At 25.7% G+C, this 60,948-nt stretch overlaps 2 protein-coding genes, 1 long non-coding RNA gene and 1 pseudogene across 3 annotated transcripts; 1 reads left to right on the forward strand and 3 right to left on the reverse strand.

Annotated features, from left to right (window-relative positions):
* Positions 1 to 33,436: 33,436 nt before the first annotated feature.
* On the reverse strand, positions 33,437 to 38,429 carry LOC132923927 (uncharacterized). The gene is made up of 8 exons (XM_060987938.1): positions 38,426 to 38,429; positions 37,940 to 38,056; positions 37,622 to 37,878; positions 36,227 to 36,395; positions 35,400 to 35,525; positions 35,079 to 35,338; positions 34,175 to 34,339; positions 33,437 to 33,740 (listed from the first exon to the last, which is right to left on the reverse strand). Exons 1-7 carry the CDS (start codon positions 38,427 to 38,429, stop codon positions 34,259 to 34,261), a joined length of 1,014 nt encoding a protein of 337 aa, XP_060843921.1. The 3' UTR covers positions 33,437 to 33,740; positions 34,175 to 34,258.
* Positions 38,430 to 40,139: 1,710 nt separating this feature from the next.
* On the reverse strand, positions 40,140 to 42,139 carry LOC132923929 (uncharacterized). Its single transcript, XM_060987941.1, has 4 exons — positions 42,053 to 42,139; positions 40,674 to 40,764; positions 40,452 to 40,571; positions 40,140 to 40,354 (listed from the first exon to the last, which is right to left on the reverse strand). Exons 1-4 carry the CDS (start codon positions 42,137 to 42,139, stop codon positions 40,140 to 40,142), a joined length of 513 nt encoding a protein of 170 aa, XP_060843924.1.
* Positions 42,140 to 43,633: 1,494 nt separating this feature from the next.
* LOC132924007 (uncharacterized) lies at positions 43,634 to 59,811 on the reverse strand. Its single transcript, XR_009661284.1, has 3 exons — positions 59,719 to 59,811; positions 47,231 to 47,426; positions 43,634 to 43,742 (listed from the first exon to the last, which is right to left on the reverse strand). It is a non-coding gene; the product is annotated as an uncharacterized LOC132924007 (long non-coding RNA).
* On the forward strand, positions 53,013 to 58,562 carry LOC132927031 (uncharacterized; annotated as a pseudogene).
* Positions 59,812 to 60,948: the final 1,137 nt, after the last annotated feature.

Below are 60,948 nucleotides of genomic sequence, written 5' to 3' on the forward strand. Positions count from 1 at the left end.
GAGCATGTTTTATAGTATTTATGAATATGAGCTTAAATGAATTATATGGAAATTAATTTTAGTAAATAATATCTATTTATTTAATCTATTGTTCTAGGTTTCATGACACTAACTTAAGAATTGAGAGTTTTATAAGTTGATAGAAAGTTGGAATTTTAATATGAGCTAAAATTAACATATGAAAGCATGATTTTTATAGATTATGAAGTATGAGCTTAAATGAATTATATGGAAGTTAATTATGAAACATATAATGGCTGGAGAATAATTGATGAATACAGTGTTTTATAAGCGGTTAGACATTTGTACTTTAAATTTGAGTTAAAATTAACATATGAGAGCATGTTTTATAGTGTTTATGAATATGAGCTTAAATGAATTATATGGAAATTAATTTTAGTAAATAAGATCTATTTATTTAATCTATTGTTCTAGGTTTCATGACACTAACTTAAGAATTGATTATTTTATAAGTTGTTAGAAATTTGAATATTTAATATAAGTTAAAATTAAAATATAAAAACATGTTTTATAGTGTTAATGAAGTATGAGCTTTTGAGCTTTAGTGAATTGTATGGACGTTAGTTATAGTAATTAAAAATCAGATACTTCATCTAATTGTAAAGGTTTCATGATACTTACTTAAGAATTGAGAGTTTTATAAGTTGTTAGAAATTTGATCTTTTAATATAACCTTGAGAATACAGTGTTTTATAGTTAGGAATTTGAACTTTTAATAAAAGCATAAATTAACATATGAAAGCATGTTTTAAAATGTTTAAGAAATATGAGCTTAAATTAATTATGGAAGTTAACTATGAAATATATAATGGTTGGTGAATAACTTAAGAATACAGTGTTTTAAAAGTAGTTAGGAATTTGAACTTTTAATATAAGCTGAAATTAACCATATGAAAGCATGTTTTTGATTGTTTATGAAGTGTGAGGTTTAATGAATTTTATGGACGTTAGTTGTATTAATTATAATTCAGATACTTAATCTAAATGTAAGGGTTTCATAACAATAACTTAAGAATTGAGAGTTTTATAAGTTGTAAGAAATTTGAACTTTAAATTTGAGTTAAAATTAACATATGAGAGCATGTTTTATAGTTTATGAAGTATGAGCTTATATGAATTTTATAAACGTTAGTTATGGTATTAAAAATAATTTAGTTAATCTAATTATAAGGGTTTCATGACGCTAACTTTTTGTTACTCTACTATCAATTTACTATTAATTATATTCAATAACCACTCTATGTACATTGCATAAAAACAATGAATATTATCGTTATCTTCGCATCCATTTTAACCATAGGCAGTTGAAACTTTCACATGTGTCAGAAAAGTGAATTCATGTATCAGCATTCCTTGAATGATCTGCTCTACTGCATCTAAAAAAATGTAGTCTGTTAAATATGTATAATGATTGGAGAATAACTTAAGAAAACGGTGTTTAATAAGCGGTTAGAAATTTGAACTTTAAATATTATTTAAAATTAACATATGAAAGCATCATTTTTATAGTTTATGAAGTATGAGCTTAAATGAATTATATGGAAGTTAATTATGAAACATATAATGGCTGGAGAATAATTGATGAATACAGTGTTTTATAAGCGGTTAAACATTTGTACTTTAAATTTGAGTTAAAATTAACATATGAGAGCATGTTTTATAGTGTTTATGAATATGAGTTTAAATGAATTATATGGAAATTAATTTTAGTAAATAAGATCTATTTATTTAATCTATTGTTCTTGGTTTCATGACACTAACTTAAGAATTGAGTAGTTTATAAGTAGTTACGAATTTGAACTTTTAACATAAGCTTAAATTAACCATATGAAAGCATGTTTTTGATTGATTATGAAGTGTGAGCTTTAATGAATTTTATAGACGTTAGTTGTATTAATTATAAATCAGATACTTAATCTAAATGTAAGGGTTTCATAACAATAACATAAGAATTGAGAGTTTTATAAGTTGTAAGAAATTTGAACTTTAAATATTATTTAAAATTAACATATGAGAGCATGTTTTATAGTATTTATGAATATGAGCTTAAATGAATTATATGGAAATTAATTTTAGTAAATAATATCTATTTATTTAATCTATTGTTCTAGGTTTCATGACACTAACTTAAGAATTGAGAGTTTTATAAGTTGATAGAAAGTTGGAATTTTAATATGAGCTAAAATTAACATATGAAAGCATGATTTTTATAGATTATGAAGTATGAGCTTAAATGAATTATATGGAAGTTAATTATGAAACATATAATGGCTGGAGAATAATTGATGAATACAGTGTTTTATAAGCGGTTAGACATTTGTACTTTAAATTTGAGTTAAAATTAACATATGAGAGCATGTTTTATAGTGTTTATGAATATGAGCTTAAATGAATTATATGGAAATTAATTTTAGTAAATAAGATCTATTTATTTAATCTATTGTTCTAGGTTTCATGACACTAACTTAAGAATTGATTATTTTATAAGTTGTTAGAAATTTGAATTTTTAATATAAGTTAAAATTAAAATATAAAAACATGTTTTATAGTGTTAATGAAGTATGAGCTTTTGAGCTTTAGTGAATTGTATGGACGTTAGTTATAGTAATTAAAAATCAGATACTTCATCTAATTGTAAAGGTTTCATGATACTTACTTAAGAATTGAGAGTTTTATAAGTTGTTAGAAATTTGAACTTTAAATATTAGTTAAAATTAACATATGAGAGCATGTTTTTGATTGTTTATGAAGTGTGAGCTTTAATGAATTATATGGAAGTTAATTATGAAACATATAATGGCTGGAGAAAAATTGATGAATACAGTGTTTTATAAGCGGTTAATTATTTGTACTTTAAAATTGAGTTAAAATTAACATATGAGAGCATGTTTTTGATTGTTTATGAAGTGTGAGGTTTAATGAATTTTATGGACGTTAGTTGTATTAATTATAAATCAGATACTTAATCTAAATTTAAGGGTTTCATAATACTAACTTAAGAATTGAGTGTTTTATAAGTTGTTAGAAATTTGAATTTTTAATATAAGTTAAAATTAAAATATCAAAAACATGTTTTTTAGTGTTTATGAAGTATGAGCTTAAACGAAATATATAATGGTTGAGAATAACTTGAGAATACAGTGTTTTAAAAGTAGTTAGGAATTTGAACTTTTAATATAAGCTGAAATTAACCATATGAAAGCATGTTTTTGATTGTTTATGAAGTGTGAGCTTTAATGAATTTTATGGACGTTAGTTGTAGTAATAAAAAACCGAATACTTAATCTAAATGTAAGGGTTTCATAACACTAACTTAAGAATTGAGAGTTTTATAAGTTGTAAGAAATTTGAACTTTAAATATGAGCTAAAATTAACATATGAAAGCATGATTTTTATAGTTTATGAAGTATGAGCTTATATGAATTTTATAAACATTAGTTATGGTATTAAAAATAATTTAATTAATCTAATTATAAGGGTTTCATGACGCTAACTTTTTGTTACTCTACTGTCAATTTACTATTAATTATATTCAATAACCACTCTATGTACATTGAATAAAAACAATGAATATTATCGTTATCTTCGCATCCATTTTAACCAAAGGCAGTTGAAACTTTCACATGTGGCAGAAAAGTGAATTCATGTATCAGCATTCCTTGAATGATCTGCTCTACTGCATCTAAAAAAATGTAGTCTGTTAAATATGTATAATGATTGGAGAATAACTTAAGAAAACGGTGTTTAATAAGCGGTTAGAAATTTGAACTTTAAATATTATTTAAAATTAACATATGAGAGCATGTTTTATAGTGTTTATGAATATGAGCTTAAATGAATTATATGGAAATTAATTTTAGTAAATAATATCTATTTATTTAATCTATTGTTCTAGGATTCATGACACTAACTTAAGAATTGAGTAGTTTATAAGTAGTTACGAATTTGAACTTTTAACATAAGCTTAAATTAACCATATGAAAGCATGTTATTGATTGTTTATGAAGTGTGAACTTTAATGAATTTTATAGACGTTAGTTGTATTAATTATAAATCAGATACTTAATCTAAATGTAAGGGTTTCATAACAATAACTTAAGAATTGAGAGTTTTATAAGTTGTAAGAAATTTGAACTTTAAATTTGAGTTAAAATTAACATATGAGAGCATGTTTTATAGTGTTTATGAATATGAGTTTAAATGATATATATGGAAATTAATTTTAGTAAATAAGATCTATTTATTTAATCGATTGTTCTTGGTTTCATGACACTAACTTAAGAATTGAGTAGTTTATAAGTATTTACGAATTTGAACTTTTAACATAAGCTTAAATTAACCATATGAAAGCATGTTTTTGATTGTTTATGAAGTGTGAGCTTTAATGAATTTTATGGACGTTAGTCGTAGTAATTAAAAATCAGATACTTAATCTAAATGTAAGGGTTTCATAACACTAACTTAAGAATTGAGACTTTTATAAGTTGTAAGAAATTTGAAATTTTAATATTAGTTAAAATTAACATATGAGAGCATGTTTTTGATTGTTTATGAAGTGTGAGCTTTAATGAATTATATGGAAGTTAATTATGAAACATATAATGGCTGGAGAAAAATTGATGAATACAGTGTTTTATAAGCGGTTAATTATTTGTACTTTAAAATTGAGTTAAAATTAACATATGAGAGCATGTTTTTGATTGTTTATGAAGTGTGAGGTTTAATGAATTTTATGGACGTTAGTTGTATTAATTATAAATCAGATACTTAATCTAAATTTAAGGGTTTCATAATACTAACTTAAGAATTGAGTGTTTTATAAGTTGTTAGAAATTTGAATTTTTAATATAAGTTAAAATTAAAATATCAAAAACATGTTTTTTAGTGTTTATGAAGTATGAGCTTAAACGAAATATATAATGGTTGAGAATAACTTGAGAATACAGTGTTTTAAAAGTAGTTAGGAATTTGAACTTTTAATATAAGCTGAAATTAACCATATGAAAGCATGTTTTTGATTGTTTATGAAGTGTGAGCTTTAATGAATTTTATGGACGTTAGTTGTAGTAATAAAAAACCGAATACTTAATCTAAATGTAAGGGTTTCATAACACTAACTTAAGAATTGAGAGTTTTATAAGTTGTAAGAAATTTGAACTTTAAATATGAGCTAAAATTAACATATGAAAGCATGATTTTTATAGTTTATGAAGTATGAGCTTATATGAATTTTATAAACGTTAGTTATGGTATTAAAAATAATTTAGTTAATCTAATTATAAGGGTTTCATGACGCTAACTTTTTGTTACTCTACTGTCAATTTACTATTAATTATATTCAATAACCACTCTATGTACATTGAATAAAAACAATGAATATTATCGTTATCTTCGCATCCATTTTAACCAAAGGCAGTTGAAACTTTCACATGTGGCAGAAAAGTGAATTCATGTATCAGCATTCCTTGAATGATCTGCTCTACTGCATCTAAAAAAATGTAGTCTGTTAAATATGTATAATGATTGGAGAATAACTTAAGAAAACGGTGTTTAATAAGCGGTTAGAAATTTGAACTTTAAATATTATTTAAAATTAACATATGAGAGCATGTTTTATAGTGTTTATGAATATGAGCTTAAATGAATTATATGGAAATTAATTTTAGTAAATAATATCTATTTATTTAATCTATTGTTCTAGGATTCATGACACTAACTTAAGAATTGAGTAGTTTATAAGTAGTTACGAATTTGAACTTTTAACATAAGCTTAAATTAACCATATGAAAGCATGTTATTGATTGTTTATGAAGTGTGAGCTTTAATGAATTTTATAGACGTTAGTTGTATTAATTATAAATCAGATACTTAATCTAAATGTAAGGGTTTCATAACAATAACTTAAGAATTGAGAGTTTTATAAGTTGTAAGAAATTTGAACTTTAAATATTATTTAAAATTAACATATGAGAGCATGTTTTATAGTGTTTATGAATATGAGCTTAAACGAAATATATAATGGTTGAGAATAACTTGAGAATACAGTGTTTTAAAAGTAGTTAGGAATTTGAACTTTTAATATAAGCTGAAATTAACCATATGAAAGCATGTTTTTGATTGTTTATGAAGTATGAGCTTAAATGAATTATATGGAAGTTAATTATGAAACATATAATGGCTGGAGAATAATTGATGAATACAGTGTTTTATAAGCGGTTAGACATTTGTACTTTAAATTTGAGTTAAAATTAACATATGAGAGCATGTTTTATAGTGTTTATGAATATGAGCTTAAATGAATTATATGGAAATTTATTTTAGTAAATAAGATCTATTTATTTAATCTATTGTTCTAAGTTTCATGACACTAACTTAAGAATTGATTATTTTATAAGTTGTTAGAAATTTGAATTTTTAATATAAGTTAAAATTAAAATATAAAAACATGTTTTATAGTGTTAATGAAGTATGAGCTTTTGAGCTTTAGTGAATTGTATGGACGTTAGTTATAGTAATTAAAAATCAGATACTTCATCTAATTGTAAAGGTTTCATGATACTTACTTAAGAATTGAGAGTTTTATAAGTTGTTAGAAATTTGAACTTTTAATATAACCTTGAGAATACAGTGTTTTATAGTTAGGAATTTGAACTTTTAATAAAAGCATAAATTAACATATGAAAGCATGTTTTAAAATGTTTAAGAAATATGAGCTTAAATTAATTATGGAAGTTAACTATGAAATATATAATGGTTGGAGAATAACTTAAGAATACAGTGTTTAATAAGCAGTAAAAAATATGAATTTTTAATATTAGTTAAAATTAATATATGAAAGCATGTTTTATAGAGTTTATTAAGTATGAGCTTATATGAATTTTATAAACGTTAGTTATGGTAATTAAAAATAATTTTCTTAATCTAATTGTAAGGGGTTCATAACACTAACTTAAGAATTGAGTGTTTTATAAGTTGTAAGAAATTTGAACTTTAAATATGAGCTAAAATTAACATATGAAAGCATTTTTTTTATAGTTTATGAAGTATGAGCTTCTATGAATTTTATAAACGTTAGTTATGGTATTAAAAATAATTTAGTTAATCTAATTATAAGGGTTTCATGACGCTAACTTTTTGTTACTCTACTATCAATTTACTATTAATTATATTCAATAACCACTCTATGTACATTGCATAAAAACAATGAATATTATCGTTATCTTCGCATCCATTTTAACCATAGGCAGTTGAAACTTTCACATGTGGCAGAAAAGTGAATTCATGTATCAGCATTCCTTGAATGATCTGCTCTACTACATCTAAAAAAATGTAGTCTGTTAAATATGTATAATGTGTGGAGAATAACTTAAGAAAACGGTGTTTTATAAGCGGTTAGAAATTTGAACTTTAAACATTATTTAAAATTAACATATGAGAGCATGTTTTATAGTGTTTATGAATATGAGCTTAAATGAATTATATGGAAATTAATTTTAGTAAATAATATCTATTTATTTAATCTATTGTTATAGGTTTCATGACACTAACTTAAGAATTGAGTAGTTTATAAGTAGTTACGAATTTTAACTTTTAACATAAGCTTAAATTAACCATATGAAAGCATGTTTTTGATTGTTTATGAAGTGTGAGCTTTAATGAATTTTATGGACGTTAGTTGTAGTAATTAAAAATCAGATACTTAATCTAAATGTAAGGGTTTCATAACACTAACTTAAGAATTGAGAGTTTTATAAGTTGATAGAAAGTTGGACTTTTAATATGAGCTAAAATTAACATATGAAAGCATGATTTTTATAGTTTATGAAGTATGAGCTTAAATGAATTATATGGAAGTCAATTATGAAACATATAATGGCTGGAGAATAATTGATGAATACAGTGTTTTATAAGCGGTTAGACATTTGTACTTTAAAATTGAGTTAAAATTAACATATGAGAGCATGTTTTTGATTGATTATGAAGTGTGAGCTTTAATGAATTTTATAGACGTTAGTTGTATTAATTATAAATCAGATACTTAATCTAAATGTAAGGGTTTCATAACAATAACTTAAGAATTGAGAGTTTTATAAGTTGTAGGAAATATGAACTTTTAATATTAGTTAAAATTAACATATGAGAGCATGTTTTTGATTGTTTATGAAGTGTGAGCTTTAATGAATTATATGGAAGTTAATTATGAAACATATAATGGCTGGAGAAAAATTGATGAATACAGTGTTTTATAAGCGGTTAGACATTTGTACTTTAAATATTATTTAAAATTAACATATGAAAGCATGATTTTTATAGTTTATGAAGTATGAGCTTAAATGAATTATATGGAAGTTAATTATGAAACATATAATGGCTGGAGAATAATTGATGAATACAGTGTTTTATAAGCGGTTAAACATTTGTAGTTTAAATTTGAGTTAAAATTAACATATGAGAGCATGTTTTATAGTGTTTATGAATATGAGTTTAAATGAATTATATGGAAATTAATTTTAGTAAATAAGATCTATTTATTTAATCGATTGTTCTTGGTTTCATGACACTAACTTAAGAATTGAGTAGTTTATAAGTAGTTACGAATTTGAACTTTTAACATAAGCTTAAATTAACACATGAAAGCATGTTTTATATTGTTTATGAAGTGTGAGCTTTAATGAATTTTATGGACGTTAGTTGTAGTAACTAAAAATCAGATACTTAATCTAAATGTAAGGGTTTCATAACAATAACTTAAGAATTGAGAGTTTTATAAGTTGTAAGAAATTTGAACTTTAAATTTGAGTTAAAATTAACATATGAGAGCATGTTTTATAGTTTATGAAGTATGAGCTTATATGAATTTTATAAACGTTAGTTATGGTATTAAAAATAATTTAGTTAATCTAATTATAAGGGTTTCATGACGCTAACTTTTTGTTACTCTACTATCAATTTACTATTAATTATATTCAATAACCACTCTATGTACATTGCATAATAACATTGAATATTATCGTTATCTTCGCATCCATTTTAACCATAGGCAGTTGAAACTTTCACATGTGGCAGAAAAGTGAATTCATGTATCAGCATTCCTTGAATGATCTGCTCTACTGCATCTAAAAAAATGTAAACTGTTAAATATGTATAATGTTTGGAGAATAACTTAAGAAAACAGTGTTTTATAAGCGGTTAAACATTTGTACTTTAAATGTGAGTTAAAATTAACATATGAGAGCATGTTTTATAGTGTTTATGAATATGAGTTTAAATGAATTATATGGAAATTAATTTTAGTAAATAAGATCTATTTATTTAATCGATTGTTCTTGGTTTCATGACACTAACTTAAGAATTGAGTAGTTTATAAGTAGTTACGAATTTGAACTTTTAACATAAGCTTAAATTAACCATATGAAAGCATGTTTTTGATTGATTATGAAGTGTGAGCTTTAATGAATTTTATAGACGTTAGTTGTATTAATTATAAATCAGATACTTAATCTAAATGTAAGGGTTTCATAACAATAACATAAGAATTGAGAGTTTTATAAGTTGTAAGAAATTTGAACTTTAAATATTATTTAAAATTAACACATGAGAGCATGTTTTATAGTATTTATGAATATGAGCTTAAATGAATTATATGGAAATTAATTTTAGTAAATAATATCTATTTATTTAATCTATTGTTCTAGGTTTCATGACACTAACTTAAGAATTGAGAGTTTTATAAGTTGATAGAAAGTTGGAATTTTAATATGAGCTAAAATTAACATATGAAAGCATGATTTTTATAGATTATGAAGTATGAGCTTAAATGAATTATATGGAAGTTAATTATGAAACATATAATGGCTGGAGAATAATTGATGAATACAGTGTTTTATAAGCGGTTAGACATTTGTACTTTAAATTTGAGTTAAAATTAACATATGAGAGCATGTTTTATAGTGTTTATGAATATGAGCTTAAATGAATTATATGGAAATTAATTTTAGTAAATAAGATCTATTTATTTAATCTATTGTTCTAGGTTTCATGACACTAACTTAAGAATTGATTATTTTATAAGTTGTTAGAAATTTGAATTTTTAATATAAGTTAAAATTAAAATATAAAAACATGTTTTATAGTGTTAATGAAGTATGAGCTTTTGAGCTTTAGTGAATTGTATTGACGTTAGTTATAGTAATTAAAAATCAGATACTTCATCTAATTGTAAAGGTTTCATGATACTTACTTAAGAATTGAGAGTTTTATAAGTTGTTAGAAATTTGAACTTTTAATATAACCTTGAGAATACAGTGTTTTATAGTTAGGAATTTGAACTTTTAATAAAAGCATAAATTAACATATGAAAGCATGTTTTAAAATGTTTAAGAAATATGAGCTTAAATTAATTATGGAAGTTAACTATGAAATATATAATGGTTGGTGAATAACTTAAGAATACAGTGTTTTAAAAGTAGTTAGGAATTTGAACTTTTAATATAAGCTGAAATTAACCATATGAAAGCATGTTTTTGATTGTTTATGAAGTGTGAGCTTTAATGAATTTTATGGACGTTAGTTGTAGTAATTAAAAATCAGATACTTAATCTAAATGTAAGGGTTTCATAACACTAACTTAAGAATTGAGAGTTTTATAAGTTGTAAGAAATTTGAACTTTAAATATTAGTTAAAATTAACATATGAGAGCATGTTTTTGATTGTTTATGAAGTGTGAGCTTTAATGAATTATATGGAAGTTAATTATGAAACATATAATGGCTGGAGAAAAATTGATGAATACAGTGTTTTATAAGCGGTTAATTATTTGTACTTTAAAATTGAGTTAAAATTAACATATGAGAGCATGTTTTTGATTGTTTATGAAGTGTGAGGTTTAATGAATTTTATGGACGTTAGTTGTATTAATTATAAATCAGATACTTAATCTAAATTTAAGGGTTTCATAATACTAACTTAAGAATTGAGTGTTTTATAAGTTGTTAGAAATTTGAATTTTTAATATAAGTTAAAATTAAAATATCAAAAACATGTTTTTTAGTGTTTATGAAGTATGAGCTTAAACGAAATATATAATGGTTGAGAATAACTTGAGAATACAGTGTTTTAAAAGTAGTTACGAATTTGAACTTTTAATATAAGCTGAAATTAACCATATGAAAGCATGTTTTATAGAGTTTATGAAGTGTGAGCTTTAATGAATTTTATGGACGTTAGTTGTAGTAATAAAAAACCGAATACTTAATCTAAATGTAAGGGTTTCATAACACTCACTTAAGAATTGAGAGTTTTATAAGTTGTAAGAAATTTGAAATTTAAATATTATTTAAAATTAACATATGAGAGCATGTTTTATAGTGTTTATGAATGTGAGCTTAAATGAATTATATGGAAATTAATTTTAGTAAATAAGATCTATTTATTTAATCTATTGTTCTAGGTTTCATGACACTAACTTAAGAATTGATTATTTTATAAGTTGTTAGAAATTTGAATTTTTAATATAAGTTAAAATTAAAATATAAAAACATGTTTTATAGTGTTTATGAAGTATGAGCTTTAGTGAATTGTATGGACGTTAGTTATGGTAATTAAAAATAATTTTCTTAATCTAATTGTAAGGGGTTCATGACACTAACTTAAGAATTGAGTGTTTTATAAGTTGTTAGAAATTTGAATTTTTAATATAAGTTAAAATTAAAATATCAAAATCATGTTTTTTAGTGTTTATGAAGTATGAGCTTAAACGAAATATATAATGGTTGAGAATAACTTGAGAATACAGTGCTTTAAAAGTAGTTAGGAATTTGAACTTTTAATATAAGCTGAAATTAACATATGACAGCATGTTTTAAAATGTTTAAGAAGTATGAGCTTAAATGAATTATGGAAGTTAACTATGAAATATATAATGGTTGGAGAATAACTTAAGAATACAGTGTTTTATAAGCAGTAAAAAATATGAATTTTTAATATTAGTTAAAATTAACATATGAAAGCATGTTTTAAAGAGTTTATGAATATGAGCTTAAATGAATTTTATGGAAATTAATTTTGGTTAATAAGATCTATCTATTTAATCTATCGGTCTGGGTTTCATGACTCTAACATGAGAATTGAGTGTTTTATTTATCATTTAAAAATATGAATTCAATACATACAACAATTTAAATATGAAAACATGTTTTAAAGAGTTATATAGATATCAGGTAAAATTGTATAAATTTTAGCTTATAATGGTTATTTAGGAGGATTTTCTCTATCTAATGGTCAAAGTTTTAAGTTCTTTACTTAAGAATTGAGTATTTTACTATCATTTAAAACTATGAATTTTATACATTTACCAAATTAGTAATTTAGTTGTATGTTATATTGTGTTTTTGAAGAATCAGGTAAAAATGTATAAATAATAGTTTATAATGGTAATTAAAAATCATTTTCCATATCTAATGGTCAAGGCTTCAATACACTAACTTAAGATATGATTTTTTTACAATCATTTAAAAATATGAATTGTATACATACGACAAATTATAATATGAAAACATGTTTTAATGAGTTATATAGATATCAGGTTCAATTGTATAACTAATAGTTAATCATGGTAAATTAGAATGATCTTCTCTATCTAATGGTCACGGTTTCAATATATTTACATAAGAATTGAGTATTTTATAAGCATTTAAAAATATAAATTACATACATTTATCAAAATAATCACCTTATTGCATGTTTTATAGTGTTTATGAAGTATTTTAGTATGAGGTAAAAATATATAAATAATAGTTTGTTATGGTAATTTAGAATCATTTTCTCTATCTTATGGTCAAAGCTTCAATACACATAATTAAGATTTGATTATTTAATATTTTACAATCATTTAAAACAATGAATTTTATACATTTATCAAAATAATAATTTAATTGCATGTTTTATAGTGTTTATGAAGTATGAGCTTAAATCAATCATATGGAAGTTAATTATGCTAAATGAGAACTATTTACTTAATCTATCGGTCTGGGTTTCATGACACTAACTTGAGAATTGAGTGTATAATAAGTAATTAATAATATAAATTTTAAATATGAGTTAAAATTAACATATGAAAGCATGTTTTATAGAATTTATGAAGTATGCGCTTAAATGAATTTTATGGACGTTAGTTAGTATGCTCACTGTTATAGAAAATAATAATATTATATTGCACGAGAGCTGAGTTCAATTGACTGTCAATAGCTGGCGACACGGGTAACAATATAATAATTTATACTCTATTGTTGACGCACCACCGCGGAGTTATCGAACGGCGTCGATATAACTGGCCACACGATACTTGCGGACGTGTGACTCCCCGTGAGTGTAACCTTAGAGTATCGCTAAGTAGATTAGGTACCTTAAAACACTATCCCCCCGAAGAATTAACGCTGACAATAAATCGTTAATAGCTGTTTTTATTGTACCACCCCAACCAATCGCTTCGTATTATAATATATTACAGTGGGCACGGGGGGGGATATGATCATACGAAATAATATAATAATAATAAGAGGACAATGGGGGAATATCTACGCTCAGACCGCCGTACATAGATCACAGCAAGAAAGACCGTTCATATAATATTACATTAGACACACATACATATATACATATTATATATGATAAATAAAATTATCATATCTGAGCAGCACGACGGCGGTGACAAAGACAGCTGACGCTTGGCCCACAGGTGACGGCGGTGTTGAACAACGTACCTCCGACGAACGACCGTTGGTGTAGCGTGAGGTGGCACAACCGGATATATCACGTGCGATTGCGGATTACGAGTCGAGATTATGCTAGTCGGCCTATGTCCGTAATCACGCACGTGGACAGCCCAAATAACGCGAACTCTGTCCAGACTGGCCGCACGGGTGGCAAAGAAGTACGGGTTGAATAAATAGACCGACTTGGGGTGTTACAACGGCCACGGGACGTATCTAGCGCGTCCCAACTTATCGGCTCACCACAAAGGAACGCTGAGCGGACGGACACAACAATGACGACGACGGGGGACGGGGGACGCGGTACAGGCGGACGACTAGAACGGCGTGTTTCGACGCGAAAACCCACAATACGCTACGATTGCCTTCACCGGCGACGACACGCACAACGAAGACGATATGGGCGGCGTACGACGAACGGGTGGCACAAAACGAACAAGTCTCGTACAAGTCGCACACGAGGTTCACATACACACGGACCGTTATGCGATATTGCGACCAACGCCGCTAAATACGACGGACACGTAAAAATTCGTGACGAGCAGAGAAGCTAGACTGACGGGCGGCACTAATCACGGCCAGTGGCGAGCTATCCATGTTGGCCGGTGGGAAGGAAGGGGGGTCGCGCACCGATAAGGTACGGCACCCGCATTGACATGCTGACTGAAAAACCGGCGCTCAAACACTATAATACATTTATTATATTATTTTATTTTTGGTTGCTACCTAACGACCACGACGATCAATCATAATACAAATTACAATGTTGTAACTTTTTTATTTATCTCATCACACACCAAGCGCAATTGTCATAGGCGAAAATAGACACTTTTGTTAGGGCAGGCCAAATGAAAAATATAAAAAAAAATTTTATTGATAACTTTTAATAGCAATTTTGTTTAATGTATATATATATATATATATATATATATAAACACTTTTGTTTTACACTACCGTTGTTTGCTTTTTTTACACATAACTTGTTTATTTATATTTGCTGTTCAAACTTATATTATTGTATTTCTGTTATTGATTTTTTTATTGTGTATTTGAGTAGGTATTTAAGGAGAAAAAGATAAATGTAAATGTGTTGAACATAAGATAACTCCTAGGCCTCCACACGAGTTTAAACTCAGTGAGGCCTGGTAATCTTTACTGATAAAAATAAATAAAAATAAAAATAAATTAAAAAAAAATATATATAATGAATATTTCTTTACAATTTAAATATTTAATAATAAATACATTTATTAAAGATATGCACAAATTATAATTTATTTATTTTTTACTATTTAAATTATTATTATTAAAATGTCTATGGTTATATAATGTTAAAAAAAATACATATTATATATGAATTTTTTTTAATGAAAGATTATATTTCTGTATATGTAGTTTTAAAATTATTCCGAATTGTATTCATTTAAATTTGGTAATTTACACACTTTTCCTGTTTCACGTGTCGATTATAAAATAAAAATGACGAAAATATTGAATTTTTCAATGAAATTATAAGAACAGAAAAGCGATAAAATTGATAAACTATAACTATCGATAAGAAGAAACTCAAGAAACGATTATGATGGTTTTTTTTATATCTAAAAAACAAATCACTGACGAAAATAATATTGAACAAAATTAATCATTATCCGAGTTGTCACACGCGGTGTTTTTGACAGGTTTGTGACTTTAAAAATACATGTAAATTCAACAAACAATAGATAAATGTTTTAAATAGCATTAAATGATAGCTTGAATTCTTGGATAATGAAAGTATTAAAGTACACGAAATAATGTAAATTACTTACAATGAGTAATTTGAAAAATTATAAATGTCTTTTAAACAGCGATGCGACTAACGGGGGTTAATAATAAATTAATTCTCTATCTATAAAAAAAATATTCTAATTAATAATTATCTCTCCATGATTTGGAATGTTAAACGCAAGAATCTTGTGAACAACCGCTGTTACCGGTCAATGATAAAAATATGAATTTATAGTAAAAGAAATAATATGAAAATATTAAAGTACGTATAATTGACAATAATTTTCTACGTGTATCGTGTATGTGTATATCACCACGCAAAATGTCTAAATTAAACAATAACTAATAAAACCGATTATTCTAGTACATAATATGTACTTCTATATTATAGAATAGGCTATACGACTCCATATTTCCATAATCAATGTTAAAAATAAATGTTATTATTATATTCATATTGTGTAGTATATTGTACATTTGTACAATTTTTTAATTTAAGAAATTATATCAAGTCCACATATTCGTACACTTCTAATAGGCACGAGCGGTATAATAATCGTGTAGTAGGTACCTATGAAACATTTAAACGAAAAATTTCACAAATTTTATATGCGAAAAATAAAGTTTTTAATTTTAAATAAATATACTATTAGTCATTTAACAAAATATTACTTTATTATGTTATATTATAATCCTCATTTGTACCTATATAAATATAGTATATATACTATATGATATTATAGTATTATACAAAACGTACAAATGTATACATATATTATTTATTAATTATTATTATAATGCCTAAATAATTATTAAAATATATAATATATACATCATACAAATTTTTAGTCAGTATTAGGTCAGGCCATGGCCTGACTGGCCTGACCCATAGTTTCGCCTATGGCAATTATGTAATGGCTAATGGCTAACTCGGATACTATAATAATATTTATTGTTTATTAATAATTGATTTTATTGATATATAAAGTATCTATACAAGTATATTATAGTATGATGGTCAGAAATTGAAAACAAATAACAGTTATTTAGTTTTGTAAATTGCAATTTATTTAAAACAACCTAGAATAGAACATGTAATTTTGAAATACCAGATGATATTTTAAAAAATTCAAAATAAATAAATAAAACTGATGGTTTTCAAAAATTTTCAACTCAATAATTATAAAATACGTATTTAAATAAAGTAACATCAAACAAACAAATTTTTGCAATTTGCAAAATCAAACATATTGACATTTTCAATAAAATTTGCTGTTTCTAGTGCGATATTAGTTTTTAATTTACCAGTAGCAACAGGTATTAACTTACGAAGCTGCAACAGATCTTCATCTACTAAGAATTTGTATTGCCAACTATCACGACATTTTTTGAAAAACGTTTGGGGCAATGTGAGCGAACAGGTGCAATTTTGCACATTGCCCATGCAGTATTACTTTTTATGTGAATTTCATAAGCTTTTTTAATATCTCTAAATTAAATGTATTTATAAATAAATTACTAGACGTGACAACGTGAGGGAAAGGATGAGCGTCCAGTGACACTACTTCCAACTCAATTATAGCTAGATCATATCAATAATAATAATGATAATAATATGAACAGTTACTTAAATATTTTAATCTATTTTACCATTTGAAACTTCAAGACACAGGTAAGTGGTATTCTGCATCTTTATCAGATTCATACATATCTATATTATCTTCATTTTCTTAAGTAAATTCATCATTATTCATTTCTTTTGTCTATTAATTTTTAAATAAATAATATTAAAAATGTTATTTAAACTACCTATAATTATTACAGTTAAATTTATTTAAAAATCAATAATATCAAATTAACTATTAATTAATTGTAGACTGGAGTCAGTGTCGGTCTGGCCCACCCGGCTACCCGGCGATCGCCGTGGGCCCTTCGATATTTTTCAATATTAAGAGGCCGCAACACCCGCATGTGTTGTCTCCGTCTTACAACTATGTAACATAGCACATTTTATGATCAGCAGATCACGTTTAGCTTCTTTAGTTTAAAAATTAAAGTGAATCAACCTATTATGAAACTTGATAATAAGAACATTATCTGTGTTTGTATGTTAGTTTTTTACGATTATTAAGTTTTTAAGTGAATTATGAGCATTTTTAATTTACGCTATGTTATATAGTATATACACATAACTTGCTAAAAAATTGAACTATCGTAAAAAACCATCATACAAACACAGATAATTTTCTTATCATCAAGTTTCATAATAGGTCGATTCACTCTAATTTTTAAACTGACGGAGCTAAACGTGATCTGCTGAGTGTAAATTTGCTATGTTACGTACTTATAAGACAGAGACAACACACGCGGGTGTGACGCCCTCTTAAGGGCCCATAGCCAATCGTAAACGTAATAAAAAATATGTATGTGTTTAAAATTCTAATCGGGTACAATTCTAATAAATATGTAAAAATTTAACATAGATACATGGTAATTATTGTCGTCTGGTGATAAGAATAAACGCAGTATTTAGCTTACTACTCTACGGGATAAAAATAGATCTATATTGACAAAGGCGTTGAAAAAACGACCTAATTTTATTAATTATGTATAAAATAGTTTAAATATTATATTAAATGATAATTAATTTTTTTTTCGTTTAAGTTAAAATTAAGTTTGTAGGGGGCCCATTCGAAATTAGTTAACCAGGGGCCCAGTCATGAGCCAGACCGACACTGACTGTAGTATTGTACTGTATTATTGAATAAGATTGTATAATATAATTATATAATGATAATTTGCATATAATATATTATACTCTCTACATAATTTTGCAAAAGAATCTGTTCCTAAAAAAAAAATTCTTATTCAATAATACAGTACAATACTACAATTAATTAATAGTTAATTTGATATTATTGATTTTTAAATAAATTGAACAGTATTAATATAATATATATATTTGTTATTATATAATCTTGAAATGCAAAGAAAATTAAACATAAACAATACATCTTACTAGATTTTAAAGTTGGATGACTTTCTATTTGTTATTCCTTTCAAATATTTTTTTTTAACTTTTTTAACCATATGGTCATTGTTTGCAGATAAATCTGAAAGAATAAGAGTACTTTTTTTTTGCTTTAACATGTGCTTCTTCTAGGCTTCCTAATAACAATATTTATTGTAAAACTATATTTTATGATATATAAATTTATGTTATAAACAATATTAAATGTTTGAATTTATGTATGTTTAAATATATTGATTATTAGAATAAGATAAAATTTAAGTACCTAGGTATGAACTATTGGCATACCCATTGAATTTCCATTGTGAACCAGGAATAACATTTTTTTACGGATTTCACAATCTTCAAAGTATTTTAAATTATCATCTATATTATGCACAATTAATGTAATAAATATTTTTAAATCTACTGGTTTTTCAGTGTTTTTTTTTTCTTCAAATAATTGTCTAATGATCATGATTTTGTTATTTAATGTTTAGTGTTTTAATATTTGATAATTTCTCCAGATTTAGTCAAAATATAACTTTCGCGATCAACTTTAGTTTAATTTGAATGTATTTTTTATTAATTTATAGTACTGAAATTCATTAAAATGTTTACTCTAAAATTACTTAAAAACATTAGTTTTTATATAAAAAAAAAACGATATTTCACAGGTAATGTTTGTTCTGCAAAAATGCGTTTTGTCCATGCTGCGCGTAGGCCAGAGAGATAAAACAGTTAGTACGCTTACATTGGTCGCTGTGCTCTTAAGAAGACATTATACACGCACGTGACACGTGTTGTAACTTTTCTCCATTTTACAAATACAAAACATAGCAAAAACAGTTTTTCACGGCAAAGAACCAAGAAGATTACAATCAGTGGTGTCACGAACATTTTATTCATAGGGGCAAATACTGAAACTATCCACCTACCCAATCATAAAACTAAAACCTGCTGATGCATAGGTATATTTTTTTTAATTATAAAATAAATATTGATATTTTTTTACCATATCAATTAACATTAATGTAAAAATCTTTTGGAAAATCAATAAGTTAATCTATACTGCGTTTTTTTATAAAAAAATTTAAAACGTCACTTATTGTTTTTGTGTTTTTAAACTTAACTACATCACATGCAAGCAAGTATATGTCTTTTCCAATTTGTATCGTTTAATTTTATTCGTTTTTTTTTTCACATGAATAAACATAATTATTCGCGTTTGACATTTTACAAATGCGAACTTAACAAGCAAATTTGAAAGGTCACAAACTAAGTGTAATAGGTTACATAACGGTTAAGTGGTTAAGTCGGTGATGAAGTTATAATTTTTATAATTTTATAAAGCAGTTAATCACGTGCTTGGTTCACGACTAGTGACAGAGCCACAGAATACAGGCGACAGCCAATGTTTTATTTTGATTGTGGTCAATAATTGATTCGTGTAAATAACATATTTTCCATCTATTTATAAAAATAGAAATTGGGATTGAAAATGATTGTATCGTTCTGCATATTGCATGTGCCATATAGGTATATGTTTTTATACATATTATGACAGAGAGTTTATCAGACAAGTTTATAGTGTGTCACGCAGTGGCGTATTGCTAAAATTATTAGTGGGTATACACCTTCTTGACGTGGTTAGATCTTAGGTATAGTTAGGTGTCAATAATATAACCTTAACATTAAACCAAAAAAACTTTATTCTTGTTTCGTTCGAATATAGTTACAACCCTTATTAATTATTATTTATTATTATTAACTATCGCTCTACAACTACCTAGTCAAGTATTTTTCAACAACTAACTCAATGAAACCACACAATGATCAAAAATTTTAAATATGGTCTTAAAATAAAATATATTATGGCATTTAACACCAAAATAGTCAAAATATGCTCTAAAAATGTTGAGTAGGTATTTAATCCCAAATGTTATGAATTGTATTTTGTTACTCACACAAGATGAAATTAATCATACAAAATATGCCAATTTTTATCAATAATAATTAGGAATGAAAATATGAAATACTTAAATACTCAAATAGCCACTTACATAATTTAAGTATTTCCTACTGCAACTGCCATATAAATTATTTTAATTACAAATTAAAACATACTGTAATAAAGACACTTCAAAATTATAATGAACATTTTTTCAATTATTAATAAATAATAATTATCTAGGGTTATAGATATTCAACTATAATTAAATTAAATACAAATATATACAATTATAGGTATTTTTTAACTCCCAAAAGTTAAAAATTATTTAGTTTTTAATATAAAAAAAACTATGTCATAATATTTTATATTATTGACTACTGATTAGTGCATTGCAATTGCATTAAAAATACTTACTTTTGTGTTTGATTCTCTAATAACAAATTTATTCATATTATTAATTTAAAATCTAAAATTCACAAGATTCGTGAAGAGTGGTACTGTGCTAGTCTTAGCTCTCGAGCTCTGCTGATTGCTAATGCCTATAATAATAAACTCGATTTGCTTATACAATATTATTTAATAATTATAATAAAAATGAAAAACAATATTAATTATAGATTATCACAGGTTTAGATTAGATTGCTTTCACCAACGAAGAACTTAAAACAATTAGTACAGTAACAAATAAAAATGGTTACTACTGTTACTAGTACAGCCGTACAGGAACTTCGAATTATTCGAATGATTTTTTTTAAAAAACAAATTATTCAAATAAGTATTTATTCGAATAATTATCAAGATAATATTTTGCATTTTTGCCCAATTCTGGTCATACACATACCTACCATACGCGATAAGTAATACGCATTATATACAGCATTACAACAATACAGCAATGTACAGCATAGTATGTTTTGTTACCCATGTACTAATGTACTGACAGCTAACTCCTAAAATAATATATTTATACATAGTAAAATATGTTTACGAACTAGCAATTTTACCCACCCACCAATCCAAAATTGTTTGGGGACTTGCCCTAAAAAAATAAGGTCGTGACTGGCTACAATAATAACTAAGAAACGAAATTTTATTTTCTTCACATAAAAATGAGAACTTTGGCGCTGTGGAATATCGTTTTTATTTTTAGATATTGTAATTAAAAAAAAAGTTATTCAAGTTCAAAAAAAAAAGGATTTTGAAACAATAAGAATTTTTTTTGTATAATTGATATAAAAAAGGTGAGCAAGTGGTCGCTCTGCTGTATGGTAGAGATGGATATGAGTAGGTCACTATATAATGCAGGGGTGGCCAGTGAGAAGAGACTCATATAAATAAATTCATATTAAAAAATTTGTTTTGTAAAACTGGTACGATAAAATGGGAGCCGCAAAAGTCTATGACGCGAGCAGTGGTTTGGCCACCCCTGTTATAATAGATGTGTTAAGTTTGAATGCAATAACTGGTATCATTGTCTACGAAAAATGATTCTGAACGAAGATGATTCTAGGATGATCAATTTAAGATAATTAGTAGGATATATTATATTATTAATTATTACCTATATTTAAATTGTAATATATCGTTATTTTACTAGATTTCGTAAAAAAAAAATTTATACGATCATAACATTTTTTCTATATTGATGCTGGAGTTTTTTTTTTTACAGTTATTTGAAGAAAAAGTTATGGAGAACCTTGTGTTTGATTTTTTAACCTAAGATATAAATTTTCAACTTCAAAATTCGTTGCAAATATTCGCGATTTTGACTTATTTCGTAATCATTATTTGGACTTTTAATGCTTATAAACAAAAATTGTGACCAACGATTTTTTTTTTTTTACTACAATAAGAAAAACTTATAATAAACCTTGTATTAAATTTTAAAGATTTTTGGGAAAGCCAAATTTTTTTTATCGGCATTTCAATAAAAAAAATTTAGAAAAATCAAAAATTTCAATGGTCTATAAATAGTTTAAACAAATTCTAAATATTTTGAAAATTTAATCGTAAATAGATAACGCTAATATAAATATTTAGTGAAAATTTCAAGTATTTACAATGTGTTTCGCCAACGCCGGACTTACCTTTGTTTTGGGTTGTGGGCGGCGATGACTAGAGTTCTGATTATGACGAGGAGAGGGTAGGGTTAATAAATAAAGTAGAACAACGATATATATAAATTTTACAAATTATATTTAAAAAACAAACCAAAACATAATATATCACTAATAAGTAATTATGTTATATAGGTATAATAAAACAATACGCCAACTGGCACTAGACAGATCGTCTTGTATGATATATGAATAACTATTAATATAAAAAAACTAATATAACTAAATTATTATAACTAATAATAATAAAAAAAAGAGAACGGTACCGTAAGGAGAGGTAAGATGGAACTGGACCGCTTCTTAAAATGCGCCGATCTGCAGCAGTTGATACTTTCTCGGATAATTGGCCTAAACTGGCAACGGTAATATCATGAAAGAGTTAATAAAAGCCGTGCTTTTCTTCAGCGTAAGAGAAGCGACGACAAAACCGTAAACGGCAACGTAATAATAATAATAATAAAATAAAAATATGATCACACCGCGAACGAACGCATGACAATAACAACGGCGGTCGTATAGTAGTTTTTCTAACGTCGCGCAATATTGCCGGACGCCACACGTTCCAGCTGAACGGGCGGCGCTGATTTCTCGACCAAGGGGGATAACGCTGGCATGTATGCCAACTTGCATAAACACAATGATTCGTTTTTGAGTTACAACATAATCAAAAAATCGATTTTGTTGAAAAATGGTTATGCGTAAAAATTCCCGTTTTTCCGTTACTTTTTCAAGGTTTTTCCTGACGCTTTTGAAAACTTATGGACATTTTTTACTTTTGACCCCCCCCCCAAAGTACCAACTAGATTCAATTTCCTTTTCAAAGTGGGGCTGAAGTCAAAAATCAAAGACTATTACTACTTCAATACGTGATGACAGACAAAAAAAAATTTAAAAATTTAAAAAAACACACACATCATTGTAAAATCAATATATTCATCACTAATCCGTTCAGAATCTAAAAAATAAAAACGATATTTCACAAATAATGTTTGTTCGAAATTGCTGCTTCAAATTCCCATCGTCGTGCGTCGGTCACCGGTTCCAATACGCACGGAAAATACAATCTCCGTGAACTTTTACGCCCCCCCCCCCACTCTATCCCAGTACCTTTGACGTCCGAGATCGTCGATGTCGCAGTGAGAGCCGGTCGGTTCGAAAAAATAAAATAATTAATCCTTATCAGCGTAAAATGTAAATGAAAATAATAAGTACAAAAAATCTGTAGCCTGTAGAGATAAAAAAAATGTATAACATTATAATTATGTTTGTGAAAATGTATAAGTAAATACAAAATTGTAATAAATTATTATTTTGTTTTATACAAAATACAACTCATTTGTGGAGGAGGCTATTGCTACTGTTAACAATAAGCCATAAGGGGCCACATTTTTTATTTTGCCTAAGGCCACAAAATGCCTTAGTCAGGCCCTGCCGGGCTTGTAGAACACAGTCTGACACTCCGGTCGTGGTCTTGCGTTTCCACCGCGAATGCTTTTCGTTAGTCGTTATACTACTTATACTGTCAAGTGTTGTCACGGTCGGCCTTTGGCAACTTGTCGTAGGCGTTGTTCCATTCGGCGTTCGAATCCCCGGAATCAATTCCCCGACGTTAAATTGGTGCGGAATAAGTCACCGCGTTACGGGTCCAACCGATATTCATACGATTAAGTCGTCCATCGTCACGCGGTTGTATTGTTGGCCTTTTACGAAGCCAGTTGGACATCCGCAGTTATTTATTTGCGAATTATATTCGTTATTATACTACACCCGTGAGTGCTGCACATACCTTCGCACCGCGTCGTCGAAACGGCTGATACGCGAAGTGCGTATACATATAATATATAATATATATATCGTCCAGTTCGCACTCGCCGCCGTCGCGAAATCGTTGACCTCAGGAGAAATCAGCTGTTACGCGCCTAGTGCCTACATCGCATTGGGGCCGTCGTCGTTCCAGCGAAGACTTTTGCGTTGTCAGGTTTAGGTTTCAATTTAATATTTATATATTTTTTCATTTTTGTTATTATTACCTAATATTATATATTTGTGTATCTATTATTTATATGCAATATGCTAAATTCTGGGCGCCCATAGGTATTATAATATTGATATTGTTTTATAATTATTATTTGCTCATTGCACTCAATATATTTGCTGTATTTCATATATTTTATATTAAATCGGTTACCCTCACGTCGACACCACACTTGTCAAATTCAGTCATCCCGGCCAAATGGTAGCCAATAGCCAGAGACGCAACAATGTTCTTAACTATACTATGTATCAATTTGGAATCTTAACTATCACTACAGCCTGAATGGTTCTATCCCGCGCAAACAGCTTTTGCTATGCTTTACATGTGGAAGACGGAGACAAAATACATGCGGGTATTGCATCCTCTTAATAATAATTGCTGCTATTTAAATAGTCCGATTTGCGACATTTTACGGTCAGTCGTGAAATTTTAGATTTTTACAAACTTTTATTTTCAGGTAGGTACTAAATATTTACAATATACTCGTAAATAATAATTATGGTAATAGGTAATAAATTATAATACAATTAAGTTATCGAATTATGCAGTGCTTATGCTTATGTACAACTGTCGTCTGTATAATGACCGATCTGTTGTCTGTTTCCAGTTTGAAAGAAGTGTATACTAGCTAGTGATATCAATGAACTGCACGGTACACGGTTAACAGTTGATATTTAGAAAAATTTAATTTAATGTTTTTTGAAAACTGGGAAGCACTTACAAAACCTATTATTATGAATAATACACTCGCGTGCGCGTTCGCGTGTACAAAAATTAATAATACATTTGTCTAGGCTACATCGCACGTCACTGCAATTATATATATATATATATATATATATCTTATAATCTTATATTATAATCTCAATAGTCAATACGTGTATTTACTTGGTAAAGAGTGAGCTTTCTCTGTACCTATTAGTAGGTATACACAGCATTTCTATCTCTGCCTTACACGCAGCCACGCATCATAGAATTTTAATAATCTTATGTGTTAAAATATATTACAATTAATATTATATTACTATTGTAAGCACACGGGTGCACGTCGTAGGCAGTGATTCGGGGGGTGCTTGAGTGGCTAAGCCTCCCCAAAAAGATCGATAATCCCCCCAAAAATTATTGAACATTTTTCAAAGTCACGTGGCCGGCCGGACGTTGGAATTATTTAATATTTTACAACAATTGTCAAAATCTTGAAACTTTACAAAATATTTTTTTGCCCCGAATTGTCAATATAATAATTATTAAAACATAACCTACTCGTCATCTGCGCGTACCGGGCAACCGTCGAGACGGATTGTTATCGCTTACCTAATCGCAATAACAAATATAGAAATTTCAGTTATTGATATATTTGCTAATAAAAATAGGTTTATTATATTAAAATAATAAAATATTTATTGTATTATAAATTAATGATTTTAAAGTGCATATGTAGTTAGTAATGCGTATTTAGTAGTTTTCCTTTTTAGTTGGTAAATTAGTAGTTAATGTGATATTGAAGGTAACATTGATATTAGTGAGGGGGTGTGGGGGAAAAGCCCTCACGGCTTATTTTGCAAAGAAAGAGTTTAGCCCCCTCTAAAATTTAAACAAATCTCCGCCTATGGTGCAATATATTACTTTCTACTTTAATGTGAAGCATTACTTATCAATACCACACATATATATAGGTATGACTATATGACGTCAATGACGCGTTTATATAAGGCTCTTGTCGTGTACAAGACTCACCTTTCGGACACGGTACGTCGTACAATATGTGTCTAGATCAAGTTTTATGGGTTGCATATATCCGGCGACAATTGATCCGTAATATTTGATCCGGTTCAATAAGAACCTGTACCAACAATATCCTACTAAAAAACGTCCGGTAACAAATAAATATAAAATATAAATATTTAGAAATTAGAATTATTATTATTTTCATAATTTATAAAAACGTCAGGCAAAAAAAATAAAAATCAGTTAATATATAAATTATGAATTATTGTTTAAGGCATAAATGCATAATAATATAAAACAATATAGTGGAACTATAAAAGTAATAAGAATAAAAATGTTTATAAATTAAAATAATGAGTGATACCCTTCAAATGTGCATTGATATTTGTAGTTTCATAGTTTTCTACTGTATTTTTAAGGCGTTGGTCTATGTTTTTTTTTTTTGTAGGGTTATTTTAACCCAGAATAATTTTTTCTAGTTTTGCTTTTTGGAAACCTTGTTCCTGCTACTATTAATTTGGTATACAGATTTAAGTACATCCCCGTTTCATATTTCTTTGTTGTGTGACATCAACTTTTACATGACAACTTTTTATACTCGATACAACGCAATACTACTTTTGTTTCGTACCTCTCATGAATACTATATAAAAAAAAACCTTTATTTATAAGCATATTTATGCCTTTTTATGAATGTAAGTGGAATTATTTAATGTTAACGTTATACTTATACTTGTTCGCATACGGTTAGGTGTACACCTGTACTAAAATCGAAAAAACGGATATTACGCTATCTCCGTCATAATAATAATTTATGTCTGATAAATCGTTGAGAGCTAATTAGATTCGTTTATATTCATGGCTTATTTATGGTTTATTCGTTTTGTGTACATAAGGTAGGTAATATTTTAGTATTTATTACTTAACATATTATAGTGTTTCACATTATTGTAATCATTTAAAATTAACATTAAAGAAAATTGTTTTTGGTTGAGGTTGAGTATAAACTATAAAGTTTTTATTTTATGTATTCAATCATTCCCAAAATAAATTTATTTCAAAATCTAACTCATAATTTGGCAAATATTTTTATTATGTTAAAAACATTAATATTGTTTTGATAAAGATAAATGTAATTTTATGGTGAGTTATTGGTGAGTTATTTGATTGTATGTAAATTTCAAAGTTCAAATATATGATAATAATAATTAAAAAGAATAAATAAAGTATTTTGAAATATAGATGTTTATAATTAGATAAATACTGTTATAATAATAAATTGTGTTTGGTTCATTATTAAATTGATTAATAACATATACTTTAAATATTTTGTTTAATACAGATTGCTGTAAACCTTAACAAGGATGTAATTGCCCAAGAGCAAGCTAAGAAAGTGTTAGCTGTGGCAGTTTACAACCATTGTAAACTTATTACCTATTCATAATATTACAACACTAAAAAAGAATGATTTAATTGATCTACGGTTACTAGATAATTTACAAAATTCAAGAGGTAATTGAATATGAATGATATATATGAATATACAACTGTGTTTTTATAAGTATTAAAGTTACTTTTATTTACTTTTATTCTGAATCAATTAATTTTTCTCTTATAAAGCTTTTGTTACAAAAAGACCTGACTAAAATATTTGGGATATAGGTTATATGGGTCTACTTTTATTTTCCATAGGAAGAAAATTTCTGTCTTATAGGTGAAATTATAAAGAGGTTGTACTGTATTAATTAAATTAATTTTATACAAATCTCTTTAATTTTTTTTATATACAATTTAAATAATTGTTTATTTTTTGTATACTCATATCATATACTGATATAATTTATTTAAAAATTGTTTAAATAATATAAAACAAATCATTGGTTAACAATTTAATTTTAGAGCATTTTCCTAACAATCATTTATTTGGAATTCCACAAATGGTTAGTACAAAAAACAGTCAAGAAGAAATTAAAATTTCTTCATCATTTGAAAATACACTGTTAGAAAAGAGTAACATCATATTGTTGGAGCCTACAGGATGTGGTTTTTACTTATTTGTTTTAATATAATTTTAAAAATACAATATACCTACTAATTATTTCAAATTTATATTTATTACAGTATAATTTATAAATATGATTACATTTAAGTTATTACTTATTAGTTTTTGTTAGGAAAAACTTTAATATTTATATGTAATAAATTTATATAATATAATATATATATATATAATTATAATATTTATAATAATATATTTTATATAATATTTAAACGTTAAACGATTAAACAATAGCTAAGCAATTAGATGTACCGTTTGTAATTTGTGATTGTAAAAATTTGACACAAGATGGTTATGTGGAAGACGATATAGAAAGTGTAATTGTGGAACTATTACAAGCCGCTAATTATGATGTTGAAAAGGCTCAAACTGGTAATATATATATAAATTTAAATTATTTAGTTATATAATACTAGCTGTTCCTGTGCACTTCGTTGCCCGTACAAAATGCATCCGTTTGTTATGTTTAATGCTAACATATTTTAGCGTGAGGATAAATACTATTTTTGGTTTTATGATTTATAGTGTATACTCGTAGATGATATTTTCGACATAATATGTCATTAACATGATAATTATTATCAACTTTATGTCCCGCCTAGCATTACATTTTTTCAAACATAATCATAACATAGTCCTAAACATAATAAAGAGGTAATAATATATTGAAGTCATTAATCAAGATAAAAACTATTCTTTCTTATGACAGAGACAAAATTACACACATTGATCATTATTTCATAAAAATCAGTTGAGTAATTTTGGAATGCATAGAGAACATCATACCCACGCGTCGTACACCAAATTTTTACTAAGAGATATATTAGTTAAGTATTTTTAAATAGAAATAGTAGATAATTGAGACACGTCAGATACTCGGCGGAACTCATTTAATAGTTGTCCACATTGTTGACGTGAGACATGATAGAAAACTCCATCCAATTTTTTGTTACGTGGATGGTGAATCACAATAAGCTTACGTACTTCTCTGGCCATTTGCTCGGTGCCGTACGTAAGATAGGAGAGCGAATTAAACAGTCACCATTTCCTGTAATAGGTACAATGATGTGTGTCACTATTTCCGCATTCACATTTAAATATTCCAATGTCATATTAAAAATTAAAAATCTTTAATGATAAATATGTCAAATATGCACTTAAATTAAATATGTTTGTTTTTTTTATTGATATTTTTAGTATCCTAGCAATCGTTAAAAATAAAAAAATAAAAACTTGAAATTTTGTACAGAGGTTCCTTAAGCAATGTAAGGGTACACTATAATAATTAACTTTATCGGGCTGATTTGTGAATCTAAACTATCCAGGGCGTCACCCAATTCGGCCAATTCGTTCAAATCGGTCCAGCTGTTTAGGAGGAGTTCAGTGACATACACACGAACACACATACAATAGAATTATATATAATATATTTAAAGACTACTTTAATTGTCCAATGTTATATAGTAATGAATTAGGGCTAGGACTTCGATGCACTCTTCATGTTTTTCCATATGTTGCTGTACGATGCTCATCTGGTCACAAATCCGTACCTAATGTGTACTTTTGAATTTAAATAAGAAAATTTATTTTGCATTTTTTGACATTTATTTTAAAATCTTACACGCGAGTTTTATATAAATTTATATTTTTTTTTTGTAATAACAAACAATAAAGTAGGTACAAAATAGTTTAAAAAGTATAAGGAAATAATTATTTTTCAGATTAAAAGAAATTCAAGTTGAAGTTTAGCCTATAGAAAAATTATTTTAATTACTTTTATTTCAATTTAATTAATTTAATCAAATATTATTTATAATTTATATTAAATTTATTAAAAATAAAAACAATTTACTTGCATTTTTTTAGTGCTAGCAGTGCATTAATTAGAATTTTTAGGACATTAAATCATTTTTTAGGGTCTTATAGGGCATTACATTTCCAGCCCTAGAATAATACTATTTTAAGATCTCCAAGAAAAATATATGGCTAATATTTCAGATATAGAAAAAAAAATAGTTATATCTATTATGTTGTCAGCACTTCGTATTAATATTGTTTTGTTGTTCTCGGAAGCTTTAACGGGTTGTACGTTGTACTGTATATTATAAAAGTGTTTCTCAACGACGGTGACGTTTGTGTCGCAAAGTACTGTATTCATTCGTGTACTTGGGTGTATATTTAATAATTCACGATAGGTATTTTGTAGGTGAATTGGTGGGTTAATAACATTTTATATTTATTACCGACATTCAAATGTACATTTGAGAAACGCACACAGTGTATTTTATATAATTTATATTAAATAAAGGAATGACCTGTACTTAATTAATAATGAAATAAATAATTTTAAAAATGTGCTTCCACTACTATGTATATGACTATACGCTTTTTGTACACAAAATAGTGCAAATGTTATTAAAACATTGATTTTGCTGTCAACATTGGGATATTTTTCTTTTTACAATATTAATATATTAATAATATCATGTAAGGATATACATCTGGTAATTTCAAGTATTGTATATTTCACTCATAGTATTATAATATAGACAATAAGTGCAGACAATAGATAAATACATTAAATAATATTTTTACCTAACCTGTGGTAAGATTTATATTATGTAAATTAATTAGGTTTCTGGAGTGTAATAGTTAACCAACACTCAACTAATAAAAATCAATATATAAACTTTATAATATGGTTTTATTAATAATATGCAGTACAATAGCTACCATATGTCTGTTAAATCTTCCTTAGGACTCAGGAGTAAATAAATTATTTGATAATTAATAATCATTAATAAGTTTTAATTTGTGGCCTAAATTGTTTATATAATATATTATATATTTGAATATAATTCTACAGGTTTTAAATTTAAATAATTATTTTTTTTATATTGTTGAAAACAAAGGTATTTACCTAATGAAACACAATATATGTATTGAAATTGTACAGATCATATATGAGCATTAATATTTAATTCTTTGAATGAATTTGGTACATTCAAATAGTATATAACATATTAGTCATATAATACAATTTGTATGTAATAACTAATAAGTAATAATACACATAAATGATAAATTGGTAATTGATGACATATTATGCATTAAAAAGAATTAATAAGAATATCCGAGTTTCATTACACACGAATTATACAAATCGCATGAGTGAAACAGTGCTGGACGCAAAATTCGTTGCGACTCAGAAACGGTTTAAGTGCTCGTGATTCGTTACTGTAAATGCATAATATTAATTCATATAAAATATATGATATGTTATAATATACTCTAACAGGCGTTTGTATAGGAACTTTATACTATTGAAAGTTCAAATTTACACAAATTTTAATTTCACTTGCTAATTTTAAAACTTCATGATTATGACGGATTCTGTCAAAATTTTATATTCTTTAAGCCTTAAAACACTTTCAACACTTATATTATAAGAACAACATATTTACTTGTGCGGTCTTGTTTTAAATTTTCAATCTTTTTAAATGAACTTAAAAACTTTAAACAAAATTTCTATAAATTCTTAAATTTAAAATTAGTCTAAATATATTTAAAATGTGATTGTAAATAAAAAATAATTATTGAAGTATTAGTAGAATATTAAAAATTTCTAGAGCAAAAAATGTCAAAAATTAAACTTAATTGCTCATGAATAGACTTTATTTTAAATTCCCATTTAAGGCTCATTAAAGTGAATCTTGTATTCAATTTCCAAACATTAGTTTTAAGTCTTACGTGACAATAACAGTTGACTACATATAAAACTATAAAATAATTTAGATACAATTATGAATTTTATAAATATTGTAAACATTTCAAATACGTATTAACAGGTTCTAAAAAAAATGTAATAATATATTTTCAATATTTTTGAATTGATATGAAAAGAACTCATTTTGAGATCTTGTATTAAATTGGCAAACGAAATTTGGAAAAAAAACTGAAAAAGCAATAGTTTTAATGTTTTAAATGTCTAGAAATGGAATACAAGAGCCAAATTATTAAAAAAAAATGTATCATGTCTAACAAAAAGTAATATAAAATATAGTCAAAAATCTAAATCTAAAATTGGGTATTTTTTTAATCATAAAAAAAAAATTGATATTGCTAAAAAGTGTATTTACATAAAAATGTTAGTTTTTTCTTATTATTTTGAAAAACAGTTTTCAAAATGGTGAGCGCCAATATATTATTACTTATATTATAATTATAATAATAGCTTTTATATAAATTTTGTATGCATGACTATATCTAACAACTAATTATGTTATAGACAAGTTCTGAATTATACTAATGTAGAAAACTTAAAATATTTTTACATACAATTTTGAATATTTGAAACATAGTAAATGTATTTAAATTATATTTTAGTAAATTATTTTCTTCAACATGCAAGTTAATATAGAATTTTATATGAAAAATAAACAATTAATAATAAGTGAAAACTTGAAATACAATTTCACTTACGTATCAATTTAAAGTATTATTACCAAAAAAGAGTTAGGTTATTTATTTTCCGATTGCTTGAAAAGTTTTATTTTGTATTTAAGCAAGGCATATAGTTGGTTATTGAAATTGAATTATTCATTTTATAAATAAAAATTAATTAATTTTAATAATAAAATCATATCTAAATTAAAGACAATTGATTTCAGTTTTAAGAATGATATACTGTGTGAATTGTTTTTTTTTTATAAAAAGTATACAGATTACTTAAGTATCTTAAAATGTTCTTTTAATTTAACTTATTTAGAATTTAATTAAATTTAATTTTATTATTACTATTATTACTATAGGTACAATGAATAGAAAAATTTAGTTTCAAATTATAGTTTCATATTATTTACAAAATGAAAAAAAAATATGAGTTATATAAATTAAATTAAATTATTACAATTATAAATCTATTAAATATATGATAACATTTATGCTTAATGATCAGTTTTATTATACATACAGAAAAACATAATACATGTACATTATAAGTTATAACTAATAATTTAAATTGTTATTAATATCTTCAACCTTGAATTACATTAAAAAATAAAAAATTTGTTATGTTCACAAATATAGAATCATAATATGAAAGGGTTTTAGTGTAAAGAAACAAATGAATACTAAACATTTAATTCAAAGATCATTAAACTATTCAGGGAACCTTAATTACCCTAGTTTTAGCATCCGGCATCGTTGTATCTAAACATTTTTCTAGAGCAGGAACTTATATTTTCTGATCCATGTATTATACATTTCTGTGACTCACCTAAAGAAGGCGGAACATGTAATTACAAAGATATATTATGTATATATTACTAAAATCAATTCCTTATTAAGAGGACGGCACACTATGGGTATAGACAAACAATACTAATGATATTTTATAGCTCATTGTTTTGATTTGAATTTGACTTACTAGTTGTATACTCGTATGATGGCAAGAGATGGGAAATAAGTATCTACTTATCAGTGCTATTAGACTACTAGAGAGTCAAATTCAAATTCAAATATTAATTAAGTTTTAAATTATTATATAAATTGTTAGGCCTTTATTATTTAATATTAGAACATAACAACTTAAATAACTGTATTAAATGTATGTGTTAGTTTACATTTAAAGAAGATTAAGTGGTAAATCTATTAATTAGTATGGGTAGCACTACAAATGTTTAGTTAAAAAATAAAATATTTTATATTTACTTTATTTGGATTTTGATCTTAAGGAAGTCTGCATATTTAAAAAATGTCGCATTTTACTAGCAGACTTTTTGTTTCCATCGCCTGTCAATTCATAATAAAATGGTGGTAGCTGTTTAGGTGTTGTAGATTTTTGTAGTAGAACAGCATATCATCCATAGTCTCTTCCTAAAAATGTATGAAGATAATTGTTAATGCTCGGTTTTTTAACAGTTATATGTATAAAATATGAAGAATTTATTCATAAAAAGTCATGCATGGTGAATGATCCATTGTAAAAAAATCACATTTGCTTCCATACTCGAACATTCCAAACTTAATGAAATTTGAACTGTTAAACTGTTTAAATAACAATTTTAAATTGTATACGAATTGAGTCCGAGGATTATATTGAGTAAAATATAATTTTATATAGTTTTATTCAGCCCATCCAAACATTTAACAAAATATAAACATTTTGTTGAATGTACAATGCGAAACTAATATAAAAGTTAGAAGTGTTCCTATAATTAATACAAGAAATTATATAAAAGAAAAAGAAAAATATATCGGGCATCAAATGCAGCTGTTGCAATCAAAGACAATAACTATATTTGAATATAAACAATGCTTATCACATACATTTTTACCAATATAAACAATGTTATTTTATCATTATCTATATTTATTTAATTATACACAAATTATTCATATTATATTATACCCCAATATTATTATATATTTATATTATGAAATATTAAAAAAAAAATCCCTTTTAACCATACTTGTAGATTTTTTTGTTACAGACAGTCATTAGTCTGTAAAAATAGGAAGAAAATTTTTTTTTTTCTTTATTTGACGGGATTCAATTAGTATTATACCTAAAATTTTACTGGACTCAGTTCGTATGCAGCCTAGTTTTTATTACCTTAAATAATTTGAAATTTGCATCTCTGATTCGTTCTTTATGTTCATCATACAAGAAAATTGGTTGTGCTAAAAATGTAAAACATTCTATAGTCAGAGAAGTTTTATCGGATGAAATATCCAATTGTTCCTGAATTTCTTGTAATGATCGTAGTTTCTGGCCATTTGGAGAATAATAGTATACAATATCGAATCTTATATTGGCCTGAGTAACGACAGCAGATCCATCTGATGTTCTGTATATTAATTCTCGTTTCCATCCTGAAAAATATTAATCACAGATAATCCACCAAAATAAATCATTAATAATTAATTTACTTACCATGCTTAAATGGAAGTTTAAAAATAGATCCGGGAATAAGAGAATGAATATCTGTTACTAGACAATGGACTTCTTTTGTTTTAGGAGGAGCGATATATGCAATATTTAATTTAGGAGTATTAAGTTCTAAAACATTAAAAATCAAATAAGATAATATATCAAAAATGTTTAGTTATAATATTTATAATTAAATTCTATTTTTATTCATATTTAGAAAACCTTGAACACAGTATGAAACATATACCAAACATGAAATATAATAGGTACTATTTATTAGTATATCATAAGATACATTAATGATTTATTGTTGCCCTTTAAATCTGAATTGTCATAGGAATATTATTATAAATGTAGAGTAGTACACTAAACATATTTATCTTATTATTTAATATTTCTTACATTAATTGATAATTATGCACTAAAATATTGTAGTTCTAGGTGCCATGCTGTAATACCAATACATTTTTTAATTTAACTTGTGTATTGTTCGTTTACCTATGTATTCTTTAAAACTTTATCATGTTACACAATATTATTATTATTTTAAATACTAGATTAGTAAGTTTAGTGATCATAATTTAAAAATAATTACATCTATAGAATTAGACATTAATAAAAAATAATTTATTAATTGACATTTAAATAATAAAATAAAATATAAATAATTTTGATATGTTATTTTTAAACATTATTTTTTATACCAAATATTTATTAGAATATCATTTACCTAATAAAAATCAACTACATACATCAAAAATTAATTTAGTATAATAGTATGGACAGCACTGCAAATGTTTAGCTAAATAATAATATATGATTATATTTACCTTTTTTGGATCTTGATCTTGAGGAAGTCTTCGCTTTTTTAGAAACAAGTCTCATTTTACTAGCAGAATTTTCGTTTCCATCACCTGTCAATTCACAATTAGATGGTGGGCGCTGTTTAGGTGTTTTAGATTTTTTAGGTTGAACAGCAACACCAACAGTAGTGTCATCCTAAAAATGTATGAAGATAATTGTTAATGCTCGGTTTTTTAACAGTTATATGTATAAAATATGAAGAGTTAATGCATAAAAAGCCATGTGGTTATGTGCATGGTGAATGATCCATTGTAAAAAAAATCACATTTGCTTCCATACTCGAACATTCCAAACTTAATGAAATTTGAACTATTAAACTGTTCAAATAACAATTCTTACCGAAATTATAACTGTTTGAAATTCTCAGTTTAACATGTTCAGGATTCAATAAAAAACCAAGGAATAAGAATTAAAAAATTGTATTCAAATTGAAAACTGTACAGTGAGGAAGGTCAAACTGCTCCTCTCAAAACTGTCTTGCATTATACAAATTTAAAAATTATTTAATCATTGTTTTATACACTCCTTACTAAGATTTGTATATTTTCTCCACAATTTTTTTTTTCATGAAAATTCATGTTCAAGTGTTTTATCGTCAAATAAATTGGTAAGTACAAAGAACAAAAATTATTTATAAAATTGTTTTTCGCTGTATACTAATTGAGTCCCTATACCTGAACGGGGAAAAAAATACATTAATTGAGTCCCGGGTTTAGGAAACTAATTGTACAAGAATTGAGTGTGAGGATTATTTTGAGTAAAATATAATTTTATATAGTTTTATTCAGCCCATCCAAACATTTAACAATTTATAAACATTTTGTTGAATGTACAATGCGAAACGTATATAAAAATTAGAAGTGTTTCTATAATTAATACAAGAAATTATAAAAAAGAAAAAGAAAAAGAAAACGGGCATCAAATGCAGCTGTTGCAATTAAACACAATATCTATATTTGAATATAAACAATGGTTATCACATACATTTTTACCAATATAAACAATGTTATTTTATCATAATCTATATTTATTTAATTATACATACACAAATTATTTATATTATATTATGCCCAATATTATTATATATTTATATTATGAAATATTTAAAATTTAACCTTGTTAACCATACCTGTAGATTTTTTTGTTAAAAACAATCCTAAGCCTGTAAAAATAGGAAGGAAAATTTATTTTTTTTTTTTTAAATTGACGGGACTCAATTAATATTAAAACATGGACTCAATTAGTATTATACCTACAATTTCACTGGACTTATTGGTATATAGCCTAAAACAAAATGTTGTTCAATTCGTAATAAAAGGTTATACTGACACTCAGTTCATATGCAGCTTTGTTTTTATTACCTTAAATGATTTTAAATCTGCATCTTTGATCAGTTCTTTTGATCTATCATTCATGCCAATTGGTTGTTTTAAAAATGTAAAACAGTTAATCGTAAGAGAAGGTTTATCAGATGAAATAACCAATTGTTCCTGAATTTCTCGTAATGATCGTAGTTTCTGGCCATTTGGAGAATAATAGTATACATCACCATTTCTATTGGCTCGAGTAACAACAGCAGATTTTCCTGATGTTCTGTATATTAATTCACGTTTCCATCCTGAAAAATATTTATCACAGATAATCTACCAAAATAAATTATTAATAATTAATTTACTTACCATGCTCAAATGGGACTTTAAAAATGGCATCTTTGATATTATAATTAACTGTTCTGCCAGCACTACGGAGTATTCTAGTGTTAGTAGAATACACATTAAATTTAGGAGTAGTAAGTTCTAAAACATTAAAAACCAATTAACATAATATATCAAAACTGTTTAGTAATAATATTTATAATTAAATTCTATTTTTATTCATATTTAGAAAACCTTGAACACAGTATAAAACATATACCAAATATAAAATATAATAGGTACTATTTATTAGTATATCATAAGATACATTAATGATTTATTGTTGCCCTTTAAATCTGAATTGTCATAGGAATATTATTATAAATGTAGAGTAGTACACTAAACATATTTATCTTATTATTTAATGTTGCTTACATTAATTGATAATTATGCACTAAAATATTGTGGTTCTGGGTGCCATGTTGTAATACCAACACATTTTTTAATTTAACTTGTGTATTGTTTGTTTACCCATGTATTCTTTAAAACTTTATCATGTTACACAATATTATTATTATTTTAAAGACTAGGTTAGTAAGTTTAGCAATTATAATTTAAATTAAAAGAAGGATAATGGTAATTAATAGGAAATTGTGTAAAAATTTAAAAACAATTACTTCTATAGAATGAGATACTAAGAAAAAATAATTTATTATTTGACATTTGGATATTAAAATAAAATATAAATAATTCTGATATATATTTTTTTTAAACATAGAAATTTAAAATTATATTCTGTAAAAGTAACTTAAATGTGACAATATCACTAATTAAATTAGCCATTTTCGTTATCTTAAATTCAAAAAACCTAATTGCAAAACAATAGTCATCAAAATGTAAAAAATTCAAAGAAATTAAACATAAAATTAAATAAATGTTGTAATTAGTCAAATACATGTAAATATTTATTAGATTTTCATTCATCTAATAAAAAAAATATCAGTATCAATTTAGTTTTTATTTATGATACATGCAGAACATAATTTTACCTAGTTTTTTCATTAGCATATGTGGACAGTGTCTCTCTTTGGGAAAAATGTAGTTTTAAAATCTATAACTTAGATAAATTAGTTATTAGGTATAAACATAATATAATATGTTTTCCTGTACTTATTTTGGATTATAAGCAAAGCAATTTATGAATTGATTTTAAATTTATGGTTTTTTTTTTTACGATAAGTAGAAGATAAAATTGGTGGTTTTGGATAGAAAAGTTGATTTAGTTTGTGCTTACATGATATAATTTTAAAAATATTTAGACACTTATTGAGCTATTTACAAGCATTAAAAAATTTAAATTACTTTTCTATAAATGTTGATTGTTCACTGGGTCTAAATTCTTAAAAATTTAATACGGGGCCTAAAATAAGTTATTCTTATAAAAATTATAAAATTATATATGCACAATTTTTCTTATATGCATTTAAAGCTCAAATAATTACAAAATTTGTCAAAATTATAAAAATTTACCAACGCAAGTATAAATTTTTAAAATCTTCAATTTGTATAGCTGAAGTATCAAAATTAAATACAATGTTCATCATACGTAGTTTGAACTTGAATTAAAAAATTCTTAAAAATATTTGAATACAATTATTTTTTTTAAATATATTTGTAAATTAAATTTAGACAAAATCATATATTTAAATGTTAATTATTTTATTATCTTTCATAATTATTAATCGTGATGACTTAAAATTTTTATGTATATTATAGATTTTACTTTACCAATGAAATTTATTATAAAAGAATGTCAATTTTTTTAAAGGTATAATCTATTTATATCTTGAACCTATTAAAACTGTTTTACAGTACACCTAGTCACCTAGTGTATACAACAGATTGATACCCATTTACCTATCATATTTTACTATTTATTTAGTAACTATAAATAATATATTATATTGTGTTGGAATTCTTTTACAAATTTGAATTAGCATTTCCGAATACCAAATGTCAATTCAAAGTTAAGATCGTTTGTAGGATATATGATAGATGTATATAAAACAAAAAATATTAAAATGTCAAGAAAGAATAGCAATAAATAGGTACATCAAAAATTAAGTTAATAACACCTATAAAAATTAACATTTAACGTGTATACAGGGACACAGGACTATTAAACAAATATAGTAACATTTGTAATGGAAGTTTGTCAAATAGACTTGTTACATTTTATGTATATTTAATGTGAATGAATTGGAAAATTTTGTGTACCAAGTGAGAATAAATTATGAGATTTTATGTTTTCTGATACATGTATTATACATTTTTGCCACTCACCTGAAGAAGAAGGAATATATAATTCCAAAGATTTTAAGGTTTCACTGCGTTTGTTGTTATTCTTATGCCTCTTATTACTTCGATTCTTCTTTGTATCATTAGATCTTGGTGTTGATACTATAAATTAATTAAAAAAATAATACATATATGTTTTACTCATGTTATAAAACAAAAGAATACAAACAGGTTTACAAATATAATTGTTCTAACTTACTACTTGATTTAGATTGTTTCTTTTTATTAACATGATTATTATGAATAATGGATGGACTGTCAGTTGGCTCGTCTACTTCTATAGGTCCACCTGCTTCTTTACCAAGTTCCATTTTTAATACTAAATACAACCATATAAATTTTTTTTATAAAATTTGTAGTAACAATGAATTTTAAGTTAAATATAAAAGCTGTATAAACATATAATGATTGAAAAACTTACATCGTATCTTTTTTTGCAATGTTTTCGAAAGCCTATCATCAATATCAAATCCAATAAAATGTTCTTCTTGGCTTAAAAGATTATTGGTTTCCTAAAAATAAACAAATTAAAACTTTTTTTTAACCGATCATAAAATATACAATTAACACAACAAGAAATTATTTTTTAATTTATTATATAACCTAATCTAGACTAAATTTTATTAATTAAATAAAGTTGTGTTTTTACAAAAATTATTAAAGTAAGCAAAAATTACTAATTTTAATAATAAAAAATGTTCATTGTAATTGTATTATATATTTGTTTTATTGTATTAACATTATTAAATAGGATTAGTGAATGTTAAATTGAATATTATTTGATAAGAATATTAATCTACACTAAAACAATACATACTAAATTTGTAATATTGCATTTTTGTTCTTTAACGGAAAGTGTTTTACGTAAAATAAAATGTGTATTTATTAATTTACCATAAAGTTACTTATTTTTTAAACAATTATTAATTATATCTATTAAAATAATAAAAAAATGCGGATATAATAACTTAATAATGTGCATAAGTGATGAAATTATACCAATTAAATATGAAAAATGGGTGAAATAAATAAATAATTATTGGGTGAGTAAAGAATTATGGTGTCTAGCTTTTAGAGATGCTACTGTTCATGAACATCAGACCAACAATTTTAGTGGAGTTAGTGTACGGAGTTTTAAAGACATAGTAGTCTTCCGATATAAGAGGCATGTAATGCCATTGCACTGGTTGATTTTATTTATACAGACCTTGAGGATTACTACTTAAGACTTTTAAGAACTGTTGTTAACGGTAGAAATGACACAGCTCAATTGCTTTTTGAGGATCAATTAAAAAGAGCTGTTTATATTAATAAAGATTTGATAGAAAAATTACCTAACAATATATTTAAAGTACCATCAGGGTTCGACTGTGGTTATTATAAAGTAGATATCACTCATGGTTTTTGTATTTTTTCCAAAGAAAACTTGGGAGCTTTTAAACGCAAGCATTAGCCAGCAGTATACCATCATTATAATGAATCCATGCCTAATTTACCAGGTATTATTGTCTATATGCTAGCTAAATTAGCTTTTGGAGAAAATGTACCTGAAATATCATTTTATAAGCCTCTTCAATTTGAAAAAAAATATTGTCAATTTAGTGAAGAAACAGCAGAAATTGTTGAATATAATGTATCATCTCCCATAACAAATACAAATAATACATTAGTTACAACTGATGATCATCTGGATAATCATAATATTGATCAACAGTATGATGAATATGTTTACCAGATTCAATAATTAATTAAAAGAAATTTTGAAAAATTTAAAAGAAATACTTCAGCTTCTGTACTCACCAAATGTTTAGATTGTAGAACAATAGATGGACTGTCAGTTGGCTCGTCTACTTCCATAGGTCCACCTGCTTTTTTACCAAGTTCCATTTTTAATAGTAAATACAACCATATAAATTTTTTTTATAAAATTTGTAATAACAATGAATTTTAAGTTAAATATAAAAGCTGTATAAACATATAATGATTGAAAAACTTACATCGTATCTTTTTTTGCAATGTTTTCGAAAACCTATCATCAATATCAAATCCAATAAAATGTTCTTCTTGGCTTAAAAGATTATTGGTTTCCTAAAAATAAACAAATTAAAACTTTTTTTAACCGATCATAAAATATACAATTAACACAACAAGAAATTATTTTTTAATTTATTATATAACCTAATCTAGACTAAATTTTATTAATTAAATAAAGTTGTGTTTTTACAAAAATTATTAAAGTAAGCAAAAATTACTAATTTTAATAATAAAAAATGTTCATTGTAATTGTATTATATATTTGTTTTATTGTATTAACATTATTAAATAGGATTAGTGAATGTTAAATTGAATGTTATTTGATAAGAATATTAATCTACACTAAAACAATACATACTAAATTTGTAATATTGCATTTTTGTTCTTTAACGGAAAGTGTTTTACGTAAAATAAAATGTGTATTTATTAATTTACCATAAAGTTACTTATTTTTTAAACAATTATTAATTATATCTATTAAAATAATAAAAAAATGCGGATATAATAACTTAATAATGTGCATAAGTGATGAAATTATACCAATTAAATATGAAAAATGGGTGAAATAAATAAATAATTATTGGGTGAGTAAAGAATTATGGTGTCTAGCTTTTAGAGATGCTACTGTCCATGAAAATCAGACCAACAATTTTAGTGGAGTTAGTGTACGGAGTTTTAAAGACATAGTAGTCTTCCGATATAAGAGGCATGTAATGCCATTGCACTGGTTGATTTTATTTATACAGACCTTGAGGATTACTACTTAAGACTTTTAAGAACTGTTGTTAACGGTAGAAATGACACAGCTCAATTGCTTTTTGAGGATCAATTAAAAAGAGCTGTTTATATTAATAAAGATTTGATAGAAAAATTACCTAACAATATATTTAAAGTACCATCAGGGTTCGACTGTGGTTATTATAAAGTAGATATCACTCATGGTTTTTGTATTTGTTCCAAAGAAAACTTGGGAGCTTTTAAACGCAAGCATTAGCCAGCTGTATACCATCATTATAATGAATTCATGCCTAATTTACCAGCTATTATTGTCTATATGCTAGCTAAATTAGCTTTTGGAAAAAATGAACCTGAAATATCATTTTATAAGCCTCTTCAATTTGAAAAATATAATTGTCAATTTAGTGAAGAAACAGCAGAAATTGTTGAATATAATGTATCATCTCCCATAACAAATACAAATAATACATTAGTTACAACTGATGATCATCTGGATAATCATAATATTGATCAACAGTATGATGAATATGTTTACCAGATTCAATAATTAATTAAAAGAAATTTTGAAAAATTTAAAAGAAATACTTCAGCTTCTGTACTCACCAAATGTTTAGATTGTAGAACAATAGATGGACTGTCAGTTGGCTCGTCTACTTCCATAGGTCCACCTGCTTCTTTACCAAGTTCCATTTTTAATATTGATATAAAATCAGGCTATCTATAGAATAAAAAATTGTTTTTGCTTACTTAGTAGAACTATTATAAAAACTTTATTGTTAATTCAATCATATTTTTTTCAATATAATATTATAGTATGACTAGTTTTAAATACTTTATGTTGAAAATCATTTTCTTCACCATACAAGCTTTGCTTATAGAAATCAATTAATCAAAATACTAAGGTTACTTTATAATATAATTGATGAATAATAAAATATATATATATGTATATATAAATACATGAATATAAATTAATACCACTTGGCATATTATGTATAAGTATAAAATAGAACTAAAATGTATTATAATAAATGGATTATCAAATTCTTAACTATGTTATGTTTTGATATTTAATTGGGCAAAGATCCTACTTGAAATTTGATAAACTATCCAGATCATCCCATTTCACGAGATAAAATATTGCCAAGTAAATTTTTAATGTGTTGTAAAATTCAGGAAACTACACAATAGTTTAACGTAACATATAGAGCTATTCATAATACAAAGACATGATTAACATAAAATCATTAGGTATACTCGTATACAATATCACCACTCTATAAGGCATTATTATAAACATTAAACATACATAAATCATGTTAGTTTTTTGATCACAACTTACAACAAACTAACATAGCAACTCAAGAAATTTAAAATGAAACGGTTTACAGAAAATTCTACTCCCAAAGCCCCTGGAGAGTATAGTCGAGGATACAATAATTTTTTCTAAAAAATTCACATATGATAGGTTTCACTGTTTCAGTCACTAATGGATAATAATATGACGTTTCGACAGACACTCTGTCCACACAGTATTTTTAAATCAAAACCATTGAATAATTTTTAAATTTAAATTGGTTTTAAAATATTTAAAATTAAAAGTTTATACAATGTTGATAATATATTGTATTTTTTTTATTTTTTTATGTTGTAACCAATATATTATTATTTATTTATAAATAAATATATTTTGTTTAACAATATTTAATTTTTAAAGACAATAAAAAGTTTAAATAGTTTAATAAATCTTAAAATGTAAAATTTTATTTTTTGTTTAAAACTTCTCATTTATTCAATAATTATAATTAATATATTTTTTTTCTATCTATTTATTTTATTTTTATTAGCAATTTTACATTAAATACATCTTAATATGTAATATTAAATAAATAAACTATCTTTATATTTATTAAATATTTATTTTTTTATTTTATTATAATATATTTTATTTTTAATAATACACTATAATTATAATATTATTAATTATAGTTATAGTTATTACTAGAGAACAGATTTGAATGCAAATTGTATTATTTTCTGTAACATTGCTTTTCAAGCACAAAGTTAGTTTCATACATCAAGAAATTAAAAAATATAACTTTTATTTTGCGTTTCTAAGACAGTTATTACCTTTTGAGTATTTTTTTGACATTTTTAGTGCATATATTTTTTTTAATTCGTTTTATTATAAGAATGGATAACATTTTCTAAAAATGTAGTTAAACTGATTAATTCTAAAACAATAAAATTAAATATTATTTATTTTGCTTTGTCTTGTACTTCTATTTTTATTATTCTTTGTTATTATGTTTTTACCAATCAAATAAATATATACATGACGCCGTCGCCTCCTATAATACGGTTTGTCAAACGAAATTATTATATTGATACGTGAAGATGACACACTTAGGTAAGTATTTATATAATATCATATTACACATACGTCATACATGCAATTAGACTTATAAATTATAATTAATAAGAATAAGAATTTTTTCAATGTTAAAAATAATTTTAAGAGTATTTAAAAAAAAAATTGTTTGATATGTGAGTGCGTTATTTAATCGTATTTTAAAAGCATTTTCTTGTTTTTTTAGAGCATTAAATCCGTTTCCTACAGTTATTACATTCGTCGTCGCCCGTCGGCTATTAGTGTATCAATATTATAATTAATATATAATATAGTCATTGCATGATGCTTAAAGACATTTATAGTATATACTATTATATATGAGGAGTTTATAATAGTAAGTTACAAAATGTACAATATTCATGTTCACTAAATTTTCTGAAAAAGCGTATTCCTAGCTTAATCAAAGAAAGATTTTTTTCCGTATTGAAATTTTATCCTATTCAGATAGTTATGGAAGATTATTTCCCGTTTTTTTGTTTTTACTAAAAGGACAATATTTTGTCTTGGTTTTAAGAAAATATAATTATATAATTATAATATTATAAAATAATTTTTATCGGTCAAAGAAGAAAATGTCAATAAAAACACATTATGAACAACATTTCGTTACATGATTTGATTTTTGTCATTGATGCTTTTAATGATATTATTATTTTAAAGTGAGTTACAGCTATGTAAAATATTACAACTTTAAAATCTTCATAACTCACTTTAAAATGATAATATCAATAAAATCATATGTTATTGTCTAGATAATATTCTTACCTTTAAATTTGATAATAGGTAAATTTACTCTAATATAAAGCTAACATCACAAAATGTATTCTGCTGAACGAAAATTTGTTATGATGTACGTTAATAAGACACATGCGGGTATATGGCGTCCTCTTAATAAGAGCCAGTGGCGGCGTGCACTTTTTTTCCTTTAAAGCGACTATCTTATAAGATACCCACCCACGATTTCATAACGGACAAAAATCCTAGTTCAAATCCAAATGTAATATCATATCATATACTAACAACGAAACAGCGTCAATATGGAGCATAATTAAGTACACGTGAGACACCGATTATGATAACGTTAATTGCGAATTCCTATTGAATTTATGAAGTTGAAATACAATTTAATAGAAACGAATCTATTATATAAAAATACATTTTTTAATAAATATTAAAATTAAATTAATAATATAATAATAATGACAACGATTATAATAATATGTACAATATAAATATATTATACGTACAAAATTTTCATTTTTCATTAATTAGATATGTTTGCAGATTAATTTTACTTTTAGGCCCGTGTATGCACATGGGCGTGTATCATACGCGACGTATTGTACGCGCGCGTTTTCGGTTACATTGGTTAAATACATACCCGCCAGTTCGACGATGGCGCGTGTGATGAACTCAATCAATGTAAACTAAAAACGCGCGCGTACGATACGCGTTCATGTGAAACGGCCAACGGGCCTTATGACACTGAAACCTGTTACAAGGGACACCCGTAGTTTATAACAGATTTTGGTCCCGCGACTGTCTGTTATATACAGGTTTCACTGTAATAATAATAATAATAATAATAATAATAATATACTTCTTAATATTAGATATTAACCATCACATCGTCATAACGTTATGAAGTATTAAAGTGTTGCATAAGACCGCTGAAATTCATTTTATATAGATACAGGCGTTGAGGCATAAATGTTTGATTACATATTATTATTATTATTATTATTTAATAACATTCTATATCAATAAAATATAGTATAATAATGTTAACTTACCGAGTTGGCTTGATGTAGGCACAACAATACTAATTGTTTTTCGTTTGTCAGGTAAGGAGAGACGTAATTTCTAATTAGGCGAAAGTACACAATTAAACTGTTTACGTTTCGACTGTGGTAAGGATAACTGTGGAATGGTAGTGCGGTGGTCTCCCTGTACTCCGAACACTGTGCACTGTGGTACTGTGAGCAAGGACTAAAAAAAAAACAAAATACTTTGTAACAAGCGTGCGCGTACGTGTGTATAGGGGTGGGAGTCGGTATGGTTTCTGGCAGTACACAAAGAAGTAGGTAGTGGAGCAGGTGGTGACACTCGGACACTATTCGCCGTGTTCAATATAATATATATACAATAAAAGAAGAAATATGTTAGCTATAGAATTCACGGGACGATCTCTCACACGGCAAGGCATGGTCGATTGTGGTGGCGAACTGCGTTTTGTTCGGTACAGTGTTTCTCAAAATGCACTATTTATTATGTACAATCATGGTCAGTCAGCACTTCAAATGTCGTCATTTATATGGTATACATTCATTTTCTATCGATTCGGTCGATTTCTGTACGTGTTAGTGTGTTATTACTATACCATACTACCTATACCTACCATACTATTATTATATGCATTCATATTTTATTATAAAAATTATTAATTATCATTCAACGAGTATAAAAACTATACTTGTATTAAAGCTTATAGGGGGTTTTATTATACCTATAGTAACTGTGCGATATGCCGTTCTTATTATACACAACTATGTCTGAACTGACTGCACTATATGCACACGATTACGGCTGTACACGAAATATTAACTAGTAACCATAGAAGAACGACTATTATAAGTACTCATTTCGTAAATTGATACATTTGTGTTTAGATATTATGTGGTTGTGCCAGTGATCCAAGAATACATTGATTTTCTTTTTAAATGTTTTGGCCAGCCTTTCACTCTATACGACCGACTTCAGAATACCGTACAAGCGACACTGCGACATGCAGAGACGCCAGAGACTTCTTTCGGCTATCCTTTTTCTCTTTCGGCATATAACAATGTTACGCATTTCTAACGTATTTCCGCGCGTTACAATAACATATTAACATTACAAATACGTTTCGAGTTAATAATACGAGATTTTACAATACGACTCGTCCTTTTCAACAGTTATTTTTGGTTAAAATTTAGAAATAAATTGGTTTTCAAAAATTACATATTTTTTTGGGTTATTTCTGGTTTCAATTCATGCTTTTTAATATGTGTATGTACAACAAATTTTATCGTATTTCACATTTTTTCGCAATTATCGTTATTGTTATACGAGTACGAGAAATATATTTTCGAAATATTAGATCATACTCAAAACAAACCAAAATTACAAATTTTTTTCATAAATAATAAATACATCATACATCTTTTATAATTTTTTATTAATATGTAATAATTTTTATAATATGTATATTATGTATTTTAATTTTTTTATCAGAATTTTTAAATTTATTCAATAATAAATATGTAAAATGTATTAAAGTAAATTAAAATTAAAGCAAAATATATAGTAAAATAAAATTCATAAATACGAGTATGTGATACATTTTTTTTCCTACTTCGCCTATAAGATTCATTCGGTTATAAGACTCACCACTATTTGTGCTGGTCCCAAAGTGAGTCTTTTAAGCGGCGTCCACTGTATATTTAAATTTAAATTTAAGATTGTTTAGCATTAATAATTGTTTGTTGTTTTCAGGGGCGTATTTAAGAGCGGGGCCCATTCATCGTATTTTATAATTTTTTTTATTAAATGAGATATTTTATAACTCTACGTATGCCCCGTGTACGCAAATTTGAAATTGTTGTTTGTGTCCCCCGCCCCCCATTAGACATTTCTAAATACGCCCCGGGTCGTTTTGACTAAACACTTGTGTAAGTTCCATTTTAAATACAATATTACACGACACAGCACGTACTAACCTAACTTGTGATAATCAGCTAGGGTTCGGGACTTATAGCACTAAAAAACACTAAATACGCTGATATATGACCCGATAAACTTAAAAATATGAACTAAAAATTAAAAAAGCACTTAAAAAATAATGAAAAAAAGGATTTTTTCATAGGTATGAATATAAAAAAAATATTTTAATTTAAACATAATATTATTAATTAATGATTAGTGATTGCATTGAACATTTGGAGGACTATAAGGTGTTTTCGAACGTTATCGAACTGGGAGGCTCTTCTATTACCTATCGGTTAAAATGCACTTATATGCCGAAAATGAACGTACCATATCGATAGAAGTTAACAAATAATTGAATTCTAGAAGGAGCTTTTCTAAAAAAATTTATTGATAACTATATACGCATATCAGACGTTTTTCAATTAACCATTTCACATAACTACAGGGTTTTCGATTTATTCATTATTGAGTATTTATAAATCACGTTCACGTGCAACATTTTTGTGATGATGGATAGCTACACAATACACAAATAGTATTACTAGGTACAATCAAAACAAATTTTTGTAATTGATCATTCAACATGTTAATCAATACATTTTAAATAACAATATTATCTATCAATTGTTAAAAATCGTCGAGTATGCGTCATTATAAAGAAAAAAAACTCTAAAATATGCAAATATATGCAAAATAAAATTTCATATTTGAATTCTCTGTGCTATAAAACGTATTTGTACGTCACTCTGCTATGTTTTACATCACCTATGATGGATATGCAAATGCTATAAGTCCCGAACCCTGGTGATAATCTTGTAGGTGCCTACTTGTGAAGGAGCCGATATTTAGTATATTGCGTTAAACCTAAAAAATAAATTAGGATTTTCCTTACAAATTTGTCTCCAACATAACATATTAATTAAATTACATAATATGTACATAATAACACATAGGTATATATGATGCATTTATATACCTATATATATGTTATCGTATCGGTATATACATTGTATCTATACATATACCTATATTATAAATTAAATTGTCACAGTTTGTATAATGTATCTTATCGGTTTTGACGTAGTTTACACATCGACATTAAGAAAAGGTGTAATTTTGTCGCAGTTTACATACAGCCCCGACAATCTGGTCGTTATTTATGAATTTATCATATTATTTATGATTACTTAATTACACATACATAAATATTATTAAATACCTATATAGTTTTTATATAAATACAAAAAAAATCATGAAATAAATGTTTTACTGTTTCAGACGTTTCAGTTATTTATTATAATATAGATTATAAAGTAATTCAATATAATGTATCTCATATTATACGCAGGTGTTCTACAGGAAACGCGTTTAATGATCGATAAATCACTATAATGTAAATATAATTAAGAACATTATAATGAACTAGTAATACAATTTTATAGAGAAAAAATGTAATTCATTAATGGAGTACTGCAAAAGACCTTGGATTGTATTTATTTAAAAACAGTTTTATTTTTTGATAACTATAATAAATAATAATTGTATTAATAATACTTTTAGGACGTTTGTATGTTTTTATGTTATCTATACAAAACAACAAAACCACAGTCAACACATACAAAACATATATTCATCATTAATTAATATTGGTCATTGATTGTTTGAGACTTATTTATTTATTACGACAATTTATATTATATATAACTACATACCTTATATAACCGTACTTTAATATATAGGTAAGTACTACTCTAAATTACAATATTGGCAGTGCTCGAAGTGGTAGGAATACGCGAGAGATGACATCTTTCTGCGTTTTTAAACTTAAATTTTTCTTCCTTTTACTTAATTTGTTGTTAGAATAACGCATATCCTTTCTAAGATTTGTATTTTTTTTTTTTTCTGAACAAAGTACATAGTATTAAAACTTTTATATTTTTTAAATTATAGTATTGTACTGGGATTATACTTTTATCCGAGAGATCATTTTTTAAATTTACAGTGAAAATAATTGTTTTATAACATATTTTGGTTCAGCTTATTGTGTTGTTTAGTATAGGTATAGACCGTTTCGCAATTATATTATCTATAGCCTTATTTAGAACCAATAATATAATATAATTGATAAATAAATTCTAACTAAAGCTAATTGGCGTTTATAATGTAAAAATATATGTTTTACAAATAAAAATAAAATAAAATATCACAGAACAATAAAGAAATTAATGATAATAAGTTAGGGACATGGCTATATTATGCTAAAATATCTAAACGTAATTTCTGACAATGTTTTGTTGATAACTGATATAGTGATATGTAGATGTGTATGGAACTATGGAATGTCATGTGTTAGTCGATCAATTGCTAAATTTATATAAAAAAAATATTATTACTATGTGTGAAAAATGTAATGATGAAATGAGGAAATCGTTAGGCATCTTTTCATTTATTTTGAACCATTTTGACCATTGAATATGGACTATTATGTATGTCTGGCATATAGATTATATACAGTATCATGATTCATGAAGTAATAATAATACTTGTATATTTTACGCTATTTCGCACACAATACAATGAATATTGGTAAAAACTAGAGATATTGATGAGTGTATCCTAAAGAGAACGTATGTATCTGTCCACCTAATGTTCAACATAATAAACGTTTAGAATAATCCATTTTACTCTGTTGTAGAGAGGTACTCTTGAGTATTAGAGAAATTTGGTCTGTTTTAATTCTTGAAGGAAAAATTATTATACAGGGCTTCACATAAGATTTGTTTGATATTCTAATTTAAAAACAAGTTATGATTATTTTAAAATTGCAATGTTTTTTTTAGGTTTCATAACTTGTTTTAAAATATAAAAAAAACCTTATGAACCCTAATAATATTTTACTTTCAAATTGCATAATAAATTCACTATGTTATTAAAAATTTAATTATAAAATTAATTATTCGTTAGAATTTTGATATTATATAGTATATACTTTAGTAAAACAGATACAACACATACGTATACGACATATATTAATGACCTAATAATTTCAGTAAACATTCTAAAAAATGATTTCATATGCAAATAACTAGCCAAAGATTGTAAATTATAAACTGATTTTTTAATATTTACTTTTATTGAATGCAATATGCATATACAATAAATTAAAATTAATAAAAATATAAGTTTAAGGATTATAGTCTATAATTTAGTTTTGCGTTGGTAAAAAATAAAGTACGCTAATGTATAAAAAATCATAACTTTTTTCTTAATAAAAACTTAATAAAAAGTTTTAAAAAAATGTATATTAACTTTTAACTTAATTGAGTTAACCAAAAATTGTTTTAACTATTACTTTATTCTTATTGATGCATATTAACTTAACTTAACTGAGTTAAAAAAATCATTAACTTGCCCAGCCTTGTTTATAGATGTAAATCACAAAAATTTTATGAATTTTCAAAATTCCTTGCAAATTTTTGCGATTTTGACATATTTTGTAAACATTTGCACTTTTAATGCTTATAAACAAAAATTTTGACTAACGAATTAAATAAGTTAAAACGATTTACATGGGTTAAATTAATATAAGTATATGCGTAAAATAGACAATTAGTATTATAATTACTTTAGAAATATTTATTTTTGGTGACCAATGAGTATAAAAATAAGACCATTTATATCATCAATAATACCTATTATCTAATTGCGTGTACGAAAAAGACGTATACGCGTTTATTAAAGCATGCGAGATTATAGAAAAAGAACATTAAATATTTACCTACGTTAATTAAATTCATAATAACTAAAATAAGCGTTGGAAGTATGTAAATGGAAATTTCGACTTGGGAAAGTATAAAAGCAATTTTAAAAAACGCGTTTGAAAAACCATTATCCCTGCAAACACTTCAGATAGGTTTAAACTCTTTACAAATGCGAAACGACGAGGACGTATTACCATTTATCTTATAATAGTCTTTGCAAGCAGTGCTGCGGTTAATAGTATAAATACTGAAGTTGAATCCCCAATTTTACCAAATTATGATGATCATACGAAACCATCTTCATCAAGGTCAGTTTGTAACTTTTCATCATCATATTTAGCACTAACTTCAGATTTAGATAGTCCTGTAGATAGCTTTTCTGGTTCAGGTAGCACTGATGATGATAATGGTTGTAATAAAGAAAAGAGACTGATCCGAATGATTTATATTTAAGTAATAATAATAAAGATTACAGTTATTTATTAAAGCAAGACTTATTTAAATGGCGTTTTGAAAACAATACTACTCAAGCTACGTTAACTTCAATGTTAAAAATTTGTAATAAATTTACAAATGTTGATATACCAAACGATACTAGAACATTATTAAATATTAGGTACACAAAGAACAATTAATGGTAAACCAATTGAAGGTGGAAATTATTGTCACTTTGGACTGATTAACGCTTTAAACCATTATGTATTGGAGTTAAAATAAAAAATACATATTATGCAAAAAATTGACCTAATTATTAACATAGATGGTTTACCCTTATCAAAATCTAATAAAAGTAGTTTTTGACCAATTATGTGCTCTGATCGTTTAACTAATAAAGTTTTTATAGTTGGTATTTTCCATGGATATGAAAAACCAAAGTCATCAAATTAATTTTTGGATGGGTTCATTTATGAATTAATCCCAGTAGTTAATGAAGGTTTAACTACATCAGAAGGAGAAGTAATTTGTGTTTAATTAGTTGCCTTAATATGCTATGCATCTGCAAAATCATCTGTACTTCATATTAAGTCTCACAATAGATATAATAGCTGCTCAAAATGTATAACTACTGGTACATACATAAGAAATAATGGTATGAATGGTAGAGTTTGTTTTCAATAACCAAACGAAGAATATGAGTTTATTCTTAAATGTGATACATTGTTTAGTGAAAATTATTACATATACTTTCAGAATAGTGTATCAATTTTAAGCAATGTGCCAAATTTTGGTTTATTTTCAGGTATCCCTCTTGATTACATGCACCTTGTTTGTATTGGAGTTGTAAAAAAATTGGTAACTTTATAGCTTGAAGGGTCACTTACAGTGCGAATACCATTATCTGTAGTTAAACGTATATCTGTACATTTAATAGAAATTTAAAAATGTACTTCAAGTGATTTTGCAAGAATACCAAGAGGATTAACAGAATATAGACATTGGAAAGCAACAGAATACTGACAATTCCTTATGTATACTGGCCCAGTGATTTTGAAATAAATTTTAAAACCAGATATTTATAATAACTTAATTGTATTACATGTAGCTATATCAAGTGGCAAAATCTGAACAATTTATCAAATATTCTCATTCACTTTTAAAAAAATGTATATATCAGTTTCAAAATTTATGTGGAAAATTCTTTGTATTTCATATAATATTCATAATTTAATGCATTTAGAAAATGATAATAAAAAATGTGGGCCATTAGATATATTTTCTGCATTTAAATTTGAAAATAACATAAGACTTTTATTAAAAGTTACAACAAAAACTGTTGAAAAACCACGATAAGCCATCGCAACAGTTTACAAAACAGTATTTAGATTGAAAAGCATTATATATTCAAGATTAACAAAAACTTTCAGTTACATTTCGTATTAAACATTAGTCATTACAATGGGCCTCTTTCAGAATTTTTTTCAAACCTAGATATCCAACAATATTTCATTTATTCAGATGATAGACTGTCATTTAATTTAACAAGTGATAAATTAAATAATTGTTTTTGTTTATTGAAAAATAATAGCGCTGTGTACATAAAAAATATAGTTTTATATACAAATGTATTTTATTTTATAGGGTTTAAAAAAAAACTATAGAATTCAATTTATATTCAATACCCTGTCCATCTAAAGATATAACCAAAAACTGTATTTATGACAATTATAATTTTAATGTACACGAAAAGCTTTTTGAATTTATTGTTTCTGATATAAAATGTAAATTATAGCTAATGCTATTTATAAATAAATATGTTTTTTCCTATTTTACACACTTTATTGTATGATTAAATAAGTACTCATTTTAAATATCAATTCAAAATTAATTAATAGTTTTACTACATGTGCATGAATATTATATTACAATATAAATATCATTATATGTTACAATAATATTAATATGAATAAAATAATATTATGTCGTAAGTATATAATACAACTATTATTGTATTACAGTTATATTCAATAATGGAATTCTCTGTAGTTGAATTTGATGATGGAATTCATCTTGTTTCATCATTTTTTGTGGATGCTACTAAATTAAATTGTTACAGACACATGTTAGGAAAGAAAGTATTTCGAAAAATGATGGTTTTACACATTGATCCTAAACAAAATGATCCATCATGGTCTTTATATCCTATCAAAAAAGTTATAAGTAGATATTGTATGTATAAACTATACAAAATGTTTTTATTACAATTAAATACAATTCTACTGCTTTTTAGCGACATACGAAGAAGGAATGTACAAATTAAGACTATCAGAAAAATATTCTGATATTGACAGCTCTAATGAAACAACTTCAAATGATCAAAAGAAATATCTAAATGGCAGAATTTCCTAGTAGCAATGAAGCAGCAAATAGTGAAGCTACAATATCAAAATACCCAACATTTCCTACAGTTGATGATGAAATTATGACTATTCTGGAGACTGGAATATAAAACTTGTACAACTATTATATTTTGTTGTATATTATTTTTTATAATATAAAATGTATAAAATCCAATATCTAACATTATGTCTTAGCCGATTCTCCAGTGTTATTTGATGATACTAATATTATTTTGGCACCTACAACAACTCATCAGCTTAAAATAAATTATGGTATGTAGGTAGTTAAAATTGTTTAAGTTATAAAAAAATCTTAAATATATTTGTTAAATATTAGATGATACCTGCAAGAATAATACAACACCTATCAATTCTATTAATAAAATAATTTTTACTAAAAAAGCAGTAGGAATTAAAGGTACCTAAATAATTAGTATGGCTTTGGCGATAACTTAAATATATATATATATATATATATATATATATTCGTTTATTTTAGAATTAAATTCAAAGAATGGATATAAAGTTATATCAAAATTGAATTAATGTGACAAAATTTTTGAATTAAAGAAATTAATTATTGGACTGACCAATAAGAATAACTTATCAAGAATCTCTAAAAATGTATTGTTGGATCATTTGAAGAACCTACCTAAATACACTGAAAAATGTTTAAAAGAAATCGAGAACAAATTATTAACAGATAATTCATACTTCATGTCAATGGTATGAATTATTATTAATGGTATTATTAATGATAATAAATAATATAAAATATTATATAATGTACAGATTATTTTTTTTAATAAATGTAGGTTCATTATTGTATTATATGTAACTATTTATTCAATGTATCAGATATAAAACTTCAACATAAGTGTGTATGAAATTGTTAAAAATGGTGTATCAATTTTAAGCAATGTGCCAAATTCTTTCAATGAACTTCCTACAAGCGCAAATAGTACAATAATTTAAATACAATTTTAAAATATTAAATAAAGGACTAACGGTTTTAAAAGAAATTTTGAAAATACTTCAAGATGACAGTGATAATTTCAACGATTTCTGTTCCAAATTACTCATTGGATGTATAAGCAAATTTTAAATAAGCACTAATAACCAGTGTTGACGTTGAACACAGTTTTTCATCTAACAAGAATACATTATACCACATACTATTTACTTGTCTACTTTTTTTTATGAAATTCTAAATAAAATTAATAATTAACTATCAGTGATAATTTGGATAAAATTTAATAAAAATTGAAATTTTAATATGCATGTTTTGCTTTTTTTTTAGTGCATGTTTGCATGCATATTCTACAATTTAAAATACATATAAATCCGGTTTTTAATTATAACATAATATGTCCATGTTTTTGTGATGTCATCTTCAGAAAAAAAATATTTTGGTTTTCCTATTAAAATTTACAAGTGTCCCGCTTTGACGTTTTATTCCTTTAAAACATTGTTTTTTACATATACAATTTATAAAAAAAAAAAAATAAATTTAATTGATAGAAATTCTTTGTTTAAAGTGTAATATATAGGTAAATTATGAAGTATTCTTATTATCAAAACCATAATTATCTTGTGATCTACAAAAAATATATTGTACATATTACCAGGGCTATGATTTGTAAGCAACAGCATGTTTTTATTTGCTACGTACAAATAGTTATAGTGAGTTATGTCCACAATTTATAATATACTAATGAAAATAATATTATTTTTATTTTGCATGTTTTTGCATATAATGAGCTTTATGGATATTTTTGCAAATTTAGTATGATTGTATTTATTGTATTTGAGCCCGTAATGGATTGACTTCTTTGAGTCATGATTAAGTTTTATTCTTGGTTTTAACAAAAAGAAGACAATTTAAGGAGTAATTTAACACTAGGACAAATTATACCTTTATTAATATAATATGCGCCAACTACATTATGTGGCATTAAAAGAAGCTTCAGCCAATACAAATCAATAGTACCTACGATCCAATCACCGATCATATATATTTGAAAATTTAAAAAGAAATATGTGGTTGTAACATGTATTACACATATTTCTACTGTTAAATGTGAATATTAAATTGTATTTCTAAAATAATAATTAATAAATATGCATGCAAAAAATAAAATAATTTTTAATCTCAATTATATAATATAAAAATTAAAATGGTTATTTTTGCATATTTTACAATTTTTTATTGCATACAAATTCTAGCCCTATATAATACAAATATAAACCAATTTGTTAAAAACACATTTCAGCCTCGATTAGGGTACACACTTAGTACTATAGTCTATCCACCATAACTGAAAATCTGATATTTATGAGATTATCATTTAAAAATATTTATTCTAACAGAATTATGGTTTATATGTTATATTATGCTTAATCTAATATAAAAATAGAATATTTTTTTGTGAAAATGTAAACAGTTATAAAATATTAAGTTTGCGAATGGCTAAGGCAGTTGTATAGCATACTTATAAAGAAGCAGCCCTAAAAACTGTGCGTAGTATGTGTATGACATACTTTGTGTAGTACAGAATTTAAAAATGTACTTTAAACAATGTTTTGCGTTATTACTTATGTTATTATCGAATGAAATAAAATATTACTTATGATTTCTTCCTTTGTCACAGATGGTGCTAATGTTAATATTGGACTATATGGTTACTGTCAATAATTCCAATCCACACCCAACTGTTTTATGGTTAAATAAAAAAGATAGGCATAACAAAAAACATACTAAAGCTACTCAACAAGAATAATATGAAGGTATTTTTCCCAAAGCTAAATGTCAAAGAATCCAAAATTTATCAGAAGTTAATAACTCATTTAATATTCCAATTGTTAAGATATTTAAAAATACAAATTTACAAGATGCAGAGAAGTTGTTTTTTAAAGTTCCTTTATATTTTGGTAAAATATTATAGCACTATATTTTAAGTATTTGCTTTATTTATATAAATAAACTAAATGGTTATAAGTTATAATTAAGGCTGGGATTTGTATGTAAATACATATATTTTTATTAAAACATGATAAATTAAATATTGCAAATGATAAATTCATTTCATGTGATCTGCAATAAAATAATATATACTTTATTTTACATATTTTTACATATTTCGTCATAAATTCATATTTAAACATTACTTTTTAATATTCAACAATTATTAGACAAAATATATTTAACAATTTTCAACAGTGTCAGTACTTGCGTTCGCGTATTTTAAAGGTGTTTTAATTTCAATGAGATATATCGAGATGTACGTTTAAGAATTTCAAGAACGCCGATAGAATCACTACGAATACTCTGATACTCCGATAAGGAAATAGGGACTTAGCAATTACCTGCAGAACATAAAAACACTGTCCGTGCGACCGTGAAATACGCACAGGATCACTTAGAACAGTACTTCATGATTACAAGACCCCCGAATTTTAAAAATACATAGTAATCGACTAACTGACCAACTTCCTTAATATAATAAACAATAACGGAGTTAATAGCCGTATTTAATATTCTCTAATATGATAATTAAATAAATATTTTAATATTAAATTATTTCATGGCTTTCTAGCAAATAGCAATGTCCTTTACGGCACGAAAGAAAAAAAATAAGCACCGCGCTTAAAAGAAAAGTAGGTAAGACAAAACTGTGTTGGAGAATTAATATTCAAAGGAAGATAATATTATTTATAAAAGGATAATACATCGATTTGTCTAAATATTGTCTAAAATAAATTTAAATTAAAAAAAAATTTAAAGGTCAAACAATAATATTAAAATATTAAACGGATCACGTCAAACCTTCAAAAATATTAATATTTCTAATAAACTAATATTTACGCCAAAATTACCCGAGAATCTAATAAATTGCGCCGATATCCTCAAACAAATAAATAAAACTAATAACATACCTTTTACGATGAAGACGTCGGCGACAAACAAAAATAAAGTACAAGTGTCGAAAAATGCGACTCGAAAACGACTGACGGGTGAAGACGAAACGCAAATTGTAGAGCACAGTGTTGGATGGAACCGGTCTGCACTCTGCAGGAATTCGTATACGGGAAGCGCCGTCGAGCGTATGTAGCGCTCGACACGGGCAGCGGAGACGATTGTAATTCTATGGTTTTGGAAGTAGGCACGGTCTGCGAGGACATTGATTTGATTCATAGAATACAATATACCTGAAATCAATTTATAAATTATAATATTAATTATTCTATTATTATTATATGTTTCGTTATTTTTTGGTGCTTATGCTGTGAAACGTATTCGAAACCCAATTCGCCATGTCGTCGTCCTTTAAATCTATAATAATCCTGCAGCAGAAATATAAAATGAGCATGTGCAGTTGACTCGAGAGTCGAAAGAATGTACTGACCGTATATTTTGTTTTCTTTCTCTAGCCAATACGCAATACCTACAAACAAAATTCATTAACGCAAAACCATTGTTTATGTTTTTGAATAATATTGGTAGCAAATTACTTGTAAAAATTACAATATAATATATAATATGTATCTATTATACTATTATGTATATAGTTAAAATATAATAAAAAAAAATACAAAACCGATACGTTACCTAAACCTTTAAAAATATTATTGTCTTTGATTTACCATACTTCAATACTAATGAAAAATTATAAATACGTACTTGAATATTTCATAAAAATATTATTTCGAATTAAGTATTTTTAAAGTTATTAAATTACCGTTCATTCATTACATGTATGGCCTTATGAGGTTACACGCATTAAAAATTCTACTAATATAATATAGTATATTATAGTAGGTATACGTATACTAAAAATTAAAAACAAACACAGATTAAACCTCGAAACAGCAGTGATAAAGTCCACGACGAGTATTAGTTCGTAGAATCTGGAGAGCCTAGGCAAGCTGTTCTCATAAACTGGTAATATTATTTTATACGATTCTATGAGGAAATAAGACGTTATTTGGAGGGAAAAAGTAAGCATTTTTGAATTGTGTTATTTGACACATTTTACGAAGACTAAGATTTCGCAATAGGGTGTATTCGACTTTAGTAGCTCATGTGTCTTCCTTTAAATCGATTTTCATAGCGACAAAATCGAATGTTAGAACACAAAGCACATATAACATATTAATATGTCGTAA

The sequence above is a fragment of the Rhopalosiphum padi genome, chromosome 3 (assembly GCF_020882245.1).
Source record: "Rhopalosiphum padi isolate XX-2018 chromosome 3, ASM2088224v1, whole genome shotgun sequence".
NCBI lineage: Eukaryota > Metazoa > Arthropoda > Insecta > Hemiptera > Aphididae > Rhopalosiphum > Rhopalosiphum padi.

Coding starts and splice junctions, on each gene's coding strand:
- LOC132923927 (XM_060987938.1), bottom strand. Junction 37,879..37,939: donor TAAAGTCCCATTTGAGCATG/GTAAGTAAATTA, acceptor AATATTTTTCAG/GATGGAAACGTGAATTAATA. Junction 35,339..35,399: donor TAAACTTCCATTTAAGCATG/GTAAGTAAATTA, acceptor AATATTTTTCAG/GATGGAAACGAGAATTAATA.
- LOC132923929 (XM_060987941.1), bottom strand. CDS start 42,139: ATGGAACTTGGTAAAAAAGCAGGTGGACCTATGGAAGTAGACGAGCCA. Junction 40,572..40,673: donor ATTGCAAAAAAAGATACGAT/GTAAGTTTTTCA, acceptor GGTTGTATTTAG/TATTAAAAATGGAACTTGGT. Junction 40,355..40,451: donor GAAACAATCTAAATCAAGTA/GTAAGTTAGAAC, acceptor ATTAATTTATAG/TATCAACACCAAGATCTAAT.